General features: G+C 42.2%; 1 protein-coding gene across 1 annotated transcript; it reads left to right on the top strand.

Annotated features, from left to right (window-relative positions):
• The first annotated feature begins 24,152 nt into the window (after nucleotides 1–24,152).
• LOC106602710 (neuromedin-K receptor) lies at nucleotides 24,153–61,478 on the top strand. The gene is made up of 5 exons (XM_045716773.1): nucleotides 24,153–24,834; nucleotides 30,022–30,210; nucleotides 34,451–34,601; nucleotides 52,623–52,819; nucleotides 54,773–61,478. The coding sequence occupies exons 1-5, from the start codon at nucleotides 24,461–24,463 to the stop codon at nucleotides 55,077–55,079; spliced, it is 1,218 nt and encodes a 405-aa protein (XP_045572729.1). The 5' UTR covers nucleotides 24,153–24,460; the 3' UTR covers nucleotides 55,080–61,478.
• Nucleotides 61,479–72,089: the final 10,611 nt, after the last annotated feature.

The raw sequence follows: 72,089 nt of genomic DNA, 5'->3' as shown, positions 1-72,089 counted from the left end.
TCCCCTCCACTTTGGCAATATCCATTTTGGGCAGTCAGTGCGTAACGAACGAGACAGGGAGGGAGAAAACTCTTCGCCTCATCAGAACCAGAGTGACAGCCATGAAATCTCTGCCAATGCCCCTGTCACTTGCATTTACCAGAGCGTTTCTGAAAGGAGGGGAAGTTCCCGCCGTGCGCTGCTCGGCAAAAGCCTTTGCTCACAGGTCGTCACGGCGTTAAACCTTCCACCCAACGAGTCCCAGCCAGCACAGGTGCGCTGCTTTACTAAAGTGCTTGATGATTGGTTTTCCTCTTACAAATCGTGTAGCTCATTGTTCAAATCATTACCATCGAACTGGTCGAAAAGACATTTGAGCCAGTGAAACATTGATCCCTCTTGTGTAATCATTCAATTTATGTGAGCATCACTCCTGGTATGCTAAATGTGAGATTGTAATTAGGATAGGCTACTCAGTAATTGCATTAGAAAACAGCTGATGCATTTTCAATGAATTCATTAAGTCTGATTTAGGTGAAGTGGGTAGACCCATTCTGTTCATCAATGTATTGGTTCTGACCTGTTGCACCCTCTACAACTACTGTGATTAATATTTAACCCTGCTGGTCATCTATTAATGTTTGAACATCTTGAAGAGCAATCTAGCTTTTTATTTTTTATTTAACCTTTATTTAATGACCATGTACTTAATGACCATGTACTCTTAAAATCTCCAACCAGCACAGTCAGAAGAGGACTGGCCACCCCTCAGAGTCTGGTTCCTCTCTAGGTTTCTTCCTAGGTTCCAGCCTTTCTAGGGAGTTTTTCCTAACCACCGAGCTTCAACATTTGCATTGCTTGCTCTCTGGGGTTTTAGGCTCGGTCTCTATGTAAGCACTTTGTGACAACTGCTGATGTAAAAAGGGCTTTATAAATACATTTGATTGACTGATTGATTGGTGGTGAGAGAGAAGGCGGGAAGAAGAGATGGAAGTAACGGAAAACGTAATATGCTCGACTTCAGAAATACAGAGATAGGGATACGTAGGCAATATGATATGTTCACTCCCTACCAAACCCGATGCCCTCCAGGCTACAATATAATGTCCATACCTACATAGACCTATCACATAGAATGCAGGGTCCAATACATTGCTTCACTCCAAGGCAGTGGTATTCAAAGCTGGGGTCGTGGGTGAACTGCAGTGAGGTTGCCAAAATATAAAAAATATTACATTTTATTCATTACATGTATGTATTGGTTTCTTTTCATTTTGATAAGAGATGAAAATGCTGTGACATGATGGGCAGCGCCATTGAGGCAATCTCATTTTAAAGTATTCAATGTTCTTCTTCTTCATTGGCCCATTGCTCCCAACTCATAAGAATCCCCACCCAGTTGACTACTTTAAAATGGTGAAAGCCCTCAATGGCAATGTCCATGCAAAAAAAATGGGTGTGCCTGTTGTCATAAAGATAGATAAGTTATATGCATGATGAGTCCTCTATCTATCTCTATGACAACAGGCACAACCCCGATATAATGTCAATTTTTTCAAAGTTGCCGAAATGCCACGTGAGTCCACTTATATCAGTGCATTTCTAACAATCTAACCATTACGAAACTTCTATGCGATCAAATGAGCCTCACGTAGCAAATTAGCAATTACATTTTTTGTTGACCAAATTCGACACTATCTCATTGACCTCACTTCGTGGGCTTATTTTGGTGGACAGATTTTGGGCGGAGTAAAACATCTCACCACTATATGCCTGTAGTGCATGCACAACCGGTTTATGTTTTGATTAGACAGCCCCTACCACTGCCTAGATAATGGAGCCCCAAATGTGTTGTTGTAACTCATCTTATGCTTTTTCTTATTATTATTCTTAGCTCACCAACTTTCTTCTAATTTCCAATTGTCTTTTCGGTGACACTTTACTTGACACCCAGTGTCATAACATGTTAAGACACAGTCATAACCATGTCATAATATGTCATAACTGCTGACATAACTTGTCATAACATGTCATATTTTGGACATCACACTGTAAAGACACATACAGTTGAAGTCGGAAGTTTACATACACTCAGGTTGGAGTCATTAAAACTTGTTTTTTAACCACTTCAATAACTTCTTGTTAGCAAACTATAGTTTTGGCAAGTCGGTTAGGACATCTACTTTGTGCATGACACAAGTAATTTTTCCAACAATTGTTTACAGACAGATTATTTAACTTATAATTCACTGTATCACAATTCCAGTGGGTCAGAAGTTTACATACACTAAGTTGACTGTGCCTTTAAACAGCTTGGAAAATTCCAGAAAATGATGTCATGGCTTTAGAAGCTTCTGATAGGCTAATTGACATTATTTGAGTCAATTTGGAGGTGTACCTGTGGATGTATTTCAAGGCCTACCTTCAAACTCAGTGCCTCTTTGCTTGACATAATGGGAAAATCAACAGAAATCAGCCAAGACCTCAGACAAAAAATTGTAGACCTCCACAAGTCTGGTTCATCCTTGGGAGCAATTTCTAAATGCCTGAAGGTATCACGTTCATCTGTACAAACAATAGTACGCAAGTATAAACACCATTGGACCACACAGCCGTCATACCGCTCAGGAAGGAGACGCGTTCTGTCTCCTAGAGATGAACGTACTTTGGTGCGAAAAGTGCAAATGAATCCCAGAACAACAGCAAAGGACCTTGTGAAGATGCTGGAGGAAACAGGTACAAAATTATCTACTTGTAAAACGAGTCCTATATCGACATAACCGACATAACTTCTTCAGCAAGGAAGAAGCCACTGCTCCAAAACTGCCATAAAAAAAATCCAGACTATGGTTTGCAACTGCACATGGGGACAAAGACCGTACTTTTTGGAGAAATGTCCTCTGGTCTGATGAAACAAAAATAGAACTGTTTTGCCATAATGACCATTGTTATGTTTGGAGGAAAAAGGGGGAGGCTTGCAATCCGAAGAACACCATCCCAGCCTTGAAGCACGGCGGGGGTGGCAGCATCATGTTGTGGGGGTGCTTTGCTGCAGGAGGGACTGGTGCACTTCACAAAATAGATGGCATCATGAAGCAGGAAAATTATGTGGATGTATTGAAGCAACATCTCAAGACATCAGTCAGGAAGTTAAAGCTTGGTCGCAAATGGGTCTTCCAAATGGAAAATGACCACAAGCATACTTCCAAAGTTGTGGCAAAATGGCTTAAGGACAACAAAGTCAAGGTATTGGAGTGGCCAACACAAAGCCCTGACCTCAATCCCATAGAAAACTTGTGGGCAGAACTGAAAAAGCGTGTGCGAGCATGGAGGCCTACAAACCTGAGTCAGGTACACCAGCTCTGTCAGGAGGAATGGGCCAAAATTCACCCAAATTATTGTGGGAAGCTTGTGGAAAGCTACCCGAAACGTTTGACCCAAGTTAAACAATTTTAAGGCAATGCTACCAAATACTAATTGAGCATATGTTAACTTCTGACCCATTGGGAATGTGATGAAATAAATACAAGCTGAAAGAAATAATTCTCTTTACTATTATTCTGACATTTGACATTCTTAAAATAAAGTGGTGATCCTAACTGACCTAAGACAGGACATTTTACAAGGATTAAATGTCAAGAATTGTGAAAAACTGAGTTTAAATGTATTTGGCTAAGGTGTATGTAAACTTCCGACTCCAACTGTATATTTTGGCTTGACATATATTGCATTGTTTTATGGCTGGTTATGACACCTACATAAGAGTGTATAAACCAACAAAACCTACCACACAAGGCAAAACATTCTATTACACCATAGCCTACTTGTCAACACTATGTTTATGTTATATACAATTTTCAGAAATTTACCATATTAAATTATCATTGTAATTGCGCACACATTGAAGGAATTCTGGATTAGTACCTCTTCTGTTAGTGAGAAAGCCATTTGAATATGTATGCTGGTGGTACTTTGAATTTTTATATTTTATTGTTCTCAGGCTGCTGATGTATGCTCCTTAAATGTCACAGTAAGTCGTACAACTCCTCACAGAGAAAAGCAGGAGATTCAGGTATGAACAGGGAACAGTATTACTTTCATTGTAAATGTACCTCAAAGTCAAAGCATGGTTACTGTAATATGCTTTCTTGTCTATAGGAACAGATAACACTCATTTAGTGGAGAAGCGCCTATACTGTGTCTGGACTGGTGTACATCTTATGTAATTCTAAAGTACAAATGCGTTATCTGTTTTCAGAGGAATCCGTTATGCAATTAAGTTAACTGCACCAGTTAGTTGCAGTAATTGCATAGGCCCACAGGTTTTTGGGACACTAATGTGAAGTGTGACTGAAATCCACAATAAAAAAAGATTCTGCTCTTTCAAAACCAGATTACAGAAACTTCACATGCACACTCGTATGCACGCACATGTACACACGCACACATTCCTCACCTGGCATAGTTGCACTACTCTTCTAAGGATTACTCTTGGGTGAGTTTGTGTTCAGTATTCACACACCATCAAATGTTATTTTGGGTTTCATTATCAGGCAATTCAACAGCAAAACCCCATTGATTCAGTACATCATGAGCAAATCTTCTGGCATCAACTATTACTATGTCTAAACCTGGGTTCAGATAGTTCTTGTTTTCTTTCAAACACTATCTGTGCTTGATTGAGTTTGCCTGGTGCAATGGAACCAATGCAATCATCCCAAAAGTGCAAACCCCACCCATCTGGCTTTATAGGCAGGCTCAATGAAACTCTCCCAAAGTATTTTAAAGAAAACAAATAACTACTTGAACCCAGATCATACTCATCACGTGCACTCAGACCTTGTATTCATAAAAATCAGTAACCTCCTGCTCTGTTGGACTTACATTTACATTTTAGTCATTTAGCAGACGCTCTTATCCAGAGTGACTTACAGTAGTGAATGCATACATTTCGTACATTTTTTTTCTTCGTACTGGTCCCCCGTGGGAATCGAACCCACAACCCTGGCGTTGCAAACACCATGCTCTACCAACTGAGCCACACGGGACCATGTGACTTATTGATGATGTTGGGAGTAAGGCTGAATAATTTACCCACATCCCACCGGGTTTGACCAGAGGCATGGAGCCAGGCAGACAGTGAAGGAAATGCATTCCTGTGATACACAAACATTTCAGTTTCAATTCAATTCAAGGGCTTTATTGGCTTGGGAAACATATGTTAACATTGCCAAAGCAAGTGAAGTAGATAATAAACAAAAGTGAAATAAACAATCAAAATTAACAGTAAACATTACACTCTGAGAAGTTCCAAAAGAATAAAGACATTTGAAATGTCATATGTCTATATACAGTGTTGAAACTCTCAACCTTAATTAGCCTCCAGTAGCTAAGCAGCAGTCACCTTGGTTGTGTTGTGTTGAGGGGCCAATAGAAGGCCAACTGGGATGTTGACACTTGACAGACAGGTGGACTGTCAACTCAACACATAGTTTGAGTTTAACGTGTTTGCCCTTACACAAAACATCACATGAAACAATCACATGTGAAACTTTACAAAAAATATCTCCAGATTTTAAAAAAATTTAAAAATACGTGTGGTTTTCACATGTATCTTTCACATAAAAAAAAATCACTGACTGTTCAATTCAAGTTAATCTTCTTGTAGAAAGTATTTGTTTACATTCATTCCAATAGAAAACACATTCATACATTTTAAAATACATTAAAATAGGCCTGTGCATTAAAACCAAGTGGATAGCTAACAATATCAGAAGGTTAAAAAGCAAGCTACGACAACATGGCAGGCTAGCTAGTGGTTAGCAATTAGCATGCAACATTAGATAAAAATTCCATCAAATTATCCTTCGAAAATAAATATATAAGAAGAGTGTAAATGCAAATAAATACACTCACTATGAGCCCTTGTTGGTAAAAAATAAAACCATTGATGAGCCAAAATATTTTTAACGGAAATAAAAAAATCATCCGAGACGCCATATAGTTTTCATTGACTTGCATACAAAAGTGAGCTAGCTAGCAAGCTACTTAGCTTGGCTACACATGTAAAGGGGAAAATATCACTATTTCTTCACTCAGTCAAAACAATTTAATAATACATCATATGACCAGAAAACTCATCACCGTTTATTTAAACATGGTATCTCTAGATTTTGAAAATATAACCATGTGTACAAACCAGAAAACAGGATCAAAATGAAGGAGACACAGAGCGCTATCTTCTCTGTTCTTTTCATTGCGCTTCTTCCAATGGTCACCGAACAACATATGACGAGAGGCGTGCGCCCGCAGCAGTAACATTCCAAATGCCTCCTCCTAGTCGTAACGCTAAGTATGCAAACATTAGGAACACCTTCCTAACATTGAGTTGCACACTCGCCCCACTCTCTTGCCCTCAGAACATTCTCCCTTTTTACAGAAGGGCATTACAGAATTTGCAGAATGTGGAAAGATTGCTACCAGGGTTGGGCTCAATTCAGAATTTTGGAATTCTATAATAAGAATTTGAGTTTGAATGACAGGAAGTAGAATTTTATTTAGGGCAATTTAAATAAATTTCACTCATAGAACATTTATTGAATCTGACAGGTCACACTTCCAGAAACAATATTCATATACATTTTTTAACCATTTAATTAGTTTGACTTCTTTTTGAAGGCATCAAGGTCAACTTGAGGGTTAAACTAATGCATTCTGGGAAATGTAGTATTTCCCCCCCATATTGAACAAAATTTAAGTGATTAATGAAATATAATACCTTAGAATATTTGCATACAGGTTTTGTTTTCCTTGAACATTAATTTTAAGTTTGTCCTGCAAATCAATTGTTTCAACAATATTTTATATAACGTATATAACGACATATGTTTTATGTACAAAATGCATATCTGTATAGACTACACCTAATATAGAATAGAAGAGGCATTTGAAATTCATTGAATTTCACTGAATTTAATTATATTTCATTTAATTCAAATTTGAATAGCAATTCAGTATCCTGTTTACTACTTCAATTCAAATTCAATTCAACACTATTTCACCCCCACATGTAAACTTGCAATTTCACATGTGGAAGTTAGATTTTCAAATGTGAATGGGAAACTTCAACAACAACAAAAACACATATGTTTGTTTTTCACACGTGAACTAGGAATTCCACATGTGAATGTTAGATTTTCACATTTGAAAGCTTCTGTCATGTAAAACTGCAAATGGGATTTTGACGTGAATCAGCAAAAAAAATATCTCGTAAGGGTGGGGTGCTGTGTATACACTGTAGTATGTTTGATCTACAGTATGTGTTTTTATTGAGATGCCCTCTTAGCCAGCTCTCCCTCATAAAAGAGGTCTTCTGACCTCAATGGGACTCAGTATGCATGCCTATGCAGACCTATACATACATTGCTTCATACTTAGTGATATGCTAGTGTGGATATTAGAACAGAGCCAGCCACAACATCCCTTGTTCCCTCATCCCTTTAAATATTGTATATCGAATTTGGGGCGGGGGGGGAGGGAGAACCCGGGCCTAACGACTGTCAACCCAACACCTCAGCCATTACGTCAAGAGAGCCGAACCTCTTGACAAGGTCACTAGGTGTTGGGCTAAGGTTGCTATAATACAATAATCCCTTAGCCTCCTGATCAGTGTTGCCTTTTTTGTTATACATTTTTACAATACATTTTATAGCAATTCTTTTCAATAATTTGTATCCAATGGCAGGTTCTGAGCATTTTGAGAAATATGTAATTCTAACAGTTTTATTATCCTTATACAATACTGTTCTAATTCTCAGAGTAAAAAACTCAGAGGACACTATGAAAGCTTAACCAAGTTTAATTCTTCCCAAAGGATCAATACAGCTGCATTAGACAACGACATTTCTCCTGAGTCTCCTCCTACACATCTGAACAGCCAATGCATCTCTGTTGCTAGACAAAACCTTAGTGATATCTGTTCTTCCTCACTTCATCTGACCTAACTTCTACCCCAAAGTGCTCACTCCTCCCCAACTCATGGCTGTCATGGAGCCTGGTACCAGACTGTGTCTCTTCTCCTCCGAGAGGATCCCTCCCATAGGATCCCTGATGGCTATCAATAACATATTCTGACATAATGTAAACGTTATACATTACCATCTCTCCCTCAGTGACCTGAATAAGTATATTTCATATTCTCAGAACCCAACAATACATACTGAATGTAGGACAAATCATCAGAAATAGGAGTATTGTAAAACAGTTGGCTACTGTAAAAACAACACAGTGTTGTATGCCATTTCTGCCCTGTGCAACATTGTACAATATCACCTTTTCTACATGTCAACTGATGCAGTATAGCCTGTCTCTCTGCTTGAAATTCATTTCAGCAGTGCATTGTACACCACACTATAATTCCAACACCATCTGGTCTCTCATCCAGGAGCCAAGCAGGACCAACCCTGTTGAGCTTCAGAGGGAAGTCAGCAGTGGGATGCAGGGTGGTGTCAAGCCTACTCCTGCTCCCTCCCTCTGGCGCCTGACGTTGCCAGTCTACTAACCACAGGTTCTGGCAATCATCATTGCGCACACCTGCTCACCATCATTAAGCACACCTGGACTTCATCACCATCCAGTCATCAGGCAGTATTGGTTTTGGCTTTGTTCAGTACGCTTCTCCTGTTTGGGATTTTCATCATGTTTATTATTACCTTCTGCTTCCTGACTCCCTGCGTGTACCTTACAGGTGGTATGCTGCTGGCATATACTGTATGGAGGTAGTATTTACTGCCATATCCATATATGATTTGGTTTTACCTTCCAAAGTAAATTATGCCAAATTGATACATTCATGGTAAAAATATAGACATTTACAGTGTTCAGAAGTAATCGAACTAGATATGTTAACTAGGCACTACATTTTGCTTTAGTAGTTATACATTTTGAACAGTATGATTAAGTGATAGTTAATTGTATTGTTAACATATCGAAAGTAAAGTAAATATTGCATTTTGAAAAGTCGATACTACTAGCCCAGTTTTTTAAATATATTTTTCACTAATTGGTCTTTTGACCAATCAGATCTTTTGCCAATAATTGAAAAAAAGATTAGAATTGGGCTTCCAGTGTAAACACAGCCTTTTATTGAATATATATCCAAATTGAAAGAGTGATATGGTGCAGTGAACAAGTGACTTAGTGAATTTGTTTGATGCCATTTTGTTTTGATTTTTGTGCTTAGAGTTGTGAAAATGTATCACATACTTGTAAAAATTACACCAACATGATTGAAAAGAACCGTAATATGTCTAAACCTGGGTTCAAATCGTTCTGGTTATCTTTAAAACACTATATCTGCATTTGGTTGAGCATGCCTCCTGCAATTGACCAGTTGAATCCTCCCAAAAGTGCAAACCCCTCTCATCTGGCTCTATAGGCAGGCTCATTGAAACTCTCTCTAAGTATTTTAAAGAAAACAAAATAACTACTTGAACAAAGATCATATTCATCACGTGCACTCAAACCTTGTGATCCTAAATCAGAACCCCTTATCTGCTCTGTTGGACCTGTTGATGATGTTGGAATAATCCTGAGTAATTGACCCACAACCCAGTGGGTTTGACCGGAGGCATGCAGCCAGGCAGACAGTGAAGGAAATGCATTCCTGTGATACACAAACATTTCCGTTTTTCTCAACCTTAATTAGCTTCCTGTAGCTAAGCAACAGAGTGGCCTTGGTTGTGTTGAGGGGCCAATCGAAGGCCAACTGGGAGGTAGACACTTGACAGACAAGTGGACTGTCAACTCAATTCATAGTTTGAGTTTAATATGTTTCGGGTGCTGTGCATGCACTGAAATCTGTTTGATCTATGTGTTTTTTATTGAGCTGCCTTCTTGGCGAGGTCTCTTGTAAAATAAGTATTCTGACCTCAATGTGACCTAGTATGCATCCTTATGCAGGCCTGTATATACAAGAGGAGACCCTTAATTGCATTTCTTTGATTCCTCGCATCCTCTCTCCTCGTCTCCTCAAAACCCATTGGATAAGAAGGTCAGAGGTTCCTCCGCTTTGACCTTCTCATCCAAAGGATTTTGAAGGTGCCCCTGCTGTAAGTTGGAAAATTTCAAATTTTTCAAATGCCGGAACCAGATTTTCCCAGCAATCTAGAGCCATAATCATTATGCTGAATTCTATGTCAGAAATATGTTTTTTTTTCTGTATATCTAAGCATACATCTTGAGCTGTCTGTATCGTCCTGACTGGTGGTATTTTTTTGGGAGAAACTAAACATGCTTCTCTGCATCACTGCTAAAATATGTGTAAAATATTGAAAGGAATGTGACTCTTATTCAGTATAAAAAATTATCATTTAGCAGATGCTCTTATCCAGAGCGACTTACAGTAGTGAGTCGACCAGCAGTAAGTCTACCAGTAGGCATGCTAGCTACTCTAACTTGATTGATAGCCTGAAATTACTTATTGGTAGCTACTTATGAGGTTAGGAGATTGGGACCCTATCTGGGCTAGCTAAAGCCAACATCATAAAATTGCTAGGTGGATAGTAATAGTATGCTAGTAGTATTACAGAGAAATGACAACAAAAAATATATACATACTGAACAAAAATATAAACATGTAAAGTGTTTCATGAGCTGAAATAAAAGATCTTAGAAATGTTCCTTCTGCACAAAAAGCTTATATCTACAATTTTGTGCACAAATTTGTTTATGTCCCAGTTAGTGAGCCTTTGCCAAGACAATCCACATGACCCTTGTGGCATATCAAGAAGCCGATTAAACAGCATGATCATTACACAGGTGCACCTTGTGCTAGGGACAATTAAAGGACTCTCTAAAATGTGTACTTTTGTCACACAACACAATGCCACAGATGTTTCAAGTTTTGAGGGAGCCTGCAATTGGCATGCTGACTGCAGGAATGTCCACCAGACCTGTTGCCAGATAATTGAATGTTCCTTTCTTTACCATAAACCACCTCCAATGTCGTTTTAGAGAATTTGACAGTACGTCCAACCGGCCTCACAACCGCAGACCACGTGTAACTATGCCAGCCTAGGTCCTCCACATCCGGCTTCTTCACTTGTGGGATTGTCTGAGACCAGCTGATGAAAATGTGGGTTTGCACAACTGAAGAATATCTGCACAAACTGTCAGAAAGCATCTCCGGGAAGCTCATCTGTGTACTCGTTGTCCTCACCAGGGTCTTGACCTGACTGCAGTTTGGCGTTGTAACCAACTTCAGTGGGCAAATTCTCACCTCGATGGCGACTGGCATGCTGGAGAAGTGTGCTCATCACTGATAAATCCCAGTTTCAACTGTGGCGGGCAGACGGCAGACCGTGTATGGTGTCCTGTGGGCGAGCGGTTTGCTAATGTCAACATTGTGAACAGAGTGCCCCATGGTGGCAATGGGGATATAGTATGGGCAGGCATAAGCTACGGACAATGAACACAATTGCATTTTATCGATGGCAATTTGAATGCACAGTGATACTGTGATGAGATCCTGAGGCCCATTGTCGTGTCATTCATCTGCCGCCATTACCTCATGTTTCAGCATGATAATACACAGCCCCATGTCGCAAGGATCTGTACACAATTCCTGGAAGCTGAAAATGTCCCAGTTCTTGCAAGGCCTGCATACTCACCAGACATGTCACCCATTGAGTATGTTTTTTGGGATGTTCTGGGTCGACATGTATGACAGCGTGTTCCAGTCTCCGCCATTATCCAGCAACGTTGCACAGCCGTTGAAGAGGAGTGGGACAACATTCCACAGGCCACTATCAACAGCCTGATCAACTCTATGTGAAGGAGATGTATCATGCTGCATGAGGCAAATGGTGGTCACACCAGATACTGACTGGCTTTCTGATACACACCCTTACATTTGTTTAAGGTATCTGTGACCAACAGATGCATATCTGTATTCTAAGTCATGTGAAATCAATAGATTAGGGCCTAATGAAGGTATTGAAATGTACTGATTTCCTTATATGAACTGTAACTCTGTAAAATCTTTTAAATTGTTGCATGTTGCTTCTACATTTTTGTTCAGTGCATATATTTTGTAAACAGGACAAATCTAATGGGTGTACGTGCCCCTGTGCCCCTTGGGGCATGACACCTCTGCCTTGGCCATTATGCCAATTGTCACGAGTGCTGTCTTCGAATTCCCTGTCATAACCCGAACCCGAACAAAACAAGAAACAGGTGAAACTGAAACAAACGTGACGTTCTGGGGCTGCTCAAACACAGCTGCACAAAAACAAGATCCCACAAAAACACAGGGAAAAACAGGCTGCCTAAGTATGGCTTCCAATCAGAGACAACGATAGACAGCTGCCTCTGATTGGAAACCATACCCAGCGAAACATAGAAAACAAAACATAGAATGCCCACCCACCTATCACACCCTGACCTAACTAAACAGAGAAAACACAGCTCTCCTAGGTCAGAGCGTGACAGTACCCCCCCAAAGGTGCGGACTCCCGGCCGCAAACCTGAACCTTTTGGGGAGGGTCCGGGTGGGCATCTATAATTGGCGGCGGCTCTGGTTCCGGGCGTAGCACCCCCTCCGCCCACTGATCCCCCCACTTCTGTGTGTCCGGAGGATCATCGCCGGAGGCTCTGGAACGCCAACCGCCTCTGAAGATTCTGGGCTGAAGGCCGCCGCTGAAGACTCTGGGCTGAAGGCCGCCGTTGAAGACTCTGGGCTGAAGGCCGCCGTTGAAGTCTATGAGCTGAAGGCCGCCGTTGAAGACACCGGGCTGCAGGCCGCCGTTGAAGACTCCGGGCTGCGGACCGCCATTGGAGGCTCCAGACTGGGGAGCGTTGCTGGAGGCTCTGGACTGGGGAGCGTCGCTGGAGGCTCTGGGCTGGGGAGTGTCGCTTGAGGCTCCTGACTGGGGAGCGTCGCTGGAGGCTCCGGACTGGGGAGCGTCGCTGGAGGCTCCGAACTGAGGAGCGTCGCTGGAGGCTCCGGACTGGGGAGCGTCGCTGGAGGCTCCTGACTGGGGAGCGTCGCTGGAGGCTCCGGGCTGGGGAGCGGTACTGGGAGCGTCGCTGGAGGCTCCTGACTGGGGAGCGTCGCTGGAGGCGGACGCGTCGCGGAGGCTCCCGGACTGAGGAGCGTCGCTGGAGGCTCCGGACTGGGGAGCGTCGCTGGAGGCTCCGGACTGGGGAGCGTCATTATAGGTTCCGGACTGGGGAGCGTCGCTGGAGGCTCCGGACTGGGGAGCGTCGCTGGAGGCTCCGGACTGGGGAGCGTCATTATAGGTTCCGGACTGGGGAGCGTCATTATAGGTTCCGGACTAGGGACTGTTGTTGCAGGCTCCATGCCATGGATCATCTCTACAGGTTCCGCGCCATGGATCATCACTGGGGGCTTCGTGCCATGGATCATCTCTACAGGTGCCGGGCCATGGATTATCCTTACAGGCTTCGTGCCATGGATTATCCCTACAGGCTCTGGACCATGGATAATCCCTACAGTCTTCTCGCCATGGATTATCTCTACAGGCTCCGGGCCATGGATTACCTCTGGAGGCTTCGTGCAATGGAACATCCCTACAGGCTCCGGGCCATGGATCATCACTAGAGGCTTTGTGCCATGGATCATCTCTACAGGCTTCGGACCATCGATTATCACTGGAGGCTTTATTCGTGGAGCTGGAACAGCTCTCACCGGACTGGGGAGATGCACTGAGGACTGAGTGCTCAAAGCAGGCACCGGCCGTACTGGGCTATGGAGGCATACTGGAGGAAGAGTGCGAGGAGCAGGCACAGGACGTACTGGGCTAGGGAGGCGCACTGGAGGGAGAGTGCGCGGAGCAGGCACAGGACGTACTGGGCTATGGAGGCGCACTGGATGAGGAGTGCGAGGAGCAGGCACAAGACGTACTGGGCTATGGAGGCGCACTGGAGGAAGGGTGCGCGGAGCAGGCACCGGACGTACTGGGCTCTGGAGGCGCACTGGGTGAGGAGTGCGAGGAGCAGGCACAAGATGTACTGGGCTATGGTGGCGCACTGGAGGGAGAGTGCGTGGAGCAGGCACACTCCAAGCTGGCTGAGTGCCAACCTTCGCATGGCAACGGTGAGGAGCTTGCACCGAGCGCACCGGGCTGTGAGTGCGCATGGGCAACACCGTGCGCACCACCGCATAACACTGTGCTTGTACAGTCACTCGCTCCCCACGGTAAGCACGGGGAGTTGGCTCAGGTCTTAAACCCGGCTTAGCCAATCTACCCGTGTGCCCCCCCAAAATGTTTTTTTGCCGCTGCCTCTCGGGCTCCTGTAGCTCCCTTAGCCGTTCTTCCCAGTATCGCCGTTCCGCCTTCGCTGCCTCTATCTCCTCCGGCGGGCGGCGATACTCTCCCAGCCTAGTCCAAGGTCCTGCCCCATCCAGGATCTCTTCCCAGGTCCAGTCCTCTGAACCACATTGCTTGGTCCCGCTCGTCTTCCTGGTGAGGGCACGCTGCTTGGCTATCTTTTGGTGGGATCTTCTGTCACGAGTGCTGTCTTCGAATTCCCTGTCATAAATCAGCTAAGGCGCAGCGTGCCGGTAGTTCCACATATTTATTTAGTGAACCCGACCAAAACAAGAAACAGGTGAAACTGAAACAAACGTGACGTTCTGGGGCTGCTCAAACACAGCTGCACAGAAACAAGATCCCACAAAAACACAGGGAAAAACAGGCTGCCTAAGTATGGCTTCCAATCAGAGACAACGATAGACAGCTGCCTCTGATTGGAAACCATACCCGGCCAAAACATAGAAAACAAAACATAGAATGCCCACCCACCTATCACACCTAGGTCAGAGCGTGACACCAATAGATCCGAACCTCATGACGATATCACTAGGTGTTGGGTTAGGGTTGCAACAATATCCAAACCTCTTGTTCAGTGTTGCCCCTCACCTTGTTATACATGTATATTTTAGAAACATACAAGAAATACACAGAATGAATGCAAAAAACTGAATTTTGGCATCTGGGCCCCTTCACATCTTTTGGCGCATGACGCCACTGGGTTTAACATTCCTAATGGAACAATTACGTACTCACAAAGTTAACTGCTCTAGTTAATTGCAGAAATTGCATAAGCCCAAAGATTTTTGTGAAACTAATGTGAAGTCCTAGATTAGAGAAACTTCATACTCGAATGTGGAGGACACACCAACTCATTCAAGGGTTTTTCTTTATTTTTACTATTTTCTACGTTGTAGAATAGTAGTGAAGACATCAAAACTATGAAATTGTAATGGTTTTCTTAGATAGAGGAGTCAGGCGCAGGACACAGGGATAAATGTAAACAAACGTGTTTACTCAAAATATCAATAAATCTTCTCATAGAAAAATACATAGTTAGGAGAAACACCTCCAACTACACAAAACAGGAAACAATCACTGACAAGACAAACAGGAAATGCAGAGGTTAAATAATGAACATAATTAGGGAAATCAAAAACAGGTGTACACAATAAAGATAAAACCAAACGAACAGTGAAACATCATCGGTGGCAACTAGTAAGCCGGTGACGTCGACCGCCGAACGCCGCCCGAACAAGGAGAGGGGCCGACTTCGGCGGGAGTCGTGACAGAAATAACACATAGGAAATCAAGTAGTGACCAAAAAAGTGTTAAACAAATCAAAATATATTTTATATTTGAGATTCCTCAAAGTAGCCACCCTTTGCCTTGATGACAGCTTTGCACACTATTTTTTATCAGATTTTTCATGGGGTGCTGCAGCTATACTAGTGGAATGGGAAGCAGTTTAACATATCATAAAACATATTAATATAATTTAACTAATATATGAAATATGCATGTACTGTATCTTTAGATACTCTCGTGCCAGAAGAGCAAATCATTTACAGTGTCGTGTAAAAGTACTGCCCCCTTTCTGATTTTCTTTATTTTTATGCTTAATGTTATCCAATCTTCAACCAAAACCTAATATTAGATAAAGGGAACCTGAGTTTACAAATGGATACTTATTTTATTTATTTAATTAACAAAGTTATGCAACACCCAATTTCTCTGCGTGAAAAAGTAATTGCCCCCTTATATTTAATAACTGGTTGTGCCATCTTTAGCTGCAATGACTGCAACCAAATGCTTCCTGTAGTTGTTGATCAGTCTCTCACATCGCTGTGGAGGAATTTTGGCCCACTCTTTGCATTCAGAACTGCTTTAACTCAGCGTCATTTTCAAGCATCAACTGCTCGTTTCAAGTCCTTCCACAACATCTCAATTGGGATTAGGTCTGGACTTTGACTAGGCCATTGCAAAACTTCAAATGTGTTAATTTTTAACCATTTTCATGTTGACTTCATTGTGTGTTTTGGATCATTTGTCTTGCTGCATGACCCAGCTGCGCTTCAGGTCACAGACGGATCGCCTGAAATTCTCCTGTAGAATTCTCTGATACAGAGCAGATTTCATGGTTCCTTCAATTAAGGCAAGTCGTCCAGGTCACGAGGTAGCAAAGCATCCCCAAACCATCACACTACCACCACCATGCTTGAACATTGGTATGAGGTTCTTACTGTGGAATGCAATGTTTGATTTTGGCAGACATACTGGGACCCATTTCGTCCAAAAAGATGACTTAAGTTTGACAAAAAGCACCTGGATGATCATCAAGACTCTTGGAAGAATGTTCTATGGACAGATGAGTAAAAAGTATAACTTTTTGGACGTCATGGGTCCCATTATGCCTGGCGAAAAGTGGTGTAGCAGTCTAAGGCACTGCATCGCAGCGCTATAGGCATCACTACAGATCCGGGTCCGGGTTCGATCCAGGCATCATCCGGGTCAGAGGAGGGTTTGGCCGGCTAGGATGTCCCATCGCGCTCTAGCGACACCTTCGGTGGCCAGCTGTACAGTGTGTCCTCCGACACATTGGTGAGGCTGGCTTCCGGCTTAAGCGAGCAGTGTGTCAAGAAGGACGCATGGCTCTCAACCTTTGCCTCTCCCGAGTCCATACGGGAGTTGCAGCATGGGACAAGACTGTAACTACTAATTTGATATCATGGAATTGAGGAGAAAAAGGGGTAAAAATTACCCCAAAAATCTATTAAAAAAACAGATACCAACGGTCAAGCATGCTGGTGTTAGTGTGATAGTTTGGGGATGCCCGCACTTGTCCTTGAAATCGCATCTTCAGTCTTGCAAACACGTGACTGCCCGCTTCACAACTCCAGCTGCGCCAGCAACAAGATAGCAATTCCATAGCACAGGTAGAGACATTTCAAGCTGGGGAGTGAGGTTACGAATCCTGACTACTAAAGATTGTCTGTTCCAATGGTAAAAAATGATTGGTAGCACTTTACCATGAGACTTAGTGAGTCCATAATATTCAAACCTACCCGGAATTGAGCCCTGAGAAACACGTTTCAAAATGGATAATCACAACCCTAATCATTGCCTTGATTATCATATTCATAATCATCTCCCCTATTTTTTCCATTATTTTAATAATTCTAATCATACCCTTTTCAAACCATTGTGACAAACTGAACCAAACTGTGCTGGCTTGGGTAATTTCTTTTCACAGTATCCTTTTGTTGTATTTTGTGTTGTGTCGAGTTTTGTCTGTAATACTGTATGTCATACAGGACCTAATCCAAATTAAATCAGCTAATTGAAGCACATGTTGCTCACCTGTTGTTCACTGGTAGTCTATATCAAATGTGTTGTTTTTACCAAACTACTACTGAACCTACACACTGAAACGTCTGTTTATGCTATACCCCTGCAGTAAAACATTATTTTACAAATCAAAAAGTAACAAAGAGCTTTGTAAATCTATACTTGCTGGAAGATTGTGATGGTTTACTTTTGATTATAGGCTACATTAAGTTTTTCAGCACAGTTTCAGCAACTAAGGTGGATGCATAACCAGACCAGCTCACAGGCCAATTATTACCTTACCTTTACACTACAAACTGTATTTTCTTTATGCCATGCCCATGTCCTTTTGCTTTATGTGTTAATTGTTTAATTTGCCTGACAGATATTGGATTTGATGGATCCTTTGCATGGGGAAAAGGCGACATGAGAGAAACAATGAGTATACCAAACATTAAGGAGCCCCCCCCCCTTTGCCCTCAGAACAGTCTTAATTTGTCAGGTCATGGACTCTACTAGGTGTCTAAAGCGTTCCACAGGGATGCTGACCCGTGTTGACTCCAATGCTTCCCACAATTATTTTCCCACAATTATTTTGAGCTGGCTGTTATATGAAATCTTTTGTCTTGCCCATTCACCCTCTGAATTCACACAATCCATGTCTCAATTGTCTCAAGGCTTAAAAATGCTTCTTTAACCTCTCTCCTCCCCTTCATCTTGAAACTCTTGTTAGTGAACAGCTAAAATAGTTTTTATATAGTAACTCTATTTATCAATGTACCAATCCGGCTTCAGGAAGAAGCATAGCACAATTACAGCAGCCATGAAGGTTTTACATGATATCACTGATGCCCTTGACAAAAAACAGCATTGTGTCTCGCTTTTTATTGATTTTGATACAGTTGATCATGCTATACTGAGGCAGAGATTGTCAAGCGTGGGTCTTTCGGAGCATCCAGTTGCATGGTTTGATTGAAGTGGATTTAACAAGTGACTAAGGGATCACACCTTTCACCTGGATTCCCTTGGTCAGTCTATGTCATGGAAGGAGCAGGTGTTCTTAATGTTTTGTACACTTAGTTTAAATGCAAATTATATTCAGTTTCAGCTGTTGCTGTGGTGTTGGTAGTACCAAAGGGCACATAGGTGGTTGAGTGAGACTGAGCTGGTGTGAAAGGTTGATGTGTCTAGACGGGACTCTGTCAGGTTGTGCCGGTTGGTGCTAACATGATGCTTCCTCTCTCAAGGAGGTGCAGTACTTCAGCTTTGTTTCCACCCTGAATATCGCTCTGTTTTACTATTGTTTCACGTCATTGACTGATTCAATCTGGAGTCAGGTTGTGCAGGTTGGAGCTAGGGGTGTGCCAAGTAGTCAGACAAAATTAGTATCGTAACGGATGTGGGCAATTTTCTGGATTTGATTATTATCTGAATATTTTTTGTAATTATCCATGATCTAGAAAAACATTTATTTCTGGGTGAAAACACGCAGCTTTCTCATGTCAGTCAGTCATGTGCGAGGTTCGACGTGATCTAAATAACTCAACTGGCTAGTTTGCCTGTCTGTAAAGAGAAGGGCTGGCTGTACGTTGATGCTGCTACTCTGATTGGAAAGGTAAAGGGGGATACCTAGTTAGATGGTTAGAGGGAAGCTGTATTTCTCTGTCCACTCGCTTCATAATTTCACAAGATCAATATTCCCTTTCGGTCTGATCATTCAGATTGCTGCTGCCTGCTACTATAATAAATCACATGGCAAGGATGTTTGCTATCAGGCTATCAATGTGCATAATATCTAACAAGTGGGACAAGGGTAGAGAAAAAATATGAAACGCTTATGTGCAATCTGACTGAGTGACAGCGAATTTGACTACCTGCTGCAAGTTGAGGACACAGACACAGACACACACACACACACACACACACACACACATATATATGCAGCTTTTTTTGCAGTGAGAACACGCAGGGAGTTATTTTGCACAAATCTATTCAAACCAAATCAAATTTTATTGGTCACATACACGTGATTAGCAGATGTTATTGTGGGTGTAGCGAAATGCTTGTGCTTCTAGTTCCGATATGACTTGTTAGATATTACTGCACTATCTAACAAACTACACAACATACAGTATACCCAATACACACAAATCTAAGTAGGAATGGATAGACATATGGACGAGTGATGTCAGAGCAGAACGGACTAAGATACCGTAGAACATTATAGAAAACAGTATATACATATGAGATGAGCAATTCAAGATATGTAAACATTAAGTAAATGAGATACCGTAGAATAGTATAGAATACAGTATCTGCATACGAGATGAGTAATGCAAGATATGTAAACATATTCAGGCATATTAAAACACTTCCGCTTTTTCTGATCACGAGTATCATCTGATCCGACCCGACTATTAACTGTCCATTTACGTATACGAACATGGCCATGTCGGCACACCCCTAGTTGGAGCTGACAGAATTCTTACTCTCTCAGGGAAGTGCAGTACGATAGCCTGGTTTCCATCCTGAATATCACCGCACTGTTGCACTATTGTTTTATGTCATTCACTGATTCAGTCTGGAGTCCGGTTGTAGAGGGTAAAGCTAACAAGAGATGGAGGAGGATGCTTACTCTCTGTGGGAGTTGCAATACTATAGACTGGTTTCCCACATTGGATGTCGCTCTGTTTCCCTATTGTTTTACATCCATTCGCTGACTCAGCCTGGAGTCATATAAGCTCGTCTGATCCCCCGGGTGGGAGGAGATTTCACTTCACAGAATCAATGAAATGTTCTGAAACTCTGCTCATCCAGTGGACCTGTTTCAGTAGAGAGTGACTGGGGACTGAGAAGAAAATGAACTACCAAATCAGATTCCTTTTGGAAACTAGTGTCTGGTTTAGATACATGAAAGCTCCAGCCTGAATCAGCGGATGAAGGGAAACTTCAGGGTGGATTCCAGGCTAGTGCTACCTCAGTTTATTTTCGGTTGCATAAGATTCGAGATAAGGGTTCGCTTACAAAAACAACCATATTTCCACATGTATTACATTTAGAGTTCAACATGTTAACATCACCTTTTCTTATGTGAGGAGAATCATGTTTTTACCTCACATGTGAATTGCAGCTTCACATGTGAAATTGCAAGTTCACGTGTGTAAAACAATCACGTGAAAATCACATTTGCAGTTTCACATGTAAAAAAACTCCATATGTAAAACCTCACATTCACGTTATCCTTATTTTTTCTCCTGTTTTCCGGTTTGTGCGCATGGTTAAGTTGAAAAAATCGATATATAGCATGTTTAACTAAACTGTTGAGATTCCTGGTCATTTTGATGTATAACTTATTTGTTTCCACAGGGTGAAAAAATTGTCAGATTTTCCCATTTGCAGTGCATTCAGAAAGTATTCAGACCTCTTGACTTTTTCCACATTTTGTTACGTTACAGCCTTATTCTAAAATTGATGAAATTGTATTTTTTACTCATCAATCTACACACAATACCCCATAATGACAAAGCAAAAACGGATTTTTTAACATTTTTGCAAATGTATTAAAAATGTAAAACTGAAATATAACATTTACATATTCAGATCCTTTACTCAGTACTTTGTTGAAGCAACTTTGGCAGCGATTACAGCCTCGAGTCTTCTTGGATATAACGTTACAAATTTGGCATACCTGTATTTGGGGAGTTTCTCCCATTCTTCACCACAGATCCTCTCAAACTCTGTCAGATTGGATGGGGGGCGTCGCTGCACAGCTATTTCAGGTCTCCTAGTCCCTGCCTCTGAAAAACATCCCCGCAACATCAGACCAGAGAATCTTGTTTTTTCTCATGGTCTGAGTCCTTTAGGTGCCTCTTGGCAAACTCCAAGTGGGCTGTCGTGCCTTTTACTGAGGAGTTGCTTCCGTCTGGCCACTCTACCATAATGGCCTGAGTGGTGGAGTGCTGCAGAGATGGTTGTCCTTCTGGGAGGTTTGTCCATCTCCACAGAGGAACTCTGGAGCTCTGTCAGAGTGACCATCGGATTCTTGGTCACCTCCCTGACCACGGCCCTTCTCCCAAGATTGCTCAGTTTGGCCGGGCGGCCAGCTCTAGGAAGAGTATTGGTGGTTCCAAACTTCTTCCATTTAAGAATGATGAAGGCCACTTTGTTCTTGGGGACCTTCAATGCCGCAGAAATGTTTTGCTACCATTCCCCTGTCTTGGAGCTCTACGTACAATTCCTTTGACCTCATGGCTTGGTTTTTGCTCTGACATGCACTGTCAACTGTGAGACCTTATATAAACTGGTGTGTGCCTTTCCAAATCCTGTCCAATCAATTGAATTTACCACAGGTGGACTCCAAGTTGTAGAAAGGTCTCAAGGATGATCAATGGAAACAGGACGCACTTGAGCTCAACTTCGAGTCTCATTGCAAAGGGTGTGAATACTTACACTACCGGTCAAAAGTTTTAGAACACCTACTCACCTACTCAAATTTGTATCTAGTGGTCGCACGCTAATTGCTAACTGCTAGCTTGCTTTGTGATAGGCGATGGCTAGTCTTCCATTTCGTCCTAGCTAGCTATTTTTAGCTTCTGTTATTGTTAGCTATCCATTGGTTTTTGTTATATTTAATATTCAGGCATAATATGTATTTGAATGTATTTGAAAATGTGTGTTTGCTACTGGAATTAATGTGAACAGATACTTTTCTACAAATAAATAATTTTGAATTATGGTTGTCAGAGTTAATCAGGTAATTCAAGTTAGTTAGTGCTAAGCGATTAGTGCTTTTTGAAGTCGGCCCGGTTTCGGTTCGATTAAAAAAAAAGAAACATGGTATTCACAATTCTTATTATTATTTTTTTTTTTACATTAAATGCACTATGCATTATGTGGGTTGAATGCTGCAACATCACAGAATAAAACTATTATTAACAGTTCCATGAGGGTAGTGACTACACATTACTGTCTGCTTATCAACCATCATTTATTCAGATGACTTTACTCTAATAAAACATGTCAGTTGTGTATATTACATTTGTTTTAGGCCTGTTTGATGAAGTTATTATTTCATTCCAAGTCATCATCTCATCTCTATAGAGCTGCTTCCTATGCTGTCTGACAAAAATGTCCTATTTTAGTAGTTCTTTAAAGTAAATAAGGCATACTTTTATGACTGCTGAATACCAACTATTATTTTTAGATCAAGTCATTTCAGGTAGAGATACCTCAAGAACCAACTATTCTATCCCTCTCTATCGAGCATTCTTTGGCTTCTTCTCTCTGTCTCAGACTGGACAAGTAGGGGCGCAATGGATTATGGTCATTGTAATTACTTACCATGTTTTCTGGGCTAAACTATGTAGAATATTGGCCTTTTGGAAACTACAACTCCCTACTACATCGCACAGTTCGGGCTTGATCTTGATTTATCTCTTGAGAAACTGCGCATTGCGGTCACTGAAAAAAAATCTCTAATTATAGAACCGACATCGGTCCATTAGTTGTTTAAAAAACAAAAAATAACCAACATTTCGGGTAATTGCTCAGCACTCAATTTTAGTGCACTCTTTTCTTTTATTGTGATTAATCACATGGTCTGAAAGCATTTCAAATACACTGAAAACATCCAAAATACATAATCTATACAGCAAAAAACAATGATGCAATGGAAAAAAATTGACATTGAGTCTAAAGAAAGTGTGCTTTATCAATTTACCAAAATTTGCTAACAGATACTTTACACAAAGTCAAGACATATTCTTGTAATGCTTTTGATATATAAAAAATCTTAAATTACAGCTCAATTCGAGCAAATTCTGAATTTGGAATTAACTCCATTTAAATATACAGTACATTGGAAGAGAAACCCATTGTTGGCCCTCTTGGTCTAATGGTCAAGACATTGGCTACTCCAGTGGGAGACCTGGGTGCTAATCCTGCCATTTACAAAGCACATTCCTATGTCAAATTTAGAATATCAGATGTGAAATGTTGGGAAACAACCTCTGAGTCATGTGAATCTTCACAGGTGTCCAAAAACCATGTGTCTGATTGGTGACATTTTTCACGTGATTTATTCAAACATATGTCTTCATACCTATATCCGAAAACCACATGTATTTTTTTTCTGGTGATTTTGTTGACGTTATTTTTGTAAGGCTTTGGCTGCATCAACCTAACATGAGATAGATGCATGCCATCATGCCATGGTGGAAACATTTAGGGTATATGACTAACAGGCTACTGTTTGCACTTATACATAAAACATATCTCTCAAAAGTTCATATTTGCAAAGATATCAGTAACAAATCAAAGCCCTAATTATTTGACAGAATTGATCAAATGTGGTAAGAAGATCCGACCTGATCCGACCTTTTTGTCCAGCACCGAGTTTAAAATTAGCAGTGTCAGAATCAATCGAGTTTTCTAGCCTATTTGTGCCAGCTTCTACTGGTGGTACGTCATTATCTGCGCGCACAGTTTATACTGCATATGCTTGGGGGCCCCGCGGTGCCATCGCGCTCACATTCAACAGGAGGCAAGTGGTGGATGCGGATGGAAACTTATACTTCGTATTTTGCCATCTTCACCGAAGTAGAGGCATGCACTCAAAGCTAAAATTCTAAACGGGATGCGTTCAGGCGACTGCGGTGGAGTCGAAGCTGACAGGTCTTTTTATTCAAAGTTGAGATAATTTTTACTGGCGTATTGCGGAGAGGTGCGTTGCGCGCGGTGGTGGAGCTATCTACTCTGTTTCTCTGAAGAGCAGCCTGAAAAAACTACTTATTCCACAGTAGGAAGTTACAATTTAAGTCATAATGGCAGCTGTGGCACTCAATGGATCGAACATAACAACCGGGAACTTTACGAATCAGTTTGTTCAGCCGCCTTGGCAAGTTGCCCTGTGGTCGGTTGCCTACAGCTCCGTTTTGGCGGTGGCTGTGTTCGGAAACCTCATTGTCATATGGATAATTCTCGCCCACAAACGAATGCGGACAGTCACCAACTATTTCCTTTTGAACTTGGCATTTTCGGACGCATCCATGGCCGCCTTCAACACATTAATTAATTTTATATATGCTGCCCACGGAGACTGGTACTTCGGAGAGGCTTATTGCAGGTTTCACAACTTTTTCCCCGTCACCTCCGTGTTCGCAAGCATCTATTCGATGACTGCAATTGCCGTTGATAGGTAGGAAACTTATGCTGATCATGCCTACTTTTTAAATCAATAATGGTATTTATGTATTATGATTAATTATGAATTATTATGATTATGATGGTGATCTATACACTTTATTATTCAGCACTTCTCATGATTCTTTACAAGCATTTTCCACCAGTAAAAAAAAACATAGGATTCACTCTTCATGGTGATGCTGATGAGGTTGTAGGGGACTGGTATTCCCCCCCCCCCCCTCCCTCAAGTTGTTATTGAATGGAGATCACACACCATGGCTGCATTTTTTCCTGTTTAAGGAAATGTACGATTCTTTGTTTATTCTATCTAGGCAGTAGGTTGTGTGTGTGTGTGTGTGTGTGTGTGTGTGTGTGTGTGTGTGTGTGTGTGTGTGTGCATACCTGCATGTGTAGGATGACAGTGTGTTGTGTGAGTTACTGTGTGTGTGTGTGTATGTGTGTGTGTGTGCATGCCTGTGTGTGTGTGTGTGTAGGGTATATATTGTGTGTGAGCGTGTGTCTGTGCATGCATGCATGCATGAATGTTAATTTGTGTGTGTGTGTGTGCATGCCTATGTGTGTCTATGCTGGGGAGGGCAGTCTATTGCATGTGTAATCATGAGTTTGCGTGTGTGCATGATGCGTGCCTGTGTGTCTGTGTATGTGGATGCCTACGTACATGCATGTGTGTACACTTATGCCTCTGGAGTCAGTGGAGAGGTTCAAAGCAGCACCGACCACAGAGGATAATGAAAAGATAAAAAAGATTAGTAACCGTGAAATTAACCACGCTTTTCATCTTCTTGATGGAGGTCAGGGAGGTGAAAAATATTTTGAACTTACCTTGGCAGTCATGTCAAGAGACATGGAATATCCAGACGACTGCCATCTATCCAGACGGGGATGCTTCCTTTGAAATCACTGAAAGCCTCTATACTGTCCATGTTGTGCTTGCGTTGCGTCACGTCCAATGGCAGCGTCCAAGCTCAAGAATCTCTTGAGGTTCAGTTCTCCATGGCTGACACACGTGTTCATTCTATCTTGTGAATTTAAATCATTAGAAATCAAGTTGATTTTGGTTGCGTATGGCCTCCACTAGACACCATTGGTTATTTTACTAAGATTTACGAAGCCAAGAAGATACTGGCGAGAAGAAACCAACAAGCTACAATGATTATTTTCACATTGTATACAAAAGCAACTTGTGTAATTAGAGGATCATTTAGTACAACCACTAGCAACAATTGAATGAGTACTTGTGAGAAACAGGACTAAAGCTATTGCACTTCTGCATAGTCAATGAATATGGTACAGTAGGAAAAAAATAGAATAAGGACGCTCTTCCCCTCTGCTCCTCTGCTCTCAAAACAACACGCTCTGTGTAGCAAGTAGAACGTCACATTGACCACGACGCTGATGGCCTGCTTGCATGTGGGGTGGCAGAGTATTTTGTGTGTGTGTGCGTGCCTGCGTGCATGGGCGATCATGTGCTTGCATCTGTGTAGGGGGTGGCAGTGTAGCGTCGGAGCGCGTGCGTGTGTTTGTGTGTGTAGGTATACACTCATATGACCAAACCAGTAATCACTCTTCACTGGGCTTTACTTACACTCGAGGAAACCAAAACCTACATTTGGACAACGCCCCTAATTACAGTCGTTTGACAAATTGGCACAAGCCCGCACTATTATTGGACATTTTCAGACGCTAATATCTTATTAATGGCGTCTTCAGGGGTTGTCACTGGGGAAGCCTACACACATCCATTCTGGTGATGGAGGTGCCTCTGAGGGTTGTGTTAGTGTGCATCCACTTCACATCAGTTGACCATTCAGAGAAACGCTACCCCTTAGATAAATGTGTAGTTAAATATGTATAGTATTCTTGGATCTGCGCTGCCTTGCCAACTCCTAAGGTCATTATTATGCCTTGTCATGCCAATACATGGCTTGATTATGATCAGAGGAGCTGGCTATAGCACAAACGGATCTGGTGTTAACTATGAAGTGCATTGATATACACTGTATGCACTGTGTTCACAGAGAGTCATCTCTCCTCTTATTTCTATAAGAAATTGATTGGTTGATTGGTTGCAGTGAATTTAAATGATTCACTCATTTGACAGCAGATTGATTGGAATTGGCGTTTTAACTGAATCGTATTCACTCAACGGGGTGTCAGTCAAACACTATGAGTTGCTGTCTTACTGTTGACACCATTCTCCGATAGTCTGCTAAAGAGATGAGACAGACAAGACAGGACTTGTTGTTTTGACCTCAAAGTGAATTGTTTCCCGACACAACAGGCCTGAAGGGTTGTTTATACCCTAGCCAAAGCCAGATGCCAGACTTGGTTTGTAAAAATAACACACACACACACACACACACACACACACACACACACACACACACACACACACACACACACACACACACACACACACACACACACACAAGCACTTCCATAAAAGGCATGCATGTACGCACACACAACCTTGCATCAAACACAAGTGGCTTGGCACACACAAAACACACACACATCCCCCAATGACTCTCTTGTCACTTAATGAGATTATCATTTCAAATGGGACTCTGGCTGATTTGATGTTGATCAATATCCCCATGTTACATCATATACGGCAGAGCTATGGTGTGATAATGGAGGAGAAGTAGTGAGTGTGAGCCACTGGTATCTCCTGCAGCGCTGCGACAACACAAAAGGAGCATCCTTTAGGCTCTGCTCTCCATGACCTTCCTGCAGCCGAGGCAGACAAATTCCATCTTTTTTAAGTGTCCCTTCGATTTGATCCCCCCATGCCAGAGATGAAGAGGACAAGAGAACATAGATTTGACCCAGATTGAAACACATAACCTCCAGTCCTACTTGTTGCATGGCTGAACTGATGTGCAGCGCAATCCAGACAGTCTGTCGCATTGGAAATGGCACAGGGTTGCAATGTGGTGGCCAACCGTAAATGTGCCCCACCTTCTATTAAGGGCAGAATGTGCCCCCATTCCACCCCTCCATCCCTATTTCCTGTGGAAGTAAAACTCATTTCCTGAGTGAACAGCACTTCAGATAAGACTCCTACACACACCTATTATAATAAAAACGGCAAGACATCTTCCCACACACACTCACGTTTAGCGGGAAGAGTGTGACGAGGTGCCAGTCTGTCAGCGAGTGTATTCTTTGAGATGGGACTGATTTGATTTACCATTGTTGGTAGTTGACACTCTTCAAGCAAGTCCCTCACTTCATTATTCTTCGTTATTCTTAGACGGTCAGGTTAGGCGTAGCAGCCCATAACTGATGTTACCGGCTGAGACTATGCAAGTTACAAAATCATTGAAGATCCAATGCAGACGTTTTTATCTCAATATCAAATCATTTCTCCATAAAAATTAAGTACCTTACTGTGATTGTTTCAATTAATCCCTGTGGCTCAGTTGGTAGAGCATGGTGTTTGCAATGCCAGCATGGTGTGTGCAACGCCAGCGTTGTGGGTTCAATTCCCACGGGGGGCCAGTACAAAAAAAAAAAAATGCATGAAATGAAAATGAAATGTATGTATTCACTACTGTAAGTTGCTCTGGATAAGAGCGTCTGCTAAAATGACTAAAATGTAAATGTGAAATAGTCAAAAAGAGACAAGAATCGCTTCTTAGCAAAAAGTAATTTCTCAAGTAAGTCAGCTGTTATTGGCAGAGAGGTGGTGTCACCAGGCAGGATAAAACTCCATCCCACCAAAACAGGCTGAGTTTAGGCAGTTTTTTCAAACAGCTCTTACACTTAAAGGTCATTATCACAATTTCACAGTATTATTCCAACCTCATAGTGTGGAAATATATATAGAACACAGATAAATCCAGTGTTTGCCTGCACTGGGCCTTTAATGAATGAAATGCTCAAATTCTTTCATTGCTAATTTTGTGATGCAAAGGGAGCGTAAGACATTTTGGAAGACTGATGTGTAGGCTACTGCAGGATTTTCACCCTCTACCCTTTTCATGCATTACTTCCACCCTTTATCCCTTTTATGCCTAAAGAAATGACGAAATGCTTCATTGCAAGTATCAATTTTGGTCTTGGCTGCCCTTGGGTATTGCTTTCGCCTAAGAAAAGGACCTCAGGAAAACACCAGAATGAGATTTCTGTGATGAAATACAATGAAGCCCTGAAAGAGCAGCCCCCTGCGTGGTTCGGCTCTTTTAATCAACCAGTAGCACTGTACGTACTCGCAACACACACACACACACACACACACACACACACACACACACTTCATTCACCTGGACTGCTACTGAAGTTAAATTGACTAATTCTGAATTCCTCTCATCTCAATACCAGGGCCCAAGTGCCACTCAGATTAAATGGCAAGTGATTACAGACGAGTTAAGGGACTGCACGGACTGCTCTCTAGCGATGGCCCTTTGGGGGATTTCCGAATGTCATTGAGGTGGCAGCCAGGGCTCTGAAAGTTATCAGAAACAGAGTCCGGAGGGGAACTTGTCTGTTAGCGAGGCGCTTCATTCAAGGAAAGGAGATAATAATTAGCATTAGCATCAACGAGCCGTGGCTCTCAGTAATGGACAGTCATAAAGTAATGCAAATCAGAGGACACAGAAGCATAATAAAGTGTGTCCCCAGGCTTACAGCGTGTTTAGAGTAATCTCCCACTAATTTGGACGATCCATTGTTTCAGCTTTGTCCGTGGCTTTGTTCTAAAGCCTCTGGTTTGATATGAATGAATCCATGTTACAAGAGAGACCGCCAGACCTCAAGTGGATTTCTGAACATCTTTGTGTTTTGGAAACACAGGAGCAAGGTTGCAGTCAATTCCTTCTCAATTCAGTACAGGAATTGAATTAAATCATTCAAATTGCATGTCAATTCCTTCTCAATTCAGTACAGGAATTGAATGAAATCATTCAAATTGCATGTCAAACATGTTATATAACCTTCACACATTCATTTATGTAATTTGCCACTACAAAAACTAAATGAATGAATGGGACATCCAATTAATTCCCTGACTCCACACACCCTGAATGAGCGGACTTCCTCTGATTCAGAGGGGTTGGGTTAAATCCGAAGACACATTTCAGTTGAATGCACTCAGTTGTACAACTGACTAGGTATCCCCCTTTCCCTTTCCTTATGTTTGACCTTCAACCCCATTTCGACATCTTGACCCCTGCAGGTACATGGCCATCATCCACCCTCTGAAGCCACGGCTGTCGGCCACAGCCACCAAGGTGGTGATCATGTGTATCTGGGCGCTGGCCGTGGTGCTGGCCTTCCCCCTCTGCTTCTACTCCACCATCCGCATCCTGCCCCGCCGGACCATCTGCTATGTGGCCTGGCCCCGCAAGGAGGACGACCCCTTCATGTGAGTAACGGCACCTTTAGCCCAGGAGCCTCCTTTGTAGACTAGCCTCCTTCAAGCCTTATAAAAAATACAGTATATACAGTTGAAGTCGGAAGTTTACATACACCTTAGCCAAATACATTTAAACTCAGTTTTTCACAATTCCTGACTTTTAATCCTAGTAAGAATTCCTTGTCTTAGGTCAGTTAGGATCACCATTTATTTTAAGAACGTGAAATGTCAGAATAATTTACATTTTACATTACATTTACATTTACGTCATTTAGCAGACGCTCTTATCCAGAGCGACTTACAAAATAGGTGCATTCACCTTATGATATCCAGTGGAACAACCACTTTACAATAGTACATCTATATCATTTTTTTTTGGGGGGGTTAGAAGGATTACTATATCCTATCCCAGGTATTCCTTAAAGAGGAAACCCCGAGGACAAACCATTCCCCCCCCCCCAAAAAAAAATCAGCCTACCCCTATTTTCAATGGCTATCACTTTTATTATAAGGCCAAGTCCTCCCAGATTGCAGTTCCTAGGGCTTCCACTAGATGTCTAGATGGCTTCCACTAGATGGCTTCCACTAGATGTCAACAGTCTTTAGAAAGAGTTTCATGCTGGTTTTTGGAAAAATGAGCCAGAAATTGTAGTTTTTCTAGGTGGCTCCCATTTTGGCTGTAGTGTTTCCAAGCGCGTGGAAGAGAGTGCGTTCTTTGGTATTTTTCTCCGGTAAAGACAATAACGATTCTCCGTCTTAAATTTTAGCGCTTATTTACGTATTAGGGTACCTAAGGTTTGATTATAAACGTTGTTTGACTTGTTTGGAAAAGTTTATTAGTAACATTTGGGATTAATTTTGTATGCATTTTGATGGAGGGAAACTGGGTGGATTATTGACTGAAGCGCGCCAGCTAAATTGTATTTTTTTATGGATATAAAGAAGGACATTATCGAACAAAAGGACAATTTGTGATGTAACTGGGACCTTTTGGAGTGCCAACAGAAGATGATCATCAATGGTAAGGCATTTTTTATATCGCTATTTCTGACTTTCGTGTCGCACCTGCCTGGTTGAAATATGTTTTTCATGTGTTTTCTGGGCGCTGTCCTCAGATAATCGCATGGTTTGCTTTCTCCGTAAAGCCTTTTTGAAATCTGACACGGCAGCTGGATTAACAAGTTAAGCTTTATTTTGATGTATTACACTTGTGATTTTATGAAAGTTAAATATTTATAATACTGTAGTTTGAATTTCGCGCTCTGCAATTTCACCGGATGTTGGCCAGGTGGGACGTAAGAAGTTGAAGTTGGGACGTAAGAAGTTGTTAGAAAATACAACTTGTTAGAAAATAATTTGAAATTGACAAGTTGAAACATAGCCTATAAATAATTAGCAGGCAGCGCGTGTTAACTGTCCTGTTGCATACTAATCCCATTTTGGAACAGTGAGTGCATTCTGACATCACGTGCATAAAACAACTCACGCTGGGGCGACCGTTAGAGATATTTGGAACTCACGTGTGAAAAGGTTAACTACTTGGGCCCTACTGCCACGTTGGTTTCCCGTTCTCGACACTCCGAGAGCTTGCAAGCACAGCTTTTGAAGCATCTAAAGCAAGCTGGGCTAAAAGCCAGGACAGCTCGGTTTTCGAGCTTGGGTGGGAACAATCACTCCAATTGGAAGGGACAGCTGCGGTAAAAGATGACGCACAAAAGGGGTGGCTACCAAGCTATGATGAACTTTCCCAAACTAACAGATCCCGTAGAGATCGACCTGGCAGCTACAGTGGGGGAAAAAAGTATTTGATCCCCTGCTGATTCTGCACGCCTGCCCACCGACAAAGAAATGACCAGTCCACAATTCCAATAGTAGGTTAGTAGAGAGAAGGATTTATTTCAGCTTTTATTTCTTTCATAAATTTCCCATTGGGTCAGAAGTTTACATACACTCAATTAGTATTTGGTAGCATTGCCTTTAAATTGTTTAACTTGGGTCAAACATTTCGGGTAGCCTTCCACAAGCTTCCCACAATAAGTTGGGTAAATTTTGCCCCATTCCTCCTGACAGAGCTGGTGTAATTGAGTCAGGTTTGTAGGCCTCCATGCTCACACACACTTGTTCAGTTCTGCCCACACATTTTCTATAGGATTTATAGGTCAGGGCTTTGTGATGGTCACTCCAATACCTTGACTTAGTTGTCCTTAAGCCATTTTGCCACAACTTTGGAAGTATGCTTGGGGTAATTGTCCATTTGGAAGACCCATTTGTGACCGAGCTTTAACTTCCTGACTGATGTCTTGAGATGTTGCTTCAATATATAATTTCCCTTCTCATGATTCCATCTATTTTTATGAAGTGCACCAGTCCCTCCTGCAGCAAAGCACCCCCAAACATGATGCTGCCACGTCCATGCTTCAAGGTTGGGATGGTGTTCTTTGGCTTGCAAGCCTCCCCCTTTTTCCTACAAATGTAACGATGGTCATTATGGCCAAACAGTTCTATTTTTGTTTCATCAGACCAGAGGACATTTCTCCAAAAAGTACGATCTTTGTCCCCATTTGCAGTTGCAAACTGTAGTCTGGCTTTTTTATGGCGGTTGTGGAGCAGTGGCTTCTTCCTTGCTGAGCGGCCTCTCAGGTTATGTCGATATAGGACTCGTTTTACTGTGGATTTAGATACTTTTGTACCTGTTTCCTCCAGCATCTTCACAAGGTCCTTTGCTGTTGTTCTGGGATTGATTTGCACTTTTCGCACCAAAGTATGTTCATCTCTAGGAGACAGAACGCGTCTCCTTCCTGAGCGGTATGACGGCTGCGTGGTCCCATAGTGTTTATACTTGCGTACTATTATTTGTACAGATGAACGTGGTACCTTCAGGCGTTTGGAAATTGCTCCCAAGGATGAACCAGACTTGTGGAGGTCTACAAAAAAGGTAGACCTTGAAATACATCCACAGGTACACTTCCAATTGACTCAAATGATGTCAATTAGCCTATCAGAAGCTTCTAAAGCCATGACATAATTTTCTGGAATTTTCCAAGCAGTTTAAAGGCACAGTCAACTTAGTGTATGTAAACTTCTGACCCATTGGAATTGTGATGCAGTGAATTATAAGTGAAATAATCTGTCTGTAAACAATTGTTGGAAAAATGACTTGTGTCATGCACAAAGTAGATGTCCTAACCGACTTGCCAAAACTATAGTTTGTTAACAAGAAATTTGTGGAATGGTTGAAAAATGAGTTTTAATGACTCCAACCTAAGTATATGTAAACTTCCGACTTCAATTGTATCTTTAAAGTTTATTTGTTTATTGGATAGAGAGAGATAGAGGTGAAAGATAAGAGAGAGAGTGCTGAAAAAGCAGTAGGACATATTTGAACTCATGCTGGCCGTGGTACATCGCACCAGGCCACCTCATTCTAGACGTCTATACGACTACTTCATATGAGACGTGTTTAACACCCTCTTTCATCATCATAAGCCTCTTCATTTCACTCAGTTTTACATGGTTACACTTTATGGTAGCTTATGCATTATGGGAACTCTGCCGCTACTTCGCTCTCCAACCAAGGTGCATGAATTGAGGAGCAAACTGAAGTGAGGAGGATATTCAGCAACTCTTGGAGGACAGTGGAAGTTGATAGAAAAGTGTATTTATAGTTATTTCAGCTCGTGGCCTTCTTCAGGGTTGCATTATGGCAGCATTAGCATTTGTTGTTTTACAGTATAAACACGTCATCCTATTAGCACCTACAGTAAGCTTTTCTCTCTTCCCTTCTGCTTTTCTCCTCTCTGGAAGTGCACACTGGTCCTCTCGTTCTCTATCTCTCCACCTCTCCTCTCTCTCTGTATCGCTCTCCCTCTCCTCTCTCTCCTCTCTCTCCCTCACTCTCCCTCACTCTCCCTCTCTCTCCCTCTCTCTCCCTCTCTCTCCTCTCTCTCTCCTCTCTCTCTACTCTCTTTCTCTCTCTCCCTCTCCTCTCTCTACTCTCTTTCTCTCTCATCTCTCTCTCTCTCTCTCTCTCTCTCTCTCTCTCTCTCTCTCTCCTCTCTGTGAGATTTGAACTGCTCTTTTTATCATGTCTAGTTTACCTTACCCTTATTTTCCTCCCTCCTCTCATGCCTTACTTCTCTGCCCGCATATATATCCTCTTTAAAAATGGGCCAGAGCCATTTTGCTCATTGTTGTTTCTAATCAATCATCTTTGTTTACATTCTGGTTTTCTTCTCCCTGTCGTGGCCAGGTTTCATATCATTGTGATGCTACTGGTCTACCTACTGCCCCTAATGGTAATGGGCATCACCTACACCATCGTCGGGGTGACGCTGTGGGGGGGAGAGATTCCGGGGGATTCATCTGACAACTACCACAGCCAGCTCCGGGCCAAGAGGAAGGTAAATCCAGATCAGACCTGAGATTATAACCCACGACACAACAAACACAACGTATTTACGATGCTCTGTTAGTACCACTGACCCAAAAAAGGCATCTCTGGTTCTGGGGTGACAGCGCTTCAGGTCTCAGGAACCTTAAGGCAGTAGCAATGCTATATACGCCATCCACTAGGATTTTCACAGACAGATAGATGTGATTATTGTGAGTTTTTGACTGTATCTTCAAAGTACCAAAAAATCACTCAAGTGAGTTGGCAAAGGGTTAGTGTACTACGGCGACATACAATACATCAAAACACACATACTACACCCATACTGTACTATGGGGACAAACTCAGTGTGTTTATTACAAGATAATGGAGGATTTACTGTGTCTTTATGGGTTTCGACATTCACAATAACTATTGCGTTACAGTCTGGGTCACCTAATCCAGCACATTGGTCAATCTCCGCAGACGAAAACCTAGCAACACAACCTGATCGCTGCAACACAGCACAGACCTTTAAGTCTATGAAAAAACAATTTGAGACGTTAGTTTTTTCTGACTCGTGGTCGCCGTTCCTCCATCGACCTTGTTTTTTTGACGTAGTTGCTTTTTGACATGCAGCGCTAGCTTTGAATGCTAATGGACTCCTGAGGCACTGTGAGCTTGGCCCTCCATCTCGTACTGATGTCAAAAGTCAACACTTGGATATACTCTCCGGACTGTCTACTCTGTGAGTCACAGGCATACTCAGACCGTCAGAACAGTTGACTTGTCAGTGTTGTTTTCTGGTTTTGAGAATAAAATGTGCTTCCTAAGAAAGTTGTTGTGTTAAACAGAAACCGGAAACATTTATTGGAAACTGCCCCAGATTTTTGGTACACACTCCAATAAACAGATTACATTTTGTTTGGGATTTTGACCCATTTTGTCTCTTAGAAATTTGTGCCAATGGGATTCAGTATCGACCACAGTGGGTGGGTCAGGCCCTGTCCATCCTGGCAGTAAGACTAAGAGGCTCCTTAAAGGGGCAATCTGGGATTCAAACAACAACAAAGCTGTCACCCTACCACTTTTTGCTAAACAGCTAAGGTATGGGGCTGGATAAATGTAACAACTCTCAAATTCATAGATGAAGATATGGAAGCAAGAACTGGCCATCCATTTGAGTTAAAACATGTTTGTACTAATTCCAGATTGCCCCTTTAAACTGGGAGGCCTGCTGGGTAAATGGCCTTAGGCCGACAGGAAATATGGGAGATGCACCTCCACTGGGAATTAATATGAGTGATAAGGATTGGACTGGAAGCACTAGAGTGTCCACACTCTACAGACCACAGAGACAAGAGAGATGGAGTGTGAAGTTGGCTAAAACACGAACGGACTGGAGCACCAGGCTAGGCTATTGTATATGAAGAGACCTTTCTATGTATCAGAACAATACCTCTGGATAAACCATAGAGTTTCAACAGTGAGAAGGTCACCTCCACCCCCAGGCCCATATTCATAAAGCATCTCGGAGTTGGAGTGCTGATCTAGTATAAGTTTTGCCTGTAAGATCACAATGAACTAGATGGTAACTTCACATGAAGTAAAGTAGTTGGGCTTGATTTAGCTCTTTAAAAGTATTATTGTGGTAGTGGAAGAAGTTATACTTTACTATTTAAAGCAAAGCAGTTACTGTACCTATAGTCAAAGTTAAATGTAGAAAAATAATTGGTCTGATTACTTTGACATACTACTATATATCAATTGTATTACTTTGGACTACTACACTTGTATACACTCTGCTACTAGAACACGACAGTATTTGCAAACTGTAATAATAGAACACAGAAGACAATGTTTTATACAAATAAACCCCCAAAAATCACTATGTATTTGGATGAGAGTCCTCTCTGGACTGGAGGGAGATCAGTGGGAAGAGGGACCCACTGGCCAGAAAAGGGGAACCCCTTCCCTCTGAGCACCTTTAAACCCAAGGGACACACACATGTTAACTGAGCATAGCATACATAGGGCCCTATAAAATCGATTTTATTTTTTGCCTGATTCGTCTTGTTTCTTCCCATATTCTGTTTTCTCCAATTCGTTTTTTCAGGTTTCATTCCCCCCCCATTTTTTTGTAGGTTTTTGCTCTCAAAACCACACTTTTTAAAGAGAAAAACAACACAATTGGATGTTCTAAGTCCACAACAATGCGTAAACCACATCAAGGGCTGCTTTTGAGGTCTGGAAAAAATATACATTTAGATTTTGGGTGTGTTTTGCAAGAGTTTGCAAAACAAATGGCCATTAGATTGATATCATTCTACCAGGTACAGTATGCATAGGCCACTTCGTAGTTAACATTTAATTGAGAAGGTTTTTCATTTCCACCAGAAGTAGCTTATCATTAAGCATCATCACTATTGGCTGTGCCGTTTCAGAAAGTTGCCGGAAAATACAAATCACTGATGCTGACTGACTGAACCAAATAGACTACACAACTCTCCTTCATATTAAAATGTCTATGTTGACCTGTGTAAAAACTGAAAGAAGTTTTCACACGCAATAAAAAACTGAAAAAGGTTTTCCCCTTACGTATCAGATTCTAGTGTGTTGTTATTAGGGGTGTGGCAACCTGGCTATACTCTTATTCTTATCCATAAATTGACAGTTGATACTCTTGAACGGAAAAGTGTTTTATTATGCCTAAATAGATGTTGGAAAAATATCTATCTGCAGGTTTATAGAACAAAACAGCTGTAGATTAGGAGCAGCATGCGGATGTGTGTGTGTGACTGTGTGTCTTGTCCTCCAAACTTGGAGGGCAAGCTGGCAGACAAGTTTGCTGTCACTCAGTCAGAATGCAGATCAGCGTTTCTTCTTCTTTCCCTACTCTCACATCGCTTGTTAGATATAATTCACATTGATAGCTACTAGCAAACGTCCTCGCCTATTGATTTATCATAGTAGCAGGCTGACAGGAGGCCGCAGTAATTTAAATGATTAGACCGAAACGTGCGATCAGAAGTGATTAGGTGAAATAGGAAGCAAGTGAAGGTAGACGGCTTCCATCTATCCAATCAGGGTAGCAGGATCAATGTACAACCCACTCTTCTCTTTACAGACAGGAAAACTAGCCAGTTGAGTTATTTAGAGCATGGTGTACGATACTGAGAAGGAAGACGACGCGCTCTTGGCTTGGCTGCCTCCTTGTAGCTTCTTTCTTGGTGTTCACAAGAGAGCTGTTAGCTGACGTTAGCTAGCTACTTTACATCACTTTAAACTCCGACAAACTGCTGTAACTTTTGATTGCTAGCAGATATTTTTGTTCAGATTTGAATAGTAGAGAAGTAGTGTAAGATTTCATATGCTCTAACTTGTTGTCGAACTTGTTGGGAAAGTGGGTGTCACGTAAACGTCTGTCAGACCAAAGATGTTAAATTGAGGTGAAGGAATGGTTCTCTCATCTTTCAAGTAAAAAACAAACATGGCGGCGCGCACAAACTACCCATCGTCGGATAACTTCAGATTGCTAGAAAGTGTTTTACTCAATTATTTCGATCAATGGTGAGCACACCCGTGATGTGATGAATTATAAATACTAATTGCTATTGCCTAATTCATATTGTGGTTTCTGTCAGCCGAGAGTTATCTAAATATGACTGCTTGTGTTATGTTCATCTTTTTTGCGGTTTGGAGGATTGTGTAAGGCTGTCACTACTTCTCTGAATGTCTGAACATTACATCCGAAAATAAACTGGTCACATTCAGGACATAACTTTGTAAGGACTGTGTTTGTGCAAAATGTTTCTGTGAAAAAACAGTGTGGCCAGCTCAAATGCTGACTGTTGCATCAATCGAAACTGGACCTTCAAAATAAGCATTCTAATCACATCGGTTTGAGCGTACGCTGCAGGGACCACTGTAGAATGATCACATCTGTTTGTTGGTACGTGTGAAAAAGTTAAAGTATAAAATATATATATATATTTTTTTAAGTATAAGATCAGTACTCCTACTCTGAAGCGCTTTATAAATATGGGCCCAGGTGAATGGGGTTCAGATAAGGTTAGGTGCTCTGAGACTGAGTAGGGAGTTAGTGGCCTCAGGTACCGTTCTGCTCTGTCAAGCCGCACTGAGCCTAGCTTAGCGCCATCACTGTTTTCCTCTTAAGTTTCTTATTATCCTGTTTTCCAAAATGAAATCAAAATTAGCTTGAGGAGTAGAGAGCACTGTATTGTCATAATCTGGATCTATTTGATGCGTACAGACTATTATCTTTACAAGCTTAAGGTACTGTTAGGCGAATGCCTGAATAATGAAACATTGTGGGTGTACCCATGGTGGTGATCAATAGGGACTGTGGATGTTCTTTGGGCATAAAACACATCTTGAATTGAACTGGCACGGTCTAAAGGTTTCCTCTATTCCTCTATTCTGGGTCATTCTCTAGCTAGAGGACTCCTGATATCTCCAGGATTGAAAAGTATAATTTTTGTCTTATATTTTGTTGTCTTTTATGTTTTTTTTTTAACTGTCTTTCTACTTCAAGTGCTGCCTGTCTTCCCAGCAGCCTACTTGGTGGTTAACGTGCAGATGATTGTTGGCACATCAACCAGGATTAAAGGGCAGGGCAATTTGTGACTGTTGTTGTTTTGGTAATCAGTGGATGTGTTAGAGGGGGAGTGGTTTCTCCTCTCCTAGGCAATTCGTACCGATCAGGAGGTGTGCTCTTCACCTTTGCAAGGCAATTAGCAATTAGTATTAGTTCTTCAGTCTCCCCTGTTTCCTCAGCGGCAGCTGAAACCGATGATCTCGTTGCAAAACTAAGACCGTCACCGAAACAAAGACGGTTCTGCCGAGTTGTTTGAGGTAGGAAAGAGAGGAAGGCTCCACACCACTCTCTCACTTGAGTATCTTACCTAGTTATTTTCAGATGTGTGTTTTTTATACCTGTTCACTCATCTCACTGTAAGCTGTCCAGATCCTCCCCACCCCTTGGCTGCAACCCTTCTAATTTAGTGTACCCTGTGTGCACAACCCATGTGGAATTCCTGGTCTCTGCCGATCTGCTGTCAAAAACGCGGAGTTCATCTCAGCCTATTGTACCCTTCAGTCCCTTGACTTTTTGGCCCTGACGGAGACATGGATCCCCACAGAGAATACTGCTACTCCAGCTGATCTCTCTACATCTGACTACGTTTTCTCTCATAGTTTGAGAGATTCTTGTGGTGGCACAGGGCTACTCATTTCTCCTAAGTGGAGTTTTTTTCTTTTCTCCCTCATCTCTCCGCTCATCTGTCCATCTACTCATTTGAATGCCATGCTGTCACTGTAACTTGTGCACTCAAGATTGACATTGTTGTCATCTTACATCATCAATGAGCTTGACACCTTGATAAACTAATTTCCTGACAATGGCTCACAGCTCTTTGTACTTGGTGACTTCAACCTCCCGATGTCTGCCTTCAGTTAATTTATTTCTTACTCTTTCTTTCCCCTCCTTGCCTCTTCTGACCTCACCTTTTCCCAGTCCTCCCATTCACAAGGCAGGTAATACGCTTGACCTCATCTTTACTAGAGGCTGTTCAGGCCCTTCCTTCCTGCTTCGTGGCTGAGTGACTAATTGCGAGCTTACAGAACAAGGCTGCGGGCAGCTGAGTGAAAATGGAGGAAAACAAAACTTCCAGAGGACCTATCAACCTTTCACTTCCTCCTCTCTACCTTCTCTTCCTCTGTATGCACTGCTAAAGCCACGTTGTATCATTCTAAATGTCAAGCTTCTGCCTCTAACCCTAGGAAACTATTTACCATCTTCTTGGTCACCTCCCTGATCAAGGCCCCAATCTCACCCAATTACTCAGCTCTAGGAAGAGTCTTGGTGGTTCAAACTTCTTGCATTTAAGAATGATGGAGGCCACTGTGTTCTTGGGGACCTTCAATGCTACTGACATTTTTTGGTACCCTTCCACAGATCTGTGCATCGACACAATCCTGTCTCAACACTCTATAGATAATTCCTTCGACTGCATGGCTTGGTTTTTGCTCTGACATGCACTGTCAACTGTGGGACCTTACATATACAGGTGTGTGCCTTTCCAAATCATGTCCAATCAATTGAAATTACCACAGGTGGACTCCAATGAAGTTGTAGAAACATCTCAAGGATGAACAATGGGAACAGAATAAACCTGAGCTCAATTTCTAGTCTCATAGCAAAGGGTCTGAATACTTACTCTATAGAGTGCTAAGGTATTTCTGTTATTTCAACAACAACAACAAATCGTTTCAACCTTTTTTTTCTTTTTCATAATTGGGTATTGTGTGTAGATTGATGAGGCCATTTTTTTATTTAACCCATTTTAAAGTAAGGCTGTAACGTAACAAAATGCGGAAAAAGTCAAGGGGCCTGAAAACGTTCCGAATGCACTGTTTATCATCTTGGATGTTGGCCCACCACCTCAAGCTCAACAAGACGAAGCTGCAATTCCTCCCGGGGAAGACCTGTCCACTCCAACACTTCTCCATCACGGTTGACAACTCCACGGTCCTAATCCAGGTGCTTGTCATCTCCCGTCTGGACTACTGCGACTTGCTGTTGTCTGGGCTCCCCGCTTGTGCCATCAAACACCTGCAACTTATCCAGAACACTGCAGCCCGCCTGGTTTTCAACCTTCCGAAGTTCTCCCATGTCGCCCTGCTCCCCAGCACTCTCCTCTGGATTCCAGTCGAAGCTCGCATCCACTACAAGACCATTGTACTTGCCTATGAAGCAGCAAGAGGAACTGCCCCTCCTTACCTTCAGGCCATGCTCAAACCCTACACCCCAACCCGAGCACTCCATTCTGCCACCTCTGATCTCTTGACCCCTCCACTCCTACGAGACGGCAGCTCCTGCTCAGCCCAGTCCAAGCTCTTCTCTGTCCTGGCACCCCAATGGTGGAACCAGCTTCCCCCTGAAGCTAGGACAGCAGAGTCCCTGCCCATCTTCCCGAAAACATCTGAAACCCTACCTCTTCAAAGAGTATCTTAAATAATCCCACAGCACCCCCCCTCGCACCTCACCCCGATCCACATACCCCATGTTAATATACATGTAAAGTATTGCAGCTTAATATTATGCACATTTACTTCAGCAGTGCTGAAGCTATGAATCAAGCTCCAACACTACTTTTTATTCAACTAGAACACCTAAACCAGGGGGGTGCATTGCAGCCAACAGGCAGTATGCAGCACTGTGCTAAGCAATACCACTGGCCCTGTGTTTCTTAAAATGCTACTAATGGAAGATTACATGCACCTGCATGTTAAAGCAAACTTGCTTGCAACCAAAAACTCACAAGAATAAGCCAGGAAAAAAAGTTGATCTCACGTTGTTACCGTGTCAAGTGATTATGATACCAGACAGCTGCATCTAGGTTCTCTACTCCTGCCTCCAATGAAATGTCGACCTATTAGGAGCATCAGAAACTGTAAGGATGCTAAATGTAACAACACTTATTGGAGTATAATAGGCCTATTTCATTCAAACGTTTCACCTTAAATGGCAAAATCATATAATATATGCCATTTGAAATAACTTTATTAGCCTACATTTTCATTTGATAAAAAAGTATAGGCTGTATAACTCAATCACGGTTGACCATGATTTAGTTACACATTTCAAATATGGACAGTCAAGGGATATTTTACCCCCGATCTTGATAGGAAATTACCATACCAGAATTTGTTTCAGTTAAAGAAAGTTGTATTTAATGGATTACATCAATTGGAATCGAATAAAAAAAGTAAGTAGGCTACACCAATGTCATGTCATTGCTCTGTGGTTTTATACAGGCTAGATAGAGCCCAATCATAAACCTTTAAGCTGAACAAATACCACTTTCTCTATAGAGTTCTCCAGCTTGTAGTCTTAAAACCCGGAAATGACTTACCTCTGGTTCGTTCAGCCAATCCCATGGTGAAAATTAATGGGGAAAGAATAGGGTTTTGGGATAAATGCCAAAAATAAGGTCTGAGGTTAACACAAACTTAGGAGATCTTATACATTTTCTTCTTTGAGGTAATATCAGTCAGTTAACATGACCTTTATGAATTATGAAGGCTTCATGTGCTTTGTGTTTTATTTTATTATAATGAACAAAAATATAAACACAGCATGTAAAGTGATGGTCCCATGCTTCATGAGCTGAAATAAAAGATCCCAGAAATTGTTCATATGCACAAAAAGCTTATTTTTCTCAAATGTTGCGCATATATTAGTTTATATCCCTGTAAGTGAACATTTCTCATTTGCCAAGATAATCCATCCACCTGACAGGTCTGGCATATGAAGAAGCTGATAAAACAGCATGATCATTACACAGGTGCACCTTGTGCTGGGGACAATAAAATGTTCATTTCTCTACCGTAAGCCGCCTCCAATGTCGTTTTAGAGAATTTGGCAGTATGTCCAACCGACTTCACAACCGCAGAACACGTGTAACCACGCCAGCTCAGGTCCTCCACATCTGGCTTCTTCACCTGTGGGATCGTCTGAGACCAGCCACCCGGACAGCTGATGAAAGTGTGTGTTTGCATAACCGAAGAATTTCTGCACAAACTGTCAGAAACCATCACTGGGAAGCTCATCTGTGTGCTCGTCGTATTCACCAGGGTCTTGACCTGACTGCAGTTTGTCGTCATAGCCGACTTCAGTGGGCAAATGCTCACCTTCGATGGCCACTGGCATGCTGGAGATGTGTGCTCTTCATGGATGAATCCCGGTTTCAACTGTACCAGGCAGATGACAGACCAGGCAGGCAGTATGGCATCGTGTGGACGAGCAGTTTGCTGATGTCAATGTTGTGAACAGAGTTCCTTGTGGTGGTGGGGTTATGGTATGGGCAGGTATAAGCCACGGACAACAAAAACAATTTAATTTTATCGATGTCAATTTGAATGCACAGAGATACTGTGACGAGATCCCGAGGCCCATTGTTGTGCCATTCATCCGCCACCATGACCGCATGTTTCAGCATGATAATACACAGCCCCATGTCGCAAGGATCTGTACACAATTCCTAGAAGCTGAAAATGTCCCAGTTCTTCCATGGCCTGCATTCTCACCAGACATGTCTCCCATTGAGCAGCTTTGGGATGCTCTGGATTGACGTGTACAACAGCATGTTCCAATTCCCGCCAATATCCAGCAACTTCGCACAGCCATATCAGAGTAGTGGGACAACATTCCACAGGCCACAATCAACAGCCTGATCAACTCTATGCAAAGTAGATGCGTCGCGCTGCATGAGGAAAATGGTAGTCACACCAGATACTGACTGATCCACGCCCCTACTTTTTTTTTAAAGGTATCTGTTACCAATAGATGCATATCTGTATTCCCAGTCATGTGAAATCCATAGATTAGGGCCTAATTTATTTATTTCAATTGACTGATTTCCTTATGAACTGTAACTCAGTAAAATCTTTGAAATTGTTGCATTTATATTTTTGTTCAGTGTACATAAATTCTTAAATTATTTTTGCTGTTATCCAAATAACGTCCAAAATCACCATTCATTTCCACATTTGCTTTGTCCATGGCGGAGTTAGTGCATTCAAAAAGACGCCATTACTATTTCTCTCCATAGTATGTCCTCTAATTTTTAAATAGTTAGCAGCAGCTGTCAATAATTAGAACAGAGAAAAAGCGATATACTCCGTTATGTTTTGTTAAAAGTGGAAGCCTACTTCTTTTACCTCAGCAGACACCAGAGGCTGTTCGTGTTCTACCATTGAAGTGGAGTGGTACATATAATAGGCATTGGTACAGATAATGGGCGCAAGAGTTCAAGATCTTCCAATAGGGTCCCTGAATGGACATCTTTTGACTCTCCCACTCGGTCATATTTTTGTTTATCGTCCCTCAGTTACATAGCAAGCCAACTGGCTGGGCTACCGTTTTGTTGTGGGCCTTTGTTTGAAAGGCTTTGAAGTTAGATCATTTCTTCTGATGTATATTTTAAGGGCATTCCATCGCTATCGCGAGGCCATGAGAAAGGTGAACAGTATATACAGTGAATGAAATGCTAATCTCGGGTCACCATGAGCCCAATTGATCTTTCTCGCGTTCTCAGCCAGGTGAGATGGACATGTTATTGTTAACATGAGCACAGGTCAGGTCGGAAGTGTGTCAGGAAGCATTGAATAGCTATGAAAGCCATAATTCCCATCATTATTATCTCCCGTCATCTCCATTCAACTGAAATGACGTCGGAGGAGGCTTGCATCTCCTTTTGTTGCTTGAACCTCCACTGTGCAGACCAGGCCTGGTAGTCCAGGTCATATTTGGTCCCTGCCTGGTGGCGTACACAAAAGCTCTATCTCTGGGAAAAATGACATAAGGCTTTTGATAAATGCCTCGTAATGACACCTGCGAATCCATTATTCCATCTGGGTAAAGAGTGGAGTCGCTCGAAGAATCATCGATTCAGAGTGTCTGGCAGCGAAGCAGAATTTGAAAGCAGTTGGATGCATTTTGCTGTTGATGTGTGGGTGGTGGATAGATGGATTACCTGGGGAGACCTGGATTTTTACCTTTTAAAAAATCCAATAAGACTGTTTGGTAATCCCCATGGTACACACACGTGATACACGGGCTCCTTCTGAGCTGGGCAGATAGGAGGGCAGGAGCAGCAGGTGTAATCCTCCCAGTCTGACGGTTTCCTGCATTCCAAATGGCACCCTATTCCCTATATAATGTGTCCAGCGAAAGTCTACACATCAGTTGCATAGTCTTCACACATGTTGCTGCCTTTCTATCAACTTGGAACAACTCTTAGGACAACATCTATCCATTGTTTTTGTCAACATTGCTCAGTATATTTGGTTGGGAACCATTGTCGGACAGCAATATTCTAGCCTTGTCTCAGATTTTTAGGCAGACTGAGGCTGGATCATTTAGGAACACTCAACACCTCTTGGAAAGCCTTTGGCATTAAATGTATGTAATTGTTCCGCTGAAAAATCAAACTATCCCAGGGTTAGGTATTCAGAAAACTGAGGCAGGGTTTCCTCTACCTTTTTTACCTAGGCTTTGCTCCTTTCATTTTTCTTTTGATCCTGAAACTCACTTTGCTGGTGACAAGCATACCCATAACACAATGCTTCTACCACAAAACTTTAAAATGCTTTTTCTGTATCTCTTTTTCTCTCACTATTTATCTATCTCATCATTGTTAGTAGCGTTACATCCTCTGGTTTTCCTCTAGTCTAACTTATTGTTGTCACTTACCGACATTACCATGCAATATCAATCTTATGTCGTGGGACGACATGCCCCAAGACCGTTCAGCTCTCTTACTGAATAATTCAATATCCATTATCCAAATTTAAATGATCATTAACATTCAGTATTTATAACACAAGGTTTCTCCCCCGGTGTTAGTTTAAATCAACTGATGTTCGTTTTCTATCTGCTTCCAAGTGGTTATTATGAAATGTGAGGTCTTGAGGGCATAATATGGTAATATTGATAATAATAGGAATAAAAAGAAAGGATAGACCGTTTATTCATTGTAGCTTCTGGGTGTGTAAATATATTTTGTCTGGTTATTTGAGTAGAATGTATATTCAAATCAGTAGGTGTTCTGTAGGACTGAATTCAAAGGATTTGTAGCTTCTTTGGGTTGAGCCAGGGTGAATTAAATATACTATATTTGTTTTGGGCTTTTGAAGGATTTCATGTCCTTACCAGGACTTGTCTTAGAAATGAATTGATCCCACATTAAACAGTACATTTGGTTGACATAGTTTATTTTTCTAAACTTTTTTTGTCTCCTATTGTCTTGAAGCTGTAATCAGCATGTCACATTCATAAATGTCTGTCACAATGTCACTCAAAGAGCAGAAAGTACTGTACAGTCTTTCACATCAGTTGCATTGATGTTTTTGAAAGAGCATTTTTCAGTACAGTTTTTGTTCTTTGAACAAATGAGCCTTTGAAACAAAAAGACAAAATTGGTCAGTTGCTATTGAAGGCCTCAGGGAATGAGAGTTGGCCATTTATTTTCGTAATTTAATTGAATAACCATTCTCTTAGTTCTCTTTTGTGCGAAGGAAAGAAAAACATGAAAATGGACTGCATTGAACATTCTTCTCTTAAGAGTTTTCTAAACTCTACAAAACAGATGGCCTGGAAAGTGCTTATCTCAACAGAAGACTCCTTTTGAGGTTTGAAAACACCCTTTAACTTACCCAGCTTAGAGTGATGAGGTTGGTGTTGTGTTTTACCTCGCAATCATTGAACCCTAAAATCACAAAGTCTCTTCCTTCAGAGAGGATTGTGTGGAAAACACTATTTCCGAACATTTCCATCAGAGTTCCGGAGGCATCAATAGAGACCATTAGAAGAAACCCACTGGGCAAACACTGGTTGAATCATAGTTGGAGTGCCATGAGATGGGCGGTGTTTGGAACTACACCATTGGTTCCATTGTACAAGGCTCAAACAAGTGCACCTGAAGTGCTCTATTTGAAAGTTAACACATACTATTTGAACCCAGGTCTAGCAGGGTGAAAAAACAGAACCACCAGGTTGTCAAAACCCTGTATGGGGTGTGAGTGTGGTGCCTGCCTGCCTGCCTGCAAGGGGTCATACGGTCCAGATAACTGAGTCACCACCAACACTAATGATTGCTGACAGCAGGCGGTTGCTTCAGATTGCGTAAATGGGGAGGGCAAAAATGTGGCAAATTGGGCGTAATCAACCCACCTCATCACCTACCTAATCAGACAGTTACTCTTTCTGCGGGACACATCGCTCCTTCCCTGCCACCCTACGGCGAGTGACACTTATGAGTAAATGCATCCCACTGCTCTCCCTATGAATGAATGCATACCTGATCCATTCTTGATAGCCCCGCAGACTTTTAGGTTGCATTTATTCTTGCTTTTTTTGTTGTCTCTAGCTCCCCTGCTCTTCAATGTGTGTGCTCGAGTGTTGAGCGAGATGCCAGTTCATTTGCTTTTTACTAGGATAGTCATTGGGATGAATGATGGTTCATTCAGCTGGTTCATTCAGCTGGTTCGGGGTTATACTGTCCTTTCCATTTAGTTTTGAGCTGCTGTGTGTGTGTGTGTGTGTGTGTGTGTGTGTGTGTGTGTGTGTGTGTGTGTGTCTGCGTGCGTGAACATTTTTATGCGTTCTCGTGTGTGTGTGTGTGTATGTGTGTGTCTGCGTGCGTGAACATTTTTATATGTGTGTGTGTGTGTGTGTGTGCGCGCTCGCATGTGTTTGTTGCTGTGTCTGTGTCTCTTTTCCCTAGTGGTCAATAGATCCCCTAGCTCTTTATTTTCATGGCGTACAGATCAATAACAGGGAACCAACCCACTTAACGCAGACCGACAGAATCCATATGGCCTTAGCTGACCAGCCCAGCAGTAGTGTTACTAACACATTGTGTGACCGCTTGAGTCGTCGTCCCCCCCCTCCCAATTAATGCTAAAACAGAATCCATATGGCCTTAGCTGACCATGCCAGCAGTAGTGTTACTAACACATTCTGCGACCTCTCTAGTTTTCTCCCACCCACAGGCTTTTGTTTTGTTGAGCTGTCCATTCATTTTAGCAACAAGTGTCCTCAAGCAAGGACATGTCTTTTCTCCTTGTCAGAGAACAACCACCCCTCCATTTTTATCTTCATTTACTTGACATGGAAAAGGAGAAAATAATTTAGTCTGTTTTTATCTATATTTTCTGATATTTAAAGTGTAAACGCTTCTTTAAGGCATGTGTTGCTGTTATTTGCTAGGAGTAACATTTCTTAAACATTTCTTTCAGATTACAAATACAGATTGTCCTGGAAAAATCTGAGATAAGTGATTGAAAATAGCAGTTGTCCGCTTATCTTACTAAAACTTAAAAACCCTGACTTATCATCTGCTGTTGTCACGTGTGCTCCCTCTCCGGCCTCTAGGTCACCAGGCTGCTCGTTATGGCGCACACCTGTTACCATCGTTACGCACACCAGCGCGTCATCAGACTCACCTGGACCCATCACTTCCCTGATTACCTTCCCTATATATGTCACTCCCTTTGGTTCCTTCCACAGGCGTTATTGTTTCTGTGTCATTGCTGTGCATTGTTTGTGTTTTCTTGTTTGGATTGTTACTTTTATTTATTAAAACACTCACTCCCTCAGCTCACTCGTTACAGCTGTCCTCAACTGGTCAGAAGTAGTTGACTTTAAAGGGAATAGGGTGCCATTTGGTACACCAAGTTTGTCTGTGACATGATGACTACCTGATCATTGTTTCTATTGGTTATTATAGGATATAACCTCATGTAGCCACAGGCAGTGACTGGCATTTTACTAGGTATGCTAGTATGGCTTCCTTAGCCTCCCAAGAAACACTGAAAACAACACATTCCATGTACTGTCCTTTTGTACAATACTGTCACTATGCCAGCCAGACCTGGGTTTATGTAGCATTTGTTTTCACTGAAATACTTTGAGAGCTTGATTGGGCATTGCCTAGAGTGCCAAGTAGGTTAGGGTTTGCACTTTTGGAATTATGCCATTGGTTCCAATGGCTACATCAAGCCACACAAGCTCAATCAAGGACAGAAAGAAAACAAGTACTTTCCACGTCATGGACATGAGAAATATAAAATTGTCTTGCCTTGTTTCAATTATTGCGCAGGCATCCGTGAACTTTTCTGTCACTCCATATTGGCTGCCAGAAATAGAGATGAGGAACATTTTATTTTCGTTTTCTCTCCAGGTTGTTTTCCTTTACTTCTTTTTGCTCTTTTGCTCTCTGCCTGTCTGGGCTCAGTCGTGTGGCGTGCTCTGAACTTTGCTCTTCTGAGCCTCTGAGCTTTTATGAAAATCCCTTCTGTTGAATCACCCACTGTGAGAAGACAGCCCGACTTTTTTCCCATGCTCGTCCACCGTCCACTTGTTGCTGTCAGAGAGAAAGAGAGAGAGTGCATGTGTCGTGTGTACGCTACCTGTATCCACAATGCAACAGGACAGGGAAGATGGGTATATTTCCAGAATAATGGAATCTTTCTACCTAGATGCTTTTGATATTCAACAGTTTTCAGTATTATTTTTAATTTGACAGTGACATTGCTGCTTTTGTACCATACATTCCTTCTATTTTGCATTAACACTGATCTAGTAAGTCTTTAGGTGTAGATTTTCCTTGCTGTTATTCCGTTTTTGAATAAGTCCGTTCAACCTTGGACGTGACCATATTTGCTTTTGCGATAACAACTCTTACCACCATCTAGCACCCACACCATTGTGCAGTCTACCTACACAAAGCTAAGGGCTTAATCCCAAATTGCTCCCTATTTAACCTAACCCATAGGGCTCCGGTCAACAGTAGTGCACTATATAGGGAATATGGTGACATTTGGGACAAATCCAAGCTCTCTCTTCAGAAGCGAAGCCATGTCCCGGGGATTCAAAGGATAACTAAGATCAAAGAAGACAAAAGGAGCGGAAGTCTTTTCTCAGCTTTCCTGCCAGTCTCTCGGTAGGCCGAACGGTCAGCTTCCGTTTCTTTAATATTCGGTGCCACAGGTCATTTTGAGGAGAAGAGAGAGATGTGCAATCATAATAGCAGTCTTTCCGCAATGGACACACATATATACACACACACACACACACGAGCTCTGTTATTCTCTCCTGCCTGTCGGATCTGACGCCCACCTAGAGCAAAGATCACCCTTTACTGTGAAGAGGATCGACCCTGAAAAACGTCTTCAGTTTCTGAAATACTTCTGGGACTGTGGTGCAGACTACAGAATACCACCAGCTGGTGATAAGAGACTTAAAGCTGGAGTTCACTTCTTCCCATTTCAAACGTGCTGTAGTGTCTTTCAGAAACGGTGTTTTTGTCACAATTTCCCATCAGGGAGAAACTAAAGGTTTAAATGGCCAATGTGTGTGGTGTTAAAATTGGTCTTATTATTATTTTTGTATTTTGCTTCATCTTTCAGTAAAGGACCTGGATCTGGAGTGTTTTTTTTAAGCAAGAAAGGCGTTTTGATATCTAACCATCACTTTGATATACAGTGTCAAGAAAAAGTATGTGAACCCTTTGGATTTACCTGGACTTCTGCATAAATTGGTCATCAAATTTGATTTGATCTTCATCTAAATCACAACAATAGACAAACAGTCTGCTGGAACTAATAACACAAATTATTGTATTTTTCTTGTCTATATTGAATACATCATTGAAACATTCTCGGTGTAGGTTAGAAAAAGTATATGTGAACCCCAAAGCTAATGACTTCTCCAAAAATCGAATTGGAGTCAGGAGTCAGCTAACCTGGAGTCCAATCAATGAGACGAGATTGGAGATGTTGGTTAGAGCTGACTTGCCCTATAAAAACACAAATTTGAGTTTGCTATTCACAAGAAGTATTGGCTGATGTGAATCATGCCTCGAACAAAAGAGATCTCAGAAGACCTAAGATTAAGAATTGTTGACTTGCATAAAGCTGGAAAGGGTTACAAAAGTATCTCTAAAAGCCTTGATGTCCATCAGTCCACGATAAGACAAATTGTTTATAAATGGAGAAAGTTCAGCACTATTGCTACTCTCCCTCGGAGTGGCCGTCCTGCAAGATGACTGCAAGAGCACAGAGCAGAATGCTCAATGAGGTAAAGAAGAATCCTTACAGAAATCTCTGGAACATGCTAACATTTCTGTTGACGAGTCTACAATACGTAAAACATCAAACAAGAATGGTGTTCATGGGAGGACACCACGGAAGAAGCCACTGCTTCCAAAAAAACCCATTGCTGCACGTCTGAAGTTTGCAAAAGTGCACCTGGATGTTCTACAGCGCTACTGGCAAAATATTCTGTGGACAGATGAAACTACAGTTGAGTTGTTTGGAAGGAACACACAACACTATGTGTGGAGAAAAAAAGGCACAGCACACCAACATCAAAACCTCATTCCAACTGTAAAGTATGGTGGAGGGAGCATCATGGTTTGGGGCTGCTTTGCTGCCTTAGGGCCTGGATAGCTTGCTATTACCGATGGAACAATGAATTCCTAAGTTTGTCAAGACATTTTGCAGGACAATGTCAGGCTATCTGTCCGCCAATTGAAGCTCAACAGAAGTTGGGTGATGCAACAGCACAACGACCCAAAACACAGAAGTAAATCAACAACAGAATGGCTTCAACAGAAGAAAATACACCTTCTGGAGTGGCCCAGAGTCCTGACCTCAACCCGATTTGAGATGCTGTGGCATGACCTCGAGAGTAGTTCACAACAGACACCCCAAGAATATTGCTGAACTGAAACAGTTTCGTAAAGAGGAATGGTCCAAAACTCCTCCTGACCGTTGTGCAGGTCTGATTCGGAACTACAGAAAATGTTTGGTTGAGGCCAAAGGAGGGTCAACCAGTTAATATATCCAAGGGTTCACATACTTTTCCCACCCTGCACTGGGAATGTTTAGACGGTGTGTTCAGTAAAGACATGACAACGTATAATTGTATGTGTGTTATTAGTTTAAGCAGACTGTGTTTGTCTATTGTTGTGACCTAGATGAAGATCAGATCAAATTTTATTATGAATTTATGCAGAAATTCTGGTATTTCCAAAGGGTTCACATACTTTTTATTGCCACGGTATATCTACAGTAACATACATTTACCGTCACATACAGCTCTTACCAGGCTCACTAAAGCGCACACACACACACACACACACACACACACACACACACACACACACACACACACACACTCATTAAAGCCAATGCAGCGAGGTGATTTGGAAGAAGGAAACAGGTGAAAGCTTAATTTATCTTCTCCAAAGGAAGGAGAGACCGCTCTCTTTGCTCTCCCTTGAATAATAACTGCAGAGCGCACTTCACAACCTAATTAGCTTCAGTTGTCTGGCTGATCAAGTGGCAGGAGAATTTGCCTCTTTATCAGCAGACGCCACACAGTGTCCAGACAGCTCGCCTCACAGGGTTGAACGAGAATTGAACTAATGTTACCCCCCCCGCCTCCCTCCCTCACCTCCAGGTGGTCAAGATGATGATCATTGTGGTGGTGACCTTTGCCCTCTGCTGGCTGCCGTACCACGTCTACTTCATCGTGACGGGCCTCAACAAGGCTCTGATGAGGTGGAAGTCCATCCAGCAGGTGTACCTGTCAGTGATGTGGCTGGCCATGAGCTCCACCATGTACAATCCCATCATCTACTGCTGCCTGAACAGCAGGTAAGGAGAATACACACATGTGCACACAGGGAGACAGCTAGGCAAGCAGAAATGGGAGCATTCAAGGGCGGAGGCACATACACACACGTAGCTATATTTTCATGGTCGATGGTTGAAAAGGGCGGGGAAAGTATATTTATGCTGTTGGCCTGCATCTGCATAGGTTCATAACAATCCTTGAAAAGCAACTAAGGTGCATTACAATTGTAACGGGCGTCGTATAGAGGGGACCAAGGCGCGGCGTGTTGAGTGCTCGTGATTATTCTTTCATGAAAAACGAAACACTTTACAAAGACACAAAATGACAGCAAACAGTTCTGTCAGGCAACATACAACTAAACGGAGAACAACTACCCACAAACACAATAGAAAAACCCCCAACTTAAATATGATCTCCAATTAGAGGCAACGAGTACCAGCTGCCTCCAATTCGAGATCAACCCAAAAAACAACAACATAGAAATAGAAAAACTAGAACTTAAACATAGAAAACCACTCAAAACACCCCCTGTCACACCCTGACCTACTTTACTATAGAAAATGACATCTTACAAGGGTCAGGACGTGACAAGAATCTCCTATTTGAATATCCTGTAATCCTCTGAACAGAGCACACGAGAGATGTGCTTCAACAAAGGTCCAGGCAATGGCAACCCTGATAACAGATCCTTTTGTGATGTTCATGCCCTCTTGAAAATGCAAAAAAAACTAAAAACATATTAGGTATTTTAGGACTGAGGCTTGGAAGTAAAGCTACTTCAAGGACATCACTGAGAAATGCTGAAGAGACCTGGAAATCAAAGCATAATTTAAATTGGTTACCATTGCATGCTTTCTGAACATGTTCTTTAAGCCACTCAGTGCTTAGGTGGGTAGTTCGGTACCTGTGTGACTCATTCTTTCAGGAACAATGCAGGTACAGAACATGGAGGTATGACGTCAGGTGTAGTCATATAAGACCCTCTCAGTGTCACCTCGTGTACACACACACAAACACTCGCACAAACCTACACATACGTAATGTAGCTGTATTTCCATGGTCAATTAATCCTAATGGCACGAAAAGAGCATGGGAATTGTATATCCATCTAGACAAGCTCTATGCCTTAGTCTGTCCTTTGCCCGGCCTCGGAAATCTCATAACCATATTGAACACAGAGCAAGACCTCCTTGAAGAAGCTTCAGTGCTCTGAATCCAGACTCTGAGTGTTGATGAATGCTTGCTTGTGAATGAAGCTCCCCAGTGCACTTAGGCACACACAGGCAATTATCTAAAGCACATAGCACTCTTACCATCAACACAATCAGGCTATTCAGGAAGGATGTGCAGTGTGGTATGTTGTTGCTTTGCCCCCTTCATGATGTGAATATATAAAAACAACAATATTAAATCTTTCTTGGCTATTATAAGTAAGCCTTGTCCGAGCCAAAATCTCCAGTTTCGGTAGAGTTTGGGAGTTTGAAGTATACCCCTGGACAGGACTCTAAATGATAAATGTTTTATTTAATGTATTTATTTAAGTACTGTATTTTGTTGTTTATTATCTGGGTCATTAGCTGACTTTAAATTGATGGAGAACACAGAGCTGTGTATGTTGCAGTCGATTAGGTTTAGTTTCCTGTTTAATTGTTTCTTTGTTGCTGTGTGCTTTCGGTTGATGTTTTATGTCATTATACAACTCTCTCTTCAACCTCACTGCACTGTACACATTGGTATGTCATTTGATTACTGCCGCCTTATGAAAATCAGATCATCATGTGAAACCTGGATTGTGTTCAGTAGGTAGAAAACGTTTTGAAACGTAGTGACACAGGTGCTGTGCTACTTGAACTCGTCCAATAAGAACACAGAATTTCCTTTTCTGTTGGAAAACATTTTACAAACAGCGTGGCCTTGAACACTACCCGGTTCGCAAAATCACATTTCATTCACCCCCCTCTCTATTCGCCCAGGTTCCGGGCTGGCTTCAAGCGGGCGTTCCGCTGGTGCCCCTTCGTCCAGGTGTCCAGCTATGATGAGCTGGAGCTGAGGGCCACCCGCCTCCACCCGGCCCGCCAGAGCAGCATGTACACCCTGTCCCGCATGGATACCTCCGTGGTAGTGGTGTATGACCCTGTAGACGGAACAAACAACCAGAACCAAGCCAGGAAGAAGAGCTACGTCAACCAGAGAGTGGAAAACGGGCTTGGTTGCAATGGGAACGGGGCCAAGGCTAAGGCAGGCTGCGCCCCCAATGCTGAGGCTGAGGACTTCTCCTAAAGGAGGGCATGCTGGATGCAGACACACTGTCAGGCATGATCAAACACACAGGCATGTGTTCACACATGCAAGCATGTATAGAGTGGTAACATATACTGTGTACAGTACATGCAAAGACAGGTAGACATTGCAAACATACATACATGCTGTCCCTATCAATACACACATGCAAACACACACTTTTCAAAGAGTTCAGAGAATATCGCTGAAAACACATTTTAGATGAGAAGCAGGAATTAATTGTCAAATATAACCATCAGATAGTATATTGTTGTACGGTCTGTAATACTATGAAAATCACTGAAGTGTACTGTATATAAAAACATGCATAAGAAAAAAAGATGTACAAAAAATGCCTGTCCCAGTAACATCCTGAATGCAATGGCTACTGAGTGTTTAAAACATTATGAATACCTGCTCTTTCCATGACATAGACTGACCAGATGAATCCAGGTGAAAGATATGATCCCTTATTGATCCACTTCAATCAGTGTAGATGAAGGGGAGGAGAAAGGTTAAAGGATTTTGCTGGGTTTTTCACACTCAACGTTTCCCGTTTGTATCAAGAATGGTCCACCGCCCAAAGGACATCCAGCCAACTTGACACAACTGTGGGAAGCATTGGAGTCAACATGGGCCACCATCCCTGTAGAATGCGTTCGACACCTTGAGACCTCTAGATTCCATGCCCCGATGAATTGAGGCAATTCAATATTAGGAAGGTGTTCTTGATGTTTTCTACACTCAGCTCCAAAAGTATTGGGACAGTGAAAATGTGTTTGTTGTTTTGGCTCTGTACACCAACACTTTGGATTTGAAATGATATGAGGTTAATGTGCAGACTGTCAGCTTTAATTGGAAGGTATTTTCATCCATATCTAGTGAACCGTTTAGACATTACCACACTTTTAGATTCTCTCTGCTACAGTAGATACCAGAGAGAAAACATTTTCTGGAGCAACCGATATCTTTAGGTAGTGTGTCCATAGTTACCATTTGTAGCAGTGGGTTTTAGCTGTAGTCTTATGTCATGTATAGAATGACTGGTCCCAGTTTAAACAAACTACAACTTAGAAAGGCTTCATATAGCATACTGAAGTGCAGACTGTCAGCTTTAATTTGAGGGTATTTCCATCCATATCGGGTGAACCGTTTAGAAATTACAGTACTGTTTGATTATGCACAAATACCATACACCTCAAAAATGCTAACCTCCCCTGTTATTGTAATGGTGAGAGGCTAGCATGTCTTGGGGTATGATATTTGTGCGTCTCTAACATTCTCACTCATCGTTATTCACGATTCATTCAGGATTATTCATAATCATGGTAGCATCCACATTCATGTAGAAGTGTTTAGAAATGTATTCTTATTGACGATAAAAGGACACAATACATTACATTCGGCACAAAACAATCTGAAACACCACCAAAACACAACCAAAACAGTCTCATCTCTATAGAGCTGCTGCCTATGCTGTCTAACAAAATCACTATTTTGTAGTTCTTCAAAGTAAATTAGGCATACTTTTATGACTGCTGAATACCAACTATCAATCACTTAGATCATCTATTTTCAGGTAGATACCTCCGAAGCAACAGCTACTCTCTATATCCCCTCATGATTGCACATTCTTCTCTGTCTTCAGTAGCAGGCGGAAAAGAAACACAGAGCGGACAAGTAGATGAGCAATGGCTTATGGTCAATGTAGTTAATTACCACTTTATGCGCTAAACTATATAGAATATTGGCATGTTGGAAACTACAACTCCCTACTATATTGCACAGTTCAGGCTGGATCTGATTTATCTCTAGAGAAACTGTGCAATGTGCACATTGAGCTCACAGAAAACCTCAGAAATAAATGGAATTCAAATAATTGAACTGACTTTGGTCAATTAGTGGTTTTAGAAACCGAAAAATAATCTACATTTCGGTTAATTGCTCAGCACTACAAATACTAAACTTGTGACTGCTTTAACACACATATAAGTGAATTTGTCCCAATGCTTTTGGTCCCCTAAAATGGGAGGAGTATGTACTGTACAAGAAGTGCTGTAATTTCTAAACGATTCACCTGATATAGATGAAAATACCCCCAAATTAAAGCTGACAGACTGCATTTTAACGGCGTAGTTATTGTATCATTTCAAATCCAAAGTGCTGGCGTACACAGCCAAAACAACAAAAAATTTGTCACTGTCCCAATACTTTTGGAGCTCACTGTATATAACATATTTTATATGATGAAATACTGTATACATTTGAAACAATGTACAGAGTTCATGTGAAGAGCTACAACAGCGACAGCATGCTACGTCATCAATGTATTGTTTACGCAATAATGTTGGCCAGTACTCCATTTACAATGACGTGCTGGGGGGAAACAGGCAGAATACATGCCTCGCTGACGACGGTTCTTCTGTATGCACGGTCCTCATTGAGCTGAATGATCCTTTCTCATCACACCACACACACACACACACACACACACACTCAGCACTGTGGGAGATTTAACATGTCATGGAGGGGCCCCTTAAATATATACAGACACATCGGAGTACACCTAAACATTCCCTCCTTTGATCTTTTGCTTACGGAGCTATGATTGGAACACTGGGCTTTCCGTGTTACTTTCTGGGTCATGCTATTGTAAACTGTATAGGCTAGACTACCGTGCGCCAGATCATCATGTGACGCTCTAACATCAGCACATTTGATTGACCTGTGTTTTAGATATAGGCGTGCTCGATACTAGAGAGAGAACATTTTCTGGAGCAACCGATATCTTTAGGTAGTGTGTCCATAGTTACCATTTGTGGCAGTGGCTTTTAGCTGAAGTCTTACGTAATGTATAGAATGACTGGTCCCAGTTTAAACAAACGACAACTTATAAAGGCTTCATGTGGCATACGTATGGTCTTCGTAAGCACTGCACAGATTGTACATGTCAAGTCTGTCATGTAGTTACATCATGTATAGAATGACAAAGTATCCGTCTATCCCTCCATTATGCCCCAGTTGTAACCTCTCTAGCCACTTAGTGATTTCCAATGGAAAACACTGTTGATTAAACTCGCCAGTAAGAAATATCTTTGTTAATTGAGTTTTGATAGCCTGCCATCGCTGCAGTGAATCTGGTTTGATTACCTAATGGTCCCTCAACTTTTTTCCCATAGTCCCTTGTGTGTGCGTGTGCAAGTGCATGTCCTTGTGTGTCAGTGCGTGTGAGAGTGCACGTTTGTGTGTGTGCGTGTTAGGTGTTAGTGTGTATGCACATTGTTTTTCCTCCATAGTCCTACATGGTCAACATTAGGTCACCATTGGCAACAAAGCAAACTAACGATTACACAGATGTGCACATAAATAACTAGCTAATTGTTTATCTAAAGCGGCGTCATTGATCTGAATCCGAATGCTTAGAACAGCATGAATAGATGCCTATTTGTTACTGCTAATGTTTTAAAGCAGTGTCCATATTTTTCTAGTTTTCTATGGGTAGCTTTGTGGTTGATACACGCTTTCAAATAAGAAAACAAGTGCAGGGAAAACTGATGTGGAATGGAAGAAAAATAGCAGATGACAGTTGCCCTTTTTTTTTTAGCTGCCCACCTACTTTTATTTTGCCTTCATATTCCCATTGAGAAGTGCATCACCTCCTGCATTGTACTTACATACAGCACTGTAGCTTTGAAAGAAATGGCCACAATGAGATTTTTATACGATCACAGTGTTTATGTGTGTGTGTGTGCTTGTGCGTGTGTGCGCCCACGGAGCAGAGTTTTCATGATCACAGTGTGTGTGTGTGTGTGTGTGTGTGTGTGTGTGTGTGTGTGTGTGTGTGTGCGTGCATCCACAGTACAGTGGTTATATATGACCACAGTGTTTAGAGTCAAGATGTCAGGTAAACCCTTGGGCCATCAATTAGAGGGGTGGTATTTCTCCCCTGTGTGTGTGTGTGTGCTTGCGTGCATGTGTGCATGTACTATATATGTGTGTGTATATGTGCATTTGTGTGTGTGTGTAATCCTTCTGGGTTTAAATCAAGTGCTGGCACTAGCACCAGGCTTCTCTTCAGCCTTTGTCTTGTTTGGCTCGACACTCAAAGAGAACAACCACATTTGGTTTAGGGTATTTCTTCCCCTGACCAACGAGCCGTGTTATACCCAACAGCCCAGCGCAGTATAAAGACATTACATGCCATAGCTCAGGTTCCACGGCTGTCTGATAGGGGGTCTCTAGGGGGTCTCCTGCCAACTCCCTCAGGGGGAAAAGATAATTCAAAGCCTGATGCACTAGTCTTACCTTGGCCCCCCAAGGCCCTTGTAGCCGGTGAAGTGTTGTATTTTGTCACAGTTTGAATTGAAATGTAATGGTTTTTTTCCAGATGACAGACTACCCACCTGTGGCCCTCAGCTTGACTTAAAGATAACATGAAAATAACAGCTGTGTGGATGAAGAAAAAAAACTGCCGGTAGTAAGGTAACAAACTGTACGCACAGCAAGTCACATTCAATAGCGTTATCAAATATCAGTGCGGTTGCATCGCTGTGACAGGTTGCATCACAAGTGATGGAATGTAGTTCTTTAGTTTAACACTTGAGCATGATACCTAATTTTAAAGCAGTGCATTTATGCAATAAAATGTGAGGATTGGAGTCATCATAGAAAATTCTATGGTGATATAGAGGCAGGAATTTGGCACGATGTTGTAACGGCAGTGAGCAGGTTAATCAAAAGATATTAAGAGTATTATAACTTTGATCAAAGACATTTCTAAAAAAAAAAAAATCATGACACGCACTTTCATTCGTTTGTTTTGATATAAGCTAACGTGACCATTCGATTTGATAGTGATGTAAATGCACATCAGTGAAATCAGACTAGATTCAGTTTAATATTGCCATTCATCTTCTCTGCGAGGATACCTCCGATGTGTCTTTACCCTAGACATGAAGTCAACATGGTCTTACCAGAATATGTAAAGACAGTGACGTTAAACCATTGTAGTTATATGCCACTTAAGCTTACGTATTAGTTGTATATCACTTACAATGACATGACTTACCTAATCTGATGTGTTACTTGTGTGTCACTTATTGCTCTTATGTCATTGTAAAGACGTATTGTCTATGATTAGGGACAGGTTGTCCTAATGTCCTATAACGTCAACATTCTGACATATTTCTAATGAGGTATGTCTGGTGTAGTGTTGTTGGAGAATGCCAATAGAATGTTCTAAGCCTTTATGAAAGAATGTAAAGAAACTTTGGAGACGTTATGATTCAAGAATGTAAAGAAATACTATATTTGCGTCGTGTATTTCATTACGTGTTGTCATGATGTGTTTTAGCTACAGTATTTATCATTCAATGGCAAATCAAGCTTTTCATCGATAGCCAATTGTGTTGATACAGTGTTGGTATTCATTAAGATATGGTTTGATACAACAAGAAACAAAATACAGCAACAACAAAAAAAAATGTTGTGATGTCAGTCGCCCTTTGTATATTTGTGTTACTGAAGACAATGTTTTCGGTTTAATGTATAACTAATGGTGCCTCTATCAAATGGTAGGTCTTTTTGCTTTGCAGTTGTCCAGATGAACTGATTTGATAACACTTCATTGTAAAGGACCCTGAATAAGGATATACCACAGAGTAATCAGTCATAACACCTTTACAGTGCTAATGGCAGCATACAGTATGCAACAAACTCCCAGTTGACCAATGCTGTGTAGTGACTTAACATTGGCATAAGATATTATGAATGTTCATGTAGTGCTTCTAAAGTTGTAATGTGATGCTTATGCATGTGGTATAAAGTATTTCTGCATAACCTCTTCTAAAGTTTGTTTTTATGGGCCAGTTTCATGTACCCAGATTAAGTTTATTAATGGCCTCAAAATTTGCTTTGAATAGGCTTAATCTAGGTATGTGAACCCAGCCTGTACTAAACAGTATTGTTCTGCTATCAATGTACAAAATTCTGTCTTAGCTTAATGTCAAGGGTCTGTCTATGGTCTTATCATGCATGTTTACATCTACACAACCAAAAATATGGAATTTAAAATACTTTATTGTAATGTAAGAAACATACACTTGGAAAATCCTGTTTGCTCAGATTGAAAAGTGTTTTATGTGGTTATGAGTTACATGTACATTTACAAGCGGCATATGTATAACTTGCAGTTTTTCACAGTGATAACAGTAGCACAGGCCCTTCCAATTTAAGACGTGTAATCATAAATCAATACATTCAATTCTGTGCATTGTGAACAGTTTTGTGTTAGTTATTTATGACCAATTGGTGGAGTTTTGGTTGACTTTCGTCACAACATGGACTTTGTCATTGTCAATGGAAAGTGATCCTGTAAATAAAATAGTTTTATGTTCTTTATTAGGTGTCCCTACTAATTCTTCTTGTTGATGCTGTGTCAACATTCTGCGGTATTTACATGATCATTGTGCAGTTGTGGAAAAAGTACCCAATTGTCATACTTGAGTAAAAGTAAAAATATCTTCATTGAATATTTGTCAAGCAAAAGTAAAAGTCACCCACTAAAATACTACTTCAGTAAAAGTCTAAAAGTATTTGGTTTTAAATATACTTAAGTATCAAAAGTAAATGTAATTGCTAAAATATACTTAAGTATCAAAGGTAAAAGTACATTTTTAAACTGAACCTTTATTTAACTAGGCAAGTCAGTTAAGAACAAATTCTTATTTACAATGACGGCCTATACCGGCCAAATCCGGACGACACTGGGCCAATTGTGCGCCGCCCTATGGGACTCCCAATCACGGCCAGTTGTGATACAGCCTGGATTCAAACCAGGGTGTCTGTAGTGACGCCTCTAGCACTGAGATGCAGTGCCTTAGACCGCTGCGCCACTCGGGAGCCCAAGCAAACCAGTTGGCATTTTTCTTGTTTATTTATTTATTTAAGAATAACCAGGAGTACACTCCAAGACTCCACACTAATGAAGCATTTGTGTTTAGTGAGTCCGCCAGATCAGTGTCTGGAATGTTCTCTTGATAAGTGTAGCGGGGTGCGTAATTGGCGGCAGAGAAGTTCGGCGCAGGAGAGCAGAACTGGGTAATAACCGGACATTTATTAAGCAAAACCAACGGCATCCAGAACAACAAGATAAATGAGCACAAAAATAACCCGTCGTGCAATCACGGGGAATGTGCACAAGCACTACAATAAACAATCCCACACAAAGACATGGGGGGAACAGAGGGTTAAATACACAACAAGTAATTGAGGGAATTGAAACCAGGTGTGAGGAAAAACAAGGCAAAACAAATGGAAAATTAAAAGTGGATCGATGATGGCTAGAAGACGCAGCACGGCCCGCTGGAGGTGAACATGGGCGGAGTCCTATGTCTCCTCCGCGCGCCTGAACCAGTCGTCCACCGCAGGAGCCTCGGTCTGACTCTGATGCCAAGACGCCAGAACCGGCTGGTACCCCAGTACGCACTGGAAGGGGGAGAGGTTAGTGGAGGAGTGGTGGAGCGAGTTCTGAGCCATCTCGGCCCAGGGCACGAACGCTGCCCACTCCCCGGCCGATCCTGGCAATACAACCGCAGAAACCTGCCCACATCCTGGTTCACGCTCTCCACCTGCCCATTACTCTCGGGATGAAACCCCGAGGTAAGGCTGATCGAGACCCCCAGACCTTCCATGAACGTCTTCCAGACCCTCGAAGTGAACTGGGGACCTCGATCAGACACTATATCCTCAGGCACCCCGTAGTGCCCGGAAGACGTGCGTAAAACAAGGCGTCCGCTGTCTGTAGGGCCGTAGGAAGACCGGGCAGAGGGAGGAAATGTGGTCACTCTCCATCTCCACCCCCGAGGTGGAAATGCGGTACCATAGGAAGGAGACGGACTGCTGGAAGAACAGGCATTTCTCAGCCTTGATGTACAGGTCATGCTCCAACAGTCGAACAAGCACCCTGCGCACCAGGGACACATGCTCGGCACGTGTAGCGGAGTATATCAGAATGTCATCAATATACACCACTACACCCTGCCCGTGCAGGTCCCTGAAAATCTTGTCTACAAAGGCTTGGAAGACTGGTGGAGCATTCATCAACCTGTATGGCATGACGAGTTACTCATAATGCCCTGAGGTCGTACTGAACGCCGTCTTCCACTCGTCTCCCTCCCGGATACGCACCAGGTTGTAAGCACTCCTGAGATCTAGTTTGGTGAAGAAGCGCGCCCCGTGCATTGACTCAATCGCCGTGGCGATAAGAGGTAGCGGGTAACTGTACCTCACCGTGATCTGATTTAGGTCTCGGTAGTCAATACACGGGCGCAGACCTCCCTCCTCCTTCTTCACAAAAAAGAAACTTGAGGAGGTGGGTGAAGTGGAGGACCGAATGTACCCATGACGCAGGGATTCTGAGACATATGTTTCCATAGCCACCGTCTCCGCCTGTGAGAGGGGATACACGTGACTCCTGGGAAGTGCAGCGTCTACCAGGAGATTTATCACACAATCGCCCCGTCGATGGGGTGGTAATTGAGTCGCGTTCTTTTTGGAGAAGGCGAGAGCCAAATCGGCATATTCAGGGGGAATGCGCATGGTGGAGACTTGGTCTGGACTTTCCACCGTAGTAGCACCAACAGAAACCCCTAAACACCTCCCCGAGCACTCTCGTGACCAGCCCATCAGAGCCCTCCGTTGCCAAGAAACAGTGGGGTCATGACAAGCTAACCAGGGTAGGCCTAGCACCACGGGAAACGCAGGAGAGTCAATGAGGAAGAGACTGATTCTCTCCTTGTGACCCCCCTGCGTCACCATACCCAGAGGAGCGGTGGCCTCCCTAATCAACCCTGACCCTAATGGTCGACTGTCTAAGGCGTGAACGGGGAAGGGCACAGCCACGGGAACAATGGCAATCCCTAAACTAAGGGCGAACGATCTGTCTATAAAATTCCCAGCCGCGCCTGAATCGACGAGCGCCTTATGCTGGGAATGCGGGGAAAACTCAGGAAAAGAAACATACAAAAACATGTGTGTAACAAAGGGCTCTGGGTGAGAAGGGTGCCGGCTTACCTGGGATGACGCCAGAGTGCCCTGCCTGCTGCCTCGATCCCCAGAGGAACCAACCCGGCACCGACCGGCAGTGTGACCTCTGCGGCCACAGATGGTGCACGAGCCGGAACCTCCTCCAGCCTCCCTATGCACAGCACCTCCCAGCTCCATGGGCACGAGAGCAGCGGTGCTGGGGGATGGAACCGACAGAACCTGATCTGGATGTCCGCGGGTGGCCAGCAGGTTATCCAGCCGAATGGACAGGTTCACCAGCTGGTCAAACGTGAGGGTGGTGTCCCTGCAGGCCAACTCCCGATGGACGTCCTCGCGCAAACTGCAGTGAAAGTGGTCGATCAGGGCCCTATCGTTCCATCCCGCGCCGGCGGCCAGGGTCCGAAAATCCATGGCGAACTCCTGGGCGCTCCTCGTCCCCTGCCTCAGATGGAAGAGACGTTCGGGTGAAATCCTCGAAATGGTCCAGCGCCGCATCTCCTTCTCCCCACACGGCATTGGCCCACTCCAAGGCTTTCCCAGAGAGGCACGAGACGAGGGCGGATACCTTCCCACGACCTGAAGGAGCCGGGTGGACGGTTGCCAGGTAGAGGTCGAGCTGGAACAGGAAACCCTGGCAGCGTGCAGCCGTCCCGGGCGAGACGAATCCCACTGGGACCGGGTGAAGGGGGGGCGAGTAGTGGAGACCCTGGTTGTGCTGGTGGAGGCGCTGGAGGAACTCCCTGTCTCTCCCAGCGGTCCATAGTTTGGACAACGCGGTCCATGGCGGCGCCGAGATGGTGGAGCATTGCCGCATGCTCCCGGACGTGCTCCTCCACCCCTATTCCAGGGGCACCTGCTCCTGCTGACTCCATATGTTGGGTGTGGGATTCTGTAGCGGGGTGCGTAATTGGTGGCAGAGAAGTCAGGCGCAGGAGGGCAGAACTGGGTAATAACCACAGATTTATTAACCTCTCTGGGCTAGGTGGCACCAAATCGTCCCACCTACGTAACAGCCAGTTGAATCCTGTGGCGCGATTTTCAAATACCTTAGAAATGCTATTACTTCAATTTCTCAAACATATGACTATTTTACAGCTATTTAAAGACAAGACTCTCGTTAATCTAACCACACTGTCCGATTTCAAAAAGGCTTTACAACGAAAGCAAAACATTAGATTATGTCAGCAGAGTACCCAGCCAGAAATAATCAGACACCCATTTTTCAAGCTAGCATATAATGTCACATAAACCCAAACCACAGCTAAATGTAGCATTAACCTTTGATGATCTTCATCAGATGACAACCCTAGGACATTATGTTATACAATACATGCATGTTTTGTTCAATCAAGTTCATATTTATATCAAAAACCAGCTTTTAACATTAGCATGTGACGTTCAGAACCCGCAAACTTCCGGGGAATTTACTAACAATTTACTAAATTACTCACGATAAACGTTCACAAAAAGCATAACAATTATTTTAAGAATTATAGATACAGAACTCCTGTATGCACTCGATATGTCCGATTTCAAAATAGCTTTTTGGTGAAAGCACATTTTGCAATATTCTAAGTACATAGCCCAGCCATCACGGGCTAGCTATTTAGACACCCAGCAAGTTTAGCCTTCACCAAAATCAGATTTACAATTACAAAAGTTTGATTACCTTTGATGTTCTTCGTCAGAATGCACTCCCAGGACTTCTACTTCAATAACAAATGTTGGTTTGGTCCCAAATAATCCATCGTTATATCCAAACAGCGGCGTTTTGTTCGTGCGTTCAAGAAACTATCCGAAATGGTAAATCAGGGTTACGAGCATGGCGCATTTCGTGACAAATAATTTCGAAATATTCCATTACCGTACTTCGAAGCATGTCAACCGCTGTTTAAAATAAATTTTTATACAATTTATCTCGTAAAAAAGCGATAATATTCCGACCGGGAATCTGCGTTTCGGTAAATAGAGGAGAAAAAAAGAAAGACGGGGGCGACCAGTGCACACGCCTAAGCCCACTGTCCCCTGATCGGCCACTTGACAAAGGCGATAATGTGTTTCAGCCTGGGGCTGGAATGACGACATTCAGCTTTTTCCCGGGCTCTGAGAGCCTATGGGAGCCGTGGGAAGTGTCACGTTACCGCAGAGATCCTTTGTTTTGGAAAGAGATGTCAAAGAAAGCCAATAAATGGTCAGACAGGCCACTTCCTGTAAAGGAATCTCTCAGGTTTTTGCCTGCCATATGAGTTCTGTTATACTCACAGACACCATTCAAACAGTTTTAGAAACTTTAGGGTGTTTTCTATCCATATCTAATAAGTATATGCATATTCTAGTTACTGGGTAGGAGTAGTAACCAGATTAAATCGGGTACGTTTTTTATCCGGCCGTGTAAATACTGCCCCCTAGCCCTAAGAGGTTTTTAAGCAAAACCAACGGCATCCAGAACAACAAGATAAATGAGCACAAAAATAACCCGTCGTGCAATCACGGGGAACGTGCACAAGCACTACAATAAACAATCCCACACAAAGACATGGGGGGAACAGAGGGTTAAATACACAACAAGCAATTGAGGGAATTGAAACCAAGTGTGAGGAAAAACAAGACAAAACAAATGGAAAATTAAAAGTGGATCGATGATGGCTAGAGGACCGCCGACCGCCGAGCACCGCCCGAACAAGGAGAGGACCTGACTTCGGCGGAAGTCGTGACAATAAGTGTGTGAATTGGATCATTTTCCTGTTCAAAATGTGACAAGTACTTTTGGGTGTCAGGGAAAATGTATGGAGTAAAAAGTACATTATTTCTTTAGGAATGTAGTAAAAGTAGTCAAAAAAAGTAGTCAAAAATGTAAATATAAGTAGTCAAAAATGGAAATAGTAAAGTAAAAAACAGACGCTCCCAAAACGACTTAAGTAGTACTTTAAAGTATACTTTACTACTTAAAGTAATTTACACCACTGCCATTGTGTAGCAGAATTTAGCTACTGCAGTTTTCCAACAAAGAAAAGGGTCTGGGATTCAAACAACAGCAAAGTGTTCACCCCACCACACCAAACCACGTTTGGTCTTCCCGAATACTTCTTGTGGATGCTCTGTCAACATTCTGTGGTACAGTATTTACATTACCATGGTGTTGCAGAATTTAGCTATTGGGGTTTCCCTTGAATTTAAATTATTGTTAAAGCGGCGTGGGGGGTCAAAACAAAGCAGATATCTAACCAATTATCCTCAACTAAAGTCAAACAGATGCTTTCCTACTAGGAGCAGTCGTGCGTGTGGAAGGGAATATTAGTCAATTGCTCGTCCAATCGGAACCCAGTCAGACGTGACTAACCCTCCAACTACCATGTGCAACTTGTCTGGGCATTCTTCTATGGATTTGCAAGGAGGCATAGAATTGGATAGAGGCCTAATCTTTGCATCTTCCATGTGCATCCTTTATGCAACTTTATGGAAGGACAGCAGACAAGCTGTGGAAGAAACTTTCTGAATGTAGTGTCTTTACTTTCTTCCAAATAATTTAGCTGCAGTTTGCTCGATTGAGCTTGCCAGGCACAGTGGAACTAATGAAATAGTCCCAAAAAGGCAAATGCCACCTAGCTGGCACCCCAAACAGTCTCTGTTAAAGTACAATATATATATATATATATATATATATATATATATATATATATATATATATAATCTTTGGTCGGTTTTGCCACATGGTCAAGCAGAAATATCATGTTTTTTGGTTTTGAAATGCCAGAGGTTAGGCTACTGTTGTGCTGTTACTGTCTAGCCCTTAGTTCAGAGACTTGTGAATGTGTATTGATATTCAAGAAGCAGAACCAACACTATGACTTTCCTTTGCCTCGAAGCCCTCACACGACAATCGGATAATTCACTTGTCTCCACTCCAAAAATGAAACCAAAACTAACTCAATCGTAATCGCCACTCACTTCAAACCCTGTCTGTATCTCAAATGGCACCCTATTACCTAATAAGTGCGCTACTCATGACCAGGGCCCACAGGGCTCTGGTCAAAAGTAATGCATTATATAGGGAATAGGGTGCCATTTCAGACCCTCCTACTCATAAGCTTCCTTATTCAAATGTCTTTACTAAAAGAGCTATTTACAAGATCTTCGACAGACAGACTGACGGACATGACTTTAAGCTAATTGCCCACATATTTGCATCGACATGTACTACTACCTCCCTGTAAAGCTATTGCATCCTTTCCTTTTAGTACATTGTAGTAGGTAAATTTACAGACTGAATTTTTAGGCATGCCTCACTTGGTATCAGCTGGGTGTTCACTGTTCATGACCATGAGCTGAGGTGGAAACGTTTGTGTTGAATTCTTTTTTTAAAAGAAAGGTAACTACACAGTAAAAGGTTGGAACAAGATATACTCTATGGTTGTTCTACTTACTTTTCCGACTTACATACAATTTCCTTCGACATTATTACATTTTTAAAAATGATTTTGTTGTAATCAGATGTTTTAGTTTTCCTTTGCCTCTCCCTTTCTCTCAGTTCTATATGCTTAGCATTGGCAGTATAATTGTCCTCAAACATCATCATTTCAATATTTCTCTGTGTGGTGATTCCCTGAAGAGGGTAGGATGAAGCCACGGGATGATGCAGGGTTGATGGCGTTACCCATTACATTAGTGCCATTACCGCAGTCTAAAGTGACATGGTTACTAATGTAGCGAAGAGACGTATTGTACTAGGACCATCTTGTTTATCTCTTGCTGTCATTGAAGCTGTTGTTGTTATTGCAGAAGTAATGAAGCACAATAAACCTATTTCTCCGTCCTTCCGTTCGCTCTCATCTTCCCACACTTCACCCCCCAGCATCTGCTCTAGCTTGAATATGTTTTTGGTCATATGAATGTTTCATTTGAGCCCTTTACATTACAGTGTCTCCAGGAATTATTGCCCCCCCCCCCGGACTTTTCCCCATTTTCTTGTTTTACAACATGGAATTAATTATAATGGATTTGAAGTATTTTTTTGCCACTAAACTTACTCCATAATATTATATTAGATAGACTCTTTACAAAAAAAAGACAAAAAACTGAAAATGTCATGTGTATTTCAAAGGTTAGATGTCTTCTTGGTTAGCGAGAAAAAGAAACATATTTTCTTCTAAATTGAATGCTGTGGTGTAAAGTACTAAAGTAAAAATACTTGAAAGTACTACATAAGTGTAACGCCCTGGCCATAGAGAGGGCTTTTTGTTCTTTAATTTTGGTTAGGCCAGGGTGTTACATTGGGTGAGCGTTCTATGTTCTTTTTTCTATGGTTTTGTATTTCTTTGTTTTGGTCCGTGTGTGTGGCTCCCAATCAGGCACAGCTGAAGTTCGTTGTTGCTGATTGGGAGTCACACATAAGTAGCCTATTTTTCCTTTGGGTTTTGTGGGTGATTGTTTTCTGTTTAGTGTGTAACCGGACAGAACTGTTGCTGGTCGTTTTGTTTATTTTGTAGTGTTCATGCGATCCATTAAATATCTTGAAAGATGAACACATCCTCCGCTGCACCTTGGTCTACTCTCTCTTCAGACAGCCGTTACAATAAGTAGTTTTTTTGAGGTATCACTAAACACATGCTTCGTTTGTAAATTATGTATGAGTGTTGGCTATCCGTAAATTAAAAAAACAAGAAAATGATGCCGTCTGGTTTGCTTTATATAAGGAATTTGAAATTATTTATACTTTTACTTTTGATGCTTAAGTATATTTTAGCAATTACATTTACTTTTGATACTTAAGAATATTTAAATCCAAATACTTTTAGACTTTTACTCAAGTAGTATTTTATTGGGTGACTCACTTTTACTTGAGTCATTTTCTATCAAGGTACCTTTACTTTTACTCAAGTATGAGATTTGGGTACCTTTGTCCACCACTGATTGAATGCGTAATTCAGAGATCTGGGATCGTATCCCAGAGTGGAGCACGTTGAGAGCTTCAAGTTCCTTGGTGTCCACATCACCAGCAAACTAGAATGGTCCAAACACACCAAGACAGTCATGAAGAGGGCACGACAAAGCCTATTCCCCCTCGGGAAACTGAAAAGATTTGGTATGGGTCCTCAGATACTCAAAAGGTTCTACAGCTGCAACATTGAGAGCATCCTGACTGGTTGCATCACTGCCTGGTACGGAAATTGCTCGGCCTCCGACCGCATGGCACTACAGAGGGTAGTGCGTACGGCCCAGTACATCACTGGGGCTAAGCTGCCTGCCATCCATGACCTCTACACCAGGCAGTGTCAGAGGAAGGCACTAAAAATTGTCAAAGACCCCAGCCACCCCAGTCATAGACTGTTCTCTCTACTACCGCATGGCAAGCGGTACTGGAGTGCCAAGTCTAGGACAAAAAGACTTCTCAACAGTTTTTACCCCAAAGCCATAAGACTCCTGAACAGGTAATCAAATGGCTAGCTGGACTATTTGCATTGTGTGCCCCCCCCCAACCCCTCTTTTACGCTGCTGCTACTCTCTGTTTATCATATATGCATAGTCACTTTAACTATACATTCATGTACATACTACCTCAATTGGGCCGACCAACCAGTGCCCCCGCACATTGGCTAACCGGGCTATCTGCATTGTGTCCCATCACCCGCCAACCCCTCTTTTACACTACTGCTGCTCTCTGTTTATCATATATGCATAGGCACTTTAACCATATCTACATGTACATACTACCTCAATCAGCCCGACTAACCGATGCCTGTATATAGCCTCGCTACTGTATATAGCATCGCTAATGTTATTTTTCACTTTTTTTTACGGGTGTTTTTATTTCTTTACTTAACTATTGTTCACCTAATACCTTTTTTTGCACTGTTGGTTAGAGCCTGTAAGTAAGCATTTCACTGTAAGGAATAAACTTTGATTTGATTTGATTATCCATATAGGATCAGGTCCCCCATCTGTCTTTATAAAATTATTCATTTTGATCTAAAAGGGCAGAACTGATCCTATATCAGCACGCATACACTGAGCAGCTTTGTGGATACGGGCCCTGATGTCATCTTGCATAGCAGCTACTGGAAGTGCTCAAACTCACACAAGTCATGGTTGGAATCACACCACTAAATAAGGCAGTTGGCATGCAGAGGCTCTTTGGAGGGTACTGTTACTGTAGCAGCCTAGCAATATATCCTACTACCTACGCACTACATGGCAGAGCAGCGTGTGCATGTGCGTGCGACAGCTTGTGGCTGCTCTGTGTCTGTGCTCTTGTCAGGTTAAGTATTAAGGTATACAGACAGGCCTTACTGCCATAGGCAGATGTGGAAAATTTCACATACCTGTCAATTTAGTTCCATGGCAGCAAGCAAGGTAGCATAGCTTGATATGCCTATGCACGTGTTTGACTCATAATGAACAGTCTTTCTTGGACATTTTTTACAAGAAAAAACATTTGAAATTCAAAAGGGAACATAGGTATGCAATCTTTTTTTCCTTTTCGAAATCAGACCCATTTTCGTGAGACATACAACAAAATCAGAGGGGAGCACTGGTGTGGAAATCAAAGTCCCTTTATATAAGAAAAAATTGTTTTTCTTCTTCTCAGGCGAGATTCTTTGCTTTAAAAGGGGTGGGCTGGCCGAGGTGTATTGGAAATATCCACTTTCATTCACCACTGGAGTCGCCTCACTCCTTAGAATTTTTCCCCAGACAATGGAATGAACACTTTCCTGTCTTTTAAAAGACAGTTCCCTGAGTCTCTCAACTATCCTGTTTATCCTATATTCAGGGGTCTGTTTTTAAGAATGTTTATCTAGATCAAGAAGATCCTGTTTTTTCTTAATTCCATTCCTCTATGTTAATTCTTAAAAGAAACTGAAAGGGAATAAACACAGTATATGTGGTTAAATAATGATTTGGATTCCTTTTTTTGAATATTTCATCCGAAAGCAATGAGGGACCACATCTGAAGGGAGGAATAGAATT

This window comes from Salmo salar, chromosome ssa04 (genome assembly GCF_905237065.1).
Source record: "Salmo salar chromosome ssa04, Ssal_v3.1, whole genome shotgun sequence".
In the NCBI taxonomy this organism is placed as follows: domain Eukaryota; kingdom Metazoa; phylum Chordata; class Actinopteri; order Salmoniformes; family Salmonidae; genus Salmo; species Salmo salar.
The sequence above is the reverse complement of the archived record's forward strand: the minus strand, read 5'-3'. Positions and strand labels throughout refer to the sequence as shown.

What these genes read in the sequence shown, in the direction of transcription:
- LOC106602710 (XM_045716773.1), top strand. Translation starts at nt 24,461, where the DNA reads ATGGCAGCTGTGGCACTCAATGGATCGAACATAACAACCGGGAACTTT. An exon ending in ACTGCAATTGCCGTTGATAG is followed by an intron (nt 24,835 to 30,021) that starts GTAGGAAACTTA and finishes TGACCCCTGCAG; the next exon opens with GTACATGGCCATCATCCACC. An exon ending in AGCTCCGGGCCAAGAGGAAG is followed by an intron (nt 34,602 to 52,622) that starts GTAAATCCAGAT and finishes CCTCACCTCCAG; the next exon opens with GTGGTCAAGATGATGATCAT.